The sequence below is a fragment of the Ictalurus furcatus genome, chromosome 1 (assembly GCF_023375685.1).
Source record: "Ictalurus furcatus strain D&B chromosome 1, Billie_1.0, whole genome shotgun sequence".
Classification (NCBI taxonomy): domain Eukaryota; kingdom Metazoa; phylum Chordata; class Actinopteri; order Siluriformes; family Ictaluridae; genus Ictalurus; species Ictalurus furcatus.
The window spans coordinates 9,275,890-9,347,978 of NC_071255.1; the positions used below are offsets into that span (position 1 = coordinate 9,275,890).

Sequence of the window (72,089 nt, forward strand, 5' to 3'; positions counted from 1 at the left end):
CATTTAAAGAGCAAACAGATGACTATGCGGTTCGGTGGATGTTCGGGTTAAGATTAGGATCACGGTCCTAGTTACGATTCGGTTGAGGGCCGTTTGAATTTGACTGATTTGTCGACGAAAGTACAGAAATTCAAGTATTAGATTTGCGACGACTTGTTGTTCGTGTTCACGTCGTTCATTTTAATAATGATAATGAGTATTTATTGGTCACGTATACTTTACAGCACAGTGAAATGCTTTTCTTCGCATACCCTGGCATGTCAGGAGTTTGAGGTCAGAGCGCAGGGTCAGCCATGATACAGCGCCCCCTGGAGCTGAGAGGGTTAAGGGCCTTGCTCAAGGGTCCAACAGTGGCAGCTTGGCAGAGCTGACATTCCGATCAGTAACCCAGAGCCTTAATTGCCTTAATTGCCAAGCCACCACTGCCCCCATTTTGAATTTTGTTATTCATTGATGCATCAGCTCAGCGTTGCTCTACTGAAATGTGGTTTATGGCTTGAAAACGACATGATAGCTTTATCCGGTCTTCTTTTTTTCTTTTCTTTTTTATACAAATGCCTCACTCTGCTGCCTAGGACCGAAACACGGACTAAAGTAAATAGGTTAAAAATAATATCAAGAACATAACATGACAAGAAGCACGACGGCGGAGACGAGGAAAGGAAAAATCGATAGAAGGCTACAAGGTGACGCAAAACGAAGCAGTTGAACAAAAGAGAGTGCAAACGAAAGGGTGTCGAGGAACAAGCGAAGACGCTGAAAAGAAGGAGGGAAGATAGCGCCTGGGCAAAACTGGGAGCGGGACAACAGAGGCTGCGGAAAGGGTGGGGAAAAGAAAGGGAAGAGACAGACGGGGGCGAAAGTATCTTTGCATAAATTACTGTTGTGTTGAGGGGGACAATGGAGCATTGTTCAAGCATGACACTCGGTATACACAGCACAGAGCCTATTGTGTCCCTCAGTCTACACGCTTCGCACTCGGCCTGTGTGCGTTTCCTCATTGTTTACTTAAACTATTGTGTAACGATGTGTTGATGTAACTAATGTTCAAACTTACAGCCCAGTGAGCAGAAGCAAAGGATCAGTAGATTCTCTTCAAATAGCTTATTTGTGTGTAGTTGTTTTGAGTTTTTTTCATCTCTTTATAGGGTTCATAATATAATAGGAAAACTGATTTGTTTTCTACTATATAAACTTTATTTAAAGGTCCAGTTACATAAAATTCCTTGCATACAAAGGTCCAGATAAGCAGTTGAGATGACTCAATGGAGACAACAGTTACCTTTTTAAAGCTTTTAAAATCCCCATGCAATCACAACTGTGAAAGGTTTTGTGTCTTTTAGTATGAATATGTTAGCCTTAAGGTTATCTCTAAGCTAGTGTGCTCCAAAACAATGCCAGAATTTGCATTTAGTAGATATATACAGTCGTGCCCAAAAGTTTGCACACCCCTTGCAGAATCTACTCAATCTTAATACTGTTGAACTTTTGAACAGGATGATCAGTGTAAATTGTTATTATTTTGTTTGAAGATCTTTGTTTTGTTTTGTTTTTTAAATTTAGTACTGCCTTTCAGATGTTAAATAAGATGTCTCCCAGAAGAGAAAATACTAACAGTTTACACCAATCATCCTGTTCAAAAGTTTACATCCCCCTGGCTCTTAGTGTATCGTGTTGCCTTCTTGAGCATCAGTGAATGTTTGCACCTTTTTTAATACTCGTGTACGAGTCCCTCAGTCGTCCTCAGTGTGAAAAGATTGATCTCGACATAATATACTCGCTGTTGGAAAGGGGTCAAATATGCAGAAGATGCTGGAAAAGTAAAGAATGTGCAGGACCTGGAGGATTTTTCTGAAGAACAGTGGGCAGTTTAACTGCTCAGGACAAACAAGGGACTCATGAATAATTATCACAAAACATAAAAACAGTCATGGATCATCCAGGTAACGACACGCAATACTAAAAATCAAGCGTATGTAAACTTTTGAATGGGGTAATTTTGATAAATTCAGCTATCATCTTGTCTTGTGGACTATATGTAAACATCTGTTATGTGAAATATCTTATTCAGGACAGAACTAAATATAAAAAAACAACATGGGATTTTTATGATCGCTCTTATATTGTTAAGTATTAACATTTAGCCGATTCTGCAAGGGGTATACAAACTTTTGGGCACAACTGTACATTCAGATTTTACAGTCTCTCTCTCTACCACAAATACAGATCAACCATTTTGATGCCATCATTCTGCACTTCAGCGTCTCGTCAGATTTTCTGTCCAATCAAACTCTCTCTAGAGTCTGAAGTGTCCCGCCCCCAATGTTATACAAATCACCTTGCTGAAGTTGCCGTTGTCGAGCGAGAGAAATCGTATCAGCAAGCATGGGACGTAAACGTGTCTCTGACTGTTCGAACTCGCACACTTTATTCAGTTGTCCAACTGTAAGCTGGTTAAGAAGGAAATGGCTTAAATTCATTCACTTTTTATTGCTCTGGCTCATGTCCATGGTACTAACTGTCAAGTATGGCTTAGCCCGGGCTGTGAGGTAAGCTAAAGGCTATTGACCATTTAAAAAGGGGGAGGGGCCGTTTGATATGTCCCGCCCTGACTTCCTGTTTCAGTGGAAATTATGTCAACACCTTAAATAACACTGCACGTTTCAAGGCACTTCATGTGTAGGCTTTAACCATTAATTAAATTGGTTTATTTGTATAAATATAACCGATTCCAAGTGTTTTGTGTTTTCATAGTGTGACTATGGACTCATGAGACATCTGTTTTGTGAATAAACCAGCACTGCTCTGTCTAGTCGTCTTCAACTTTAAAATAAAAGCCATGTCGGCAGTATTATCAGACAAGAGAGAGTAAATACAATGAAAAACATACAGTATGAAGATCTATGAAAACTTTCCCTGTTCTGAGCTTCTCTAGCACTGTCGCCGATTTGATGAGCTGCCTTCAGCTAAATATGCAAAATTTGCATAATTGCAAGGCGACTGTCAAGTCGAACTGGTTCATGTTTAGAAAACTGGACTCGCTGGTCTTCAGCCATTTTATTTATTTATTTATTTTCATCGGGTCGGCTATAAGAAGCTGTTTGGTCTGCTGAAATACTTAGCTAGGTCCACATACAGACCCTGACGACCCATTATCTGTAGTTTTGAAAACCACAGGATTTATGGAACTGAAATATGTTTTGTTTATCCCCCCCCCCCCCACAAAAAAAAAAAAATTTGTGAAAATGAAGCAGTTCTTTTATTCTGAACAGGATGCGATGAAGGAGCATTGCATGCATTATTACAGTCGGAATACGATTTCAAACTGAATTGATTAGGCTTCTGTCCATTTCGTTATGACATGTAACTACCCAGCAACTCGATATCAAAGCATGACTTCCACTGTGTGAGGAAGTCCGACTTAGCTCGCAAGGCTTTAGACACCTTGAGTCGTCTACTTTTCTAAAGTAAATACAAACATTTCCACTTTGTTTTAGTGAAAGTCCTGACTTTCAAATCCTGACTTTTTTTTTTTTCCAGAATTTAGTCCGACATCTGACGGGGTTCCCCAGAGAGCCACAAAATACTTTGGAGAAGAATAAGCGCGAAAAAGTTGTACACAGCCTATTTTTTTTTTCTGTTCTAGTGAACGTACAGTCCTGTACGTAAGCATGCGCTCGGTAATTAGAGACGGAAATACCAAAGGCCCCTGCAATCCCAGCAAATCATCAGGATGCACCTTGTTACCCACAATCCTTAGCAGTGACCTCTTCTCCATGTGGCAGTTGTGCTGAGTTTTGCTTAGCTCACTGTTCTTAAAAATACTCTCCATACATCCTCATATTCTCATTTCGCATTAATGTGCTACCCAAGTGTCTTGAAGTAGACACACACACACACACACACACACACACACTCGTACTAACAACCCAGCTGGAGTCAGCCATTCTCATTTGTGTCAATGCAAACTCACAGGCGCAGGCTAACTGGATATATGTGCAGTTGATAAGAGTTCGTTTAAAACCTTTCTTTTTATATCCTGGAGAAGGAGGAAATGGCCGACGTGCTTTACTGAAAATGGCTGTTATGGATTCATAGTTATGAGTGGTATGATTAAATGAGGAGTCAACACTACTTTCCAAAAAGGAATAGTCATGACGGAACTGAATTGACTTTAAAAGCTATTTCTGACATGCTCGGAAAAGGAATTACAAGAGAAATATATATTTTTAAATGCATATTTAAGTTTAGTTACTTGTACTGTATAATATAATCAGTTATCTATACAACTTCCTTTTCCAAATAAACAGTGTTAAATGACTTGGTAATGGTAATCTCTAGTGTCTATATTGACGTATGAATTTTTTTGCTACATTAGCCATTGTATTTAGGCTTTAAAATATTCTTGCTAATATCATCAGGCCAAAGCCAGAGTTGATGTCCTAATTTGCATTAAAGTTAATGCAGCGTGCAGAGTTTAAGCAGTAGCGACTGTGTTAGCTCTCCTAGCGACAGTATAATCAACAGCACAAGAAGGCATGGCACGGTTAGCATGGTTAGAGCACTCTGCACCGGAATGACACAAATATCATACGCATGTGTGTCATTAGTGTGGTCCAGTCGTTCCCTGACTGTAACAGTGGCTTGGCTGAAGCTGTTTGGCTGTTTTACTCTGTAATGTAATCCATGCTACAATGGCTTCAATATCTATCGATTGCATTTTTGTGTGTGTGTGATAACTACACAGGAGAGACTCTTATATCGGATTTCGCTAGTAGAACTGCGAGTTAGTACGGTTAAGGGTTGAAGACATCAATATAACAGTCCCTTCATGATTTTGCGATCGCAGAAATGAGCCCAAAATCAAGGAACCTCCGCAGTATGCTCAGGAGCTTGCCATTTTTCAAAATAACTGAAGAGTTTCCGCAGATTTGGGCCAAGATGCCTCACGTGATGGCATCACAATGCACATTCAGTCAATGCCCCCTTGGATTCATGTGCGTTGGACATTAGTACAGCTAAAAGGTCTCATTTACCAACAAACATCATTGACTACGTTTACATGGACAGTAATAATCTAAATATTGACCTTATTCTGAATAAGACAATATTGTGATTAAGGTGTTTACATGAGTCGCTTTTAGAATACTCCTTTCATGTTCCCATTTTACACGTTAAAGAACGTAGCATTACGTCATCGTTCCACGCCGTCCGACGTTCCCTCCAGAATTTCACGTATCGATATACAGTTGGTCTTCGTTATGGTACCGTATAGAGTTTTGGGTGTTTCATGTTTAATTTTACGAAAGCTTCAAGTGTGGTTAATTATTTGTCATGCTGTACGTGCAAATAGACGACGGCGGATACAAATTCTTCAGCAACATTCCTGTTCTTACAGCAATCAAGGCACTTCATAATATCCATTTATTTCAGAATTCTTAACATTACCATCGTTTCCCGCTCGGACCAAAAATGTGCCGCCTTGCTTGAAGCCGTGTTTGTCGTAAAACGGTTGAGCGCTGCCGTGTGTGATCGTGTCCTGTCGCAAAATACGGTGAAAACTCCCACACGACGTTAATAGTGTGATTAAGGTGTGTACATGTCTGTAATGCACTTCCATAATGCGACTAAAACAGGAATACTCCACATGTCTTAATTCCATTTGTGTTTACTTCGAGTATGACTTTAGTCGGATTAAAGTCATCAATAATCGCTGTTTACATGCTAGTTCAGAGTATCGTCTTAATCGGGTTAATATTGGATTATTGTTGTCCATGTAAACGTACTGACTGAAAGACCGTGCAACAGGATTTCATGCAATTGCGATTTCACCAATTCAAGTAGTTTTTCTGCAAAAATAAAAACACAAACAATTGCTCAAATCGCATCAAAAACAGCTGCAGAAATATCAAGCAAACTTTGCGAAATCCTCTATGGACTAATACTAGGTTTCATAATTTGCTGTTAATGAAGTCTTAAAGTGGAATATTTTGGACTCTTTTGGAGCCAAGACTCAACAGCGCCACCAATGGTTGTAAGAAAAACCCACAGAATGGTATGAAGAAATGCTGATTTCATTCTAGCCCAGACTGTAGATTCATGCAGCTCGTCAGTGACAGTCATGTCGGGTGAAACGCTAAGTAGATTGCATGGGTATTAGGACTAATATTTTCCCAACGACTTTACTGACACGTCCATCGGTAAACACTAGGTGTGTCATGTAACGGTGCGTCGTGACAGGAGGCATCGCGATGCAAAAATGTAGTGATGTGCATTGTGGAAATGTTCGATTCATTCTATTAAATACGCATCCGATGCAGTTACACTGTTTGAACACTGAAAGTCCCGAATCTGCACAACTCACAGTGAAAATATATGGAAAACACACTGATCACATGACCGTGTACTTTTTCGTGGAGAGGCCACGCCATTACCGGGAATCATCTGCAATCGTGAAGTGACTGATAGCTCCGGATCACAATGTATTATGCATTATAGGTTATACAGTATGGTTACACGGCCATGTTATGACCATTAAAATGAGCTGTTCAGTCGCTTTCAAATGACACCAGCCCCACACCGCTGCAATGTACAATGCCCGAGAAAGAGGCTGTGGAACTCGGGCATTTTAGGTCTATTTTCAGTTAACGTGACGCCTCAGACGCCGCTACGGAGCTCGTTATTTTTCATTCCGTCATCATCGCCAGGTCAGAGACGTTGTTTATACTATCAGATTCTTTTAGGAGAATTTCTACTTCCATTGCTTTAGATTTGGTGAACCTGTAATATATTTTGTTTATGTTAAGCCATTTTGTGGTTTTATTTATTTACTTTTATACACGCTAAAAAATGCACACTGTTTTGCATTGTTTATCATTCAGAAATAAAAAAATAAATAAAAAGAGTTTTTCTTTTTAAACGTAATTTTTCTTTATTACAGTTTTGTTCAAATTATTCTGAGAAACGAACTGAATCGAATCGTGAAGCCGGCATCGTGACACAAATCATACAGTGACCATAGTGTATCGGTACACCTCTATTGAACACGTCATCAGCAGTGATTGAGCACGTTTTATTATTGTTTATTTTTTTGTTTGGTTTGGTTTCAACTTTTCTGTTTAGGCTTCAGTGGAAACATGGCGTGAACCCAGTAAGGAATTACAGACTTGGGGGGGGTGGTGAGGGAGGGTGAGAAATTGTGAAAAAATCTGCTTTTAAATGTGTGCTTGGGGGGAGGGGGGAGGGGGACAATAGAAACCAATAGAAAAACAATGGAAACAATCACCGTTACAATTACTATTATTGCTCCTTAATGGTTATACACTAGACTTACTGTAACCAATAAAAGGCAGCAAATTTCCAGTAGAGCCCCACAGGGACCATTACACTTTCCATTAAAACCAATATAATTCCCATTATAACCATTAAACCCATTTCTGTTGTGTTTTGCAGCAGGGATCATGCATATAATGCCATAGATGAGATGAGACTTGTGATATAATGCACTGAGTCATCATCTGAGTGTAACTCACAAAGCCTACGTGTTTTGTGCAAACAGAAATGCACTAATTACACACGTCCCAGTCGAGGCATGATGTACACGTGTGAGACAGAGTTGCTTGGGTGGATAAAAATAAATAAAATCCCTCAACCTATGACGAATCACAGAGTACACCGTGTATGCAAACTGATCTGTTTACCTGCTTTTTAATTAGGATTCCGCATTTCTCTTGAATTCATACACATTTCGAACGGATGTGCTTTTTATTTCGCAAGATACTCTGCAAGGTAATTCCGAACTAATGATTAAAATGTACCCAGCGTGCCGCATCCACACCCAAACGTGAAGGAGTTCAGTAGTCTTGTGTTTCAGCCCTGTGCTAATGGAAGAGTCATTTCATCTCTTCTTTTTTTTTTTCCCTCTCGCTGTGGGATCAAAGTCTTGGGAGTCATTTTGTCCCTTTTTTTTTTTTTTTTTGTCTTTTTGAGCATTGATTATCGTTTTTCCCTTGATGCTTTCCAAAGCACACATTAACTGCGTTCTGTCTTTCTCCCCGCTCTCTACAGCCCTGTCTGTGGATGATGGACCCCCCCTTCCGTGCATGAAGCTCAAAGTCACTGTGTGCTGCGAGTCCAGTAAGTACTCCCCTCTTTCTCTTTTTTTTTTTTTTTCTTCCTGGGGAAAGAAAAAAAAACCCCTCTTTCCTCGCACCCTCTCACGCACTCAGGCGACCCTCTTTCTCTGCACGCAATCCCCTCGCCTATCTGCTACCTCCCTCTCTCTACTTTATCTTTTGTTTTCTTCTTCAGCTTCATATTTCCGACCTTTTTAATGTTCTCACCAGCGTTTCTGCACTTCCTACTTCAACCATCCAAATAAAAAAATAAAAAATTATTCTAAATATTTAATAATATTTTTAAATATACATTTAATTTATAGTTAATTCTGTTTTTTTTTTTTTCCCAAAGTAAATCCTTTTATTTTGTATTTTTTTTTTATTTGGATGGTATTTCGTTTGTATATATTTTATTCTAAACAAAATATATGATACTTTCATATAAATGTAAAAATAATACACCACAATAATTAAAATTAAGTAAATATAAATATAAATCAGAGAATTCGAGGTTGGGGGGGGTGGTATGCTCTTGCGATTTGCACCGAGAACAAAAACACTTTTTTTCATTAACACGTTTTTAAAAATTTGCCCTATTTGCCCTTTATGCATTAGCACAAGATTGTGTATCTGTGGGTTGTGTGTGTGTGTGTGTGTGTGTGTGTGTGTGTGTGTGTGTGCGTGCATGCGTGTGTGTCCTGGCTCTTAGCCCCCTGCAGTAATGTTATTCTTCCGCCTGGCTGAGCTGACGAGAGCGAGCAGTGGGAAATGCTGCCCAGTTAGAGTAGAAATGGCAGCGCAGTCCGTGAACCGTCCGCTCTAATTGCACCTCTCGCTTCACACACACACACACACACACACACACACACACACACACACACACACATGCACTTACACATTATACAGTGGGCTGTCCAGTCCAATTCAGCACCTTGCGTTCCGCTTAAATCCCACGTCAGCCACTTGGATTCGTCTCAGCCTCTTATACAATTAACACCAGCATGAGTAATAATTCAGCGTGCTAATAATTTGGCGCAGGTTTTATATGCATGAAATGTGTAGCGACACTCGAAAGTGTGTTTTCTAGCCCTCAATTCATTGGAGTCCATTGGAGCGCTCAGTGATGAACAGAACTCCACTCCTGGGATCAAGCTGCTGTTTGTTGATCCATTGAATTTATTAAGACGGGAGCGTGTTGTGTTATGGTGTGTAGTCACAGCCAAGTTGTGTGTTTGTGATTATATATACACGTGTGTGTGTGTGTGTGTGTGTGTGTAAAGAGGCGGTGTAAAGACTGCTTTCCAACCTTGAATGGTATCAGAGCAGCCAGGCATTAGATAAGGTGTTTTTCGGATGTTTTTCGGAGGTTCTGTGTTCGCTTTGATTGACGCATGCTTTGTGGTCCTAGAGAGGATGCTCAAACAAGTGAGTGAGCAGCGGTGTGTGTTTCTTCTCTTTGTCCATTTCTCTTTTCCCATGCACTTACTTTAGATGGTTTGTCCCCCGTATTTTTTTTTTTTTTTAAACTCCTTCTCTTACACTCTTTCTGTTCTCTGACCGAAACTAATCCAGACTAAACTGTAGCATCCCCTCTTCTCCATCCCTCCTTCTCTCTTTCCACCCCCCCCTCCCTTTTTATCTCTCTTCTCTAGTCTTCTGTCATTCCTGGAGTGTCACTAATCTCCCCGGCTCTCTGTGGTTCGATTTCTCCTCCCTCCCCATCCTCATTTTTTATGATCTGTCGCTAGCAGAGCAAAACTAATCTGAGCTCCATCCACTAGACTCTCTCTCGCCGTGCCTTTTTCTCCTCTCTGTCCGTCCATTCTCGTGCACTCCCTTCCTGTTCCTTCATCCTGCACTCCTTCACTCCTTCCTCTCTCCATATTCGCGCCGGGTTAAGCCGCAGCACTCCTCTTTCAAAGCTAAAACGCCGCCCCGCATCTCGAAACACTACTTCCTTTCCTCATATTCACCCAGAAGGCTTAGCGTTTTCAACTCTCCAATTTGCATCTGGGGATGAGAGGTGAGAATAAAGGGCTGGAGTAGCAGGGAAGGCTTTGTGCAGCAGGAATTTGTCCCCCCTGGTAGCACTCGGTTCTGAGTTCTGTTCCTTCCTGTGGCACGCTTTTATCTGACAGGACGCGACCAGCCGAAGGTTACTGTCAAGTTTGAAACCAAGTGCGTCAGCAAGAGCCAGATTCATGGCTCGTTCAGCTCCATGAGGAGCAATGAGGTGTAATTAAAAGGTTTTTTTTTCTTTCTTCTTCTTCACAAAAAAAGCACTGGGTAGGTCATCAGCACCATAATGACTCGGCTCGAGGGAAACTGAAGGACAGAGTAGACATCAGCGATACCTGAAGGAATAGCCTGGCCAAGTCACTGTCTTCCCAGCTTCACAAGGTTTTGCCAACAGTCTGTGGCATACAGCTCTCTTTCTCATGACTGGCTGAGATTGTGATGGTACATAATTAAAGTGGTGCTGGGTAAAGTCTGAGGAGAATTGCAGGCTCATTAACAACATGGCTGAACATGTGTCACAGTGAAAAAGCTCCCCCCAAAGTCAGTTTCCGAAAAGCAGCAGGCTCATGCAGGAAAGCAGTGCAGACCAGCAGTACGTGGTGAAAATGTTTTTGGAAGTTCTTACTTGAGAGTAGTCTGAAAAGATTTTAAAAAATGCGAGCTGTCCAAAATGCCAATGTAGTGTAGTGTTACCCAGAAAAACACCCCCTTCCCTATAGAGGGTAACTTGTCAAAACATTAATTCCGCTGTTGTTTTTTTTCTGTCCGCTTACTTATTTATTCTCCGTTCCCCCCCTTTCTGTGCGTGCTCCCCCTGCTGTGAGGTACCATTACAGTCATTTCGACTTTCTCTCTAATTGATCCCTCTCTTTTCTTTCCTTTCATGCGCTTTCTTGTTCCCGCTGTGAGCACGCCATTTCCTGTTCCAGCTCCTCTCTGTCTTTCTCTCTCTCTCTCTCTCTCTCTCTCTCTGTCTGTGGATACCTCGATCTCCTCCCTTATCCATCTCTCTTGCCTTTTCGTTCCCATTCCTCCCACCATGCTAGGTATATTTTCCTAAAAGTGCAATTTGCTGTGACAAAGAAACTAGTTAAATTCATCTATTAACTTAATTTTTTTTGCTGCTAATCGTATTAGCGTTTATTTTTCCTTCCATCCCTATAAATTCGGTCTAAAATGGTGGGAGTGGAATGGAAAAGGTGAGAGTTTTTTTTTCTTTCTTTCTTTTTTTCCCCCTGCCCGCTTCTCGCTTTTTTTTTTCTTCTCTCCACGTTGTTGTGCTTACGTACCGCTGCAGTGGTGTTTGACGCAAGTTCGCAGGGAGCAGCCATTTTAGAAAAAGAGGCGTAAACAAACTGCCATTTTGACGTAGGTAAACAAGTACCAGTGCCAGTTCCAGTGCAAAGCTGAACACACTGAGTTTTTCGTTAATGCTTTTATTTTTATTTATTTTTTTTTTATTTTATTTTTTACTTTTTTGCATTTTCGTCAAAAAGAAAGTCGAATAACCCAAAACAACTCCCTGTCCTGCCTACATTTTTACCCTATGTAATGCCGTACTAAACACGATGGCCTAATTGTACATTTGTTAAATTATCGGCCATGTCACTTGTTAGTCAAATTAATGATTAATATAAAACATAATATCAAAATGGGCGACATGATACATTTCTATGGTATACGTTATACATCACAATATAAACTACTAGCAAAACTGAAAAACTGTAAAAAATAAATAAATAAATAAATAAATAAATAAATAAATAAAAAGGTGTAGTTTATGATGTGCTCTGTGATGTGTGTGATCTCTAAGATCCTACTTTTCACTTAAGTTGTTGGTGATAATATCATATCACGCTTCTGTCTGCCATTCTTTTTCAATTTACCACAAAGGTTTTCCTTGCAAATGATATCAGAAACAACTTGAGTGAAAAGTAGAATTTTAAAAATATTTACATGAATTTACTTAGAATTCAGTTAAATAAATGTGTGTGTGTGTGTGTGTGTGTGTGTGTGTAATTAATATATATATATATATATATATATATATATATATATATATATATATATAATATAATATAATATAATATAATATAATATAATATTAGAAAATTATATAAAAGTGTTACCATTTTCCACTTTAAGATTCCTTGTGCTATCTCAGTGTTATGTGACATGATTTATCACCATACTGATATAACTGTATATCATCATATTGTCCAGCCCTATATGTAACTCATTATATTGTTTGTTGTCTTTGCCAGAATGCAGAACATGATGTGTACACTTATAATATTTCTGTTGTCAGTTTGGGTTATTTAGGGAAAAGTTGTGCTATTATATTATATTATATTATATTATATTATATTATATTATATTTCTGTCCAGTTCTTAACCGTTTATTCTCTCTGCTCCTTGCCTTTGCACTCCATGTAAAAATGAAAAAGCAATCGGACTAATACGGAATTATGGGCTTTGCAGTTGTGCTATTCTGAATGAATTCTTTGAATGATTAAGAAAAAGAAAAAAGTTCTATATATTTGAAACCAGAGAAATGTAAGTGCACTTAAAGACTTCAGAAAGTCAAAAGAAGGACAAACACTGGAAACTCGCTCGCTCACTCACTCGGTCTCTTACGTTCTTACTCTCTTATTCTCTGCGATTTTGTCAGATTGCCTAAAATGAGCTATAAACACTACAATTTAAAGATCAATACTACAAACATCTAAATCTCCCGCTTTCTTGTTATTGGGCTCAGAAAATCGTGCACATTCTTATCATTGAAATAAAGTTGGAATAGTTTGACAGTTTAAGTGCATTTCTATCCTAAAAGATGAATATACATTGCTTTTCTGCGCTCAGTCAGTCAGTCAGTCACTCAGTCTCCCACCTGCTGAGAGGATTACATTTGGACTCAAGCGCCCTTCCTTGTCTCTCCAAATCATCTCTCCTTCTGTCCTTTCATTCATCCCTCCATTCCCAACTGTTATTACCCTCTGCTTTCCCCCCCCTCACACATCTTCTCTCCTCCATCTCGCTCGATCTTAGTTTCAGAGGCTTTTCTCTCTTCCAGGTCCCTCCATGGTCCTCCAGCACGCTTAATCTTCTCCCATCGCTTTCTTGCTTCCCTGCCATCTTTTTCGGGATGCGACCTTTAAAAGAAGCGGGGATGTATTTTGGGGTTGCACAGCCGTTCGTAATTTTTCATGACATTTCTGTGTGAGTAATGGCAAATCTTTCTCCATGCTCATTTTTTTTTCTTCCCTGCTGCTCTTTTTTGCCTTCATAGATGATCTTCAGGGTTTTTACCCCAAAATAGTGAAAGTACTTACACTTTTCTCTCTCTCTCTCTCTCTCTCTCTCTCTCTCTCTCTCTCTGAATGTTTTTCAGCAGCAACAGTTGGTAAAAAGGTAAAAGGTAAGATGTTGCATTGACAGGAGTGACAATATTGTGCTTATTTGATGAGGCCTTGGAGATGTTGGGAATTGTTTTAATAATTCCCGCTACTGATGTATAAATGAGTAAAAAGTAAATTGCGTGCAATATCTTTTCACAGGAACTCCAGCTCCCCACAGTTTTGCCCAACCTGGAAGAACTAGTCCACTGCCTGTCCTCGCTCTCACCTCCTTTTCTCTCTTTTGTCTTTTATGATAATTGGAAGATTCGACCCAGCTAAATAGCAAAGACTTGCCAACAGGTCATGAACGATCATTCCCTATCTGTAGCTAAGCACACATGCAAACTCACACACACACACACACACACACATTCACACACTCACTCAGCTCACGCCTTACTGTCATGTATTTGGAGTGGCACTAATCTCGCTCCCTCCATTTCCTCCCTCTCTCTGTCCACTTTGCGCCGCTTCATTCTACAAGCGACTGGCACTAATCTACCTTCAAAGAGCTCTTCCTGCTGCTCTTCTTTTGCGTAATCCTTTCTTCATCTAAAAAAAATAAAAAATAAAAAACACAGCCCCCCCTTCCCCCCTTCCCTCCATCCACCACTTTTCTTTTACTGTACGCTACTACTGAACTGAGCCAAAGGGAAGAAGACGAGGAGAGCAGTGGACGTCCCTGTAGCACCTGTGCTGCTAAGAAAAAGCACAGGGAGGGACACAGCACAAGCAATAAAGCTCTCGACTCATTCATCAGCTCTCAGGATCACACGAGAAGACTTTATTTTGCTCACTTTCTGCCACGGATGAACTCGAGCCAAAGCGAGACACCACTACACTTAAGATGAAACATTTACCATGTATCTGAGGAGTAGCACAGACAAACGTGTCATTTTTCATTCAGAACACACTTGCGAGGAAACTGCATCTAAGCTTCAACAAACTTATCACTAAGGATTGGACCAACAGGAAGAGGATTTACTGCTTCCTGTTCAGTCGCAGCCGGAAATGGCCATTTCCCGTAGCATCTCAGCAACGGTGAACGCGATTGGACAGTTCGTTTCACACCGCCAGTAATGCGTGAAAATGATTGGTCAGTTCTCCTCTCCACTCCTCTCGCTTAAGATGATTGGTCCGTTTCCTGAACACGTGATCACGTTCAGATTCTTTTACTGATGATTTTATTTTTGGTTCTGTTTTTTTATTTTTTTATTTTTTATGTTCTGTCTACATTCCTAGAATTCTACATGTATGTACTGGCACCCAATTCGATTATTATACAGGTAACGAATTCTGTTTGTTTTTTTGGAATAAGAGAATATATTGAATATTTCAACATATTGTTTCTTTTCGTTATTCATTCCAAAGTGAATTCAGAACATGCTGTATGCTCCTATTTTACAGAAATAATACATAATAGAAAATGGATCTGCAGTGAATTTCTTTTAAATGACATGTTTTTGTAATAGAAATTAAATTTGATTGAGAAGTAACAAATCCTATTTAAATTCACTTAAAAATGTTTGTTTAAAAGTTCTGTATCTTGTGATATTGTGCAAAACAAATTTGCATTGTTTTTTGTTTTTTTCTCTTTCTATGAAATTTCAGTTTTTATACTGAATCCAGTTATTGAATCAAGGGTGCCAGTGCGTTACTTAAAAAAAAAAAAAAAAAAAAAAAAAAAAAAAAAAATTATATATAAAAAAAATTTCAAAAAAAATTCCAAAATGAAAAGTGTAAACCAGTCAAGTTTACACAGAAAATGATGTGCTGGATTTATTATGATTTAGGGATTATGTTTTCTCTGTGTAATTAGTGTTTTTCACATTTTAGTGAAGAGTTTTGTGTCTTCTGTGAAGAATTACAGGTTTAACTGTTTTTGTACTGTGAAATAAATGATTAATTTGTGTTCGAGTCAAACAGTGCCGATCAAATTCAGCTCGAAGTGTATAATTTAGTTTAAATGCATACATAATTGATCACTCAAAGACCACAGTGCAAGAATGAACACTATTACACACATTAATAACAATGAATTTGGTATTAAGAGGGAATAACAATAACAATAATAATAATAATAATAATAATAATAATAGTAATAATAATAATAATAATAATATTCTAGCCATAATACAAATAAGAAAAAAAAAAACCACTCCTGTTAATGTGTTTTTAATGACGTCTTTGCTTTCTAAAGTTTACGGTGGCTACAATTATGCATGTTTATACATTTTACTAAAATATTTTACTCCTATTTTCAGATTTTAGCCTCACATATTGTTGACTGCAGCATTATTGACACCCAAAATACACATTACAGGAGGAATAGTTTGGTTAGAGGAAAGGTAAGTAGCTTTTCCTGTTATTGAGTGAAAAATGTTTGTATTATTAATCATTTTTAATTATTAAAATGGGGCGAAATTATAGACCCATTCTAAGGAATATTTCAAATTAAAAACATTTGTCATCCCTCAAAAGTACATATTTAAAAATGCCCAAGGGCACCACCAAAAAGCTCTCAACACAAAATGGACAGATGGTTGTTGACCCAAAGCAGCCAGATAATGGATAATAAAACTACACAAGCTGTTAAAATACCATTAAGCACAATCAAGGTCATAATAAAGTTCTTAAAAGTTGGAACAGCTGAGAAGTTTCCAAGAAGAGCACCCATGATTATATTGCATTATACGGAATAACGGTGAGGGAGGTAATGAATAACTTAACGATTACAGGTCATAGTGATTCTTGGGGTTGTTGGGTTTGTGAACGTTCATGAAACCAAGCTGTTTGGAAGAGTTGTGCAATAAACACACATCTTGAAAACAATGAAGAAAATGCAGGAACGGAACTTTGCCAAGTGTTATTTGGAAATAAAACTGGAATTGTTTTGTGGTCTGATGAAACCAAAATTGAACTCTTTGGCCATGAACAGTGGCACTGTATGATGGAAAATGTGAAACTATGAAATATTGTGGTGAAACCACTGTTGTGTTGGGGCTGTTGGGAAGATTGATAGCATCATGAAATCTACTAAGTACTAGGATAGTCAACAAGTCGGTTGCCTCCATAAATGGATCTTTTAACAAAGTATGTACGCTTAAATCCTGAACATGCATCCAGTGATTTTCAACGTCCTTCACAGTCTCTGGATTTACCCCAACCTGAAAAGCTGAATGAAGTATAGTTCATTATGTGCAAGCTAAGGAATATAAATGAGCTTCCTCTCCAAGTGTCTGCAGTCTTGTTATAGATTACAGGAAAAGATTTAGTTATTCTCTCTTCATCATACAGCAGGAAAAAATGGATAGAAAAATATCTTGAATGTTGACAAATTCAACTAATATTTCTCTTAATATTACTCTTTGTCTTAATTAAATTAATTAGATTATAGCAAATATCAGAGTATTAAGCTTGTTTAAAAAAATCTTGTTCTCTTGGCAGATAATTTTGCTTATTTTAAGCATTTATTTCTAGAAAGAATCAAAATTCTGTCAATAGAAAAAGAAATTTAAGCTTGAAATTAGGCTTAATGGTCTTATATTTGTTATACAATAGTCTCATAATGAGAAATATTGTAATGATATTTAAACGATGAGTGCCTAGAATTCTGGAGTTGAGTCTGGAGTTACACTGTTTACTGTTTCCGGTTATTTTTTCCCCTCCTAAATATTGCATAAAGTTTAGATTCACATTTTTTTTTTTTTTTTTTTAAGTTCACATTTTTTGTAATTATGTTGACATGTTTTTCCGTTTATTTTAATCGTATGAATGGAAACATGTCCCCTCATACTAACTACAAACTACAAAAGGTACACACTTTCAATTACTGATGAGTAATCAGTAATATGTGCAACAATTTTTTATAATGAATACCAAAATACAACTTGTTTGTGGTATGTTTTTGTGGCCAGTAGAGGGCAATTTTACCTTGTGATTTTAAATAATTCTACAATGCTCAGTCACAAGTCTAGAAAAGAAATATGAAAGCTGTGCGTATTTTCAATTCAATGTACAATCTTTTATTACTTAGTAATTAGTGATTAGTATTCATTTGTATTGAATTAATTAGTACAATTAGACTAGTTTTTTAAAAAAAAAATATTTAAATAGAACAATCTAAATTATGGGAATACCAATAAACTGTAAAAGATTAATAATATCAAGCCAAGGATTAAATTAATATACCGAATAGAGTTTTAAAATGGATTTTTCATGCTAAAAATAAAATCTCCAATTATGTTTTTTTTGTTTGTTTGTTTGTTTGTTTTTTTTTTACCATTTTTGAAATCTCACCCTATATTTATTTAAAAAAATATATATATATATATATATAATAATTTAAAAAGTTAATACAAATTCCTCATAAAAAGTAAGTTTGACCCCATTTGAATATAGCATTATTAGACCAATACTAAAAAAAACCCCACACAGTTTATGTATATATAATGACTGCAGTCCGGGTGAAACACTGTACCGTTACAGTAACTTTAGCAGGCTGCTACCAGTCATACCTGTTGCAGAATTGGAGACCAAATGAAATACAAGACTTCCAGATTAATCCTAGATCATGAGGCAAATATTCTGAACACATGTAACTGCAGATAATGTCCGAAACCTTTTATAGTTTTTGATTTCAAATTGTGTTTAGTTTTGCTTTATTTATAAGCTTTTATTATTATTATTTTATATATATATAAAATAAAGTGCATTCCAAGTGACTTTGTTTCAATCCTAACAAAGAAGAAACAGTGCCTTAACATGTGATTAATTCAGAATAGACTACATTCCAGAAAATACAGTAGACATATTTACCACCAGTAGTCAATAAAATAATAAATAAAAGCATTAAAGAAGGTGGCCCAGTGAGAAGTGTTGCCCCGTCAGAGCTCTAGGATCAGAGTTTAGTCCCTATTTTGGGTTGCTGTCTGTGTGGGGTTTCTGTGCACAGTGTCCGTGTCAGTTTCCTTTATGTTCTACAGTTTCCAACAAAAATTACTAGTGAGCAATATGTGCAATGCATGATAATAAATACAAAAAAAAAATGGGGGGAAAAAAAACTTATATGGCGTCTCTCATGGTGGAGTGCTTTTGTGTCCAGTAGAGGGCGATTTTGCCTTGCGAATAAAACAACAGAGTAAATCTCTTTGGCTCAAATACAAAGAAGTATGATCTGTGGTCATTTTTAAGCTCTTGTACAACCTATTATTTTTTAAATTGCATTTATTTAACTGCAAGTATGAAGTAGTGATTAGATTATACAACCGGACTTATTTTTAAATACAACGTAGTAATAGTATTATAAACACATCACAGAATCACCAAGGAACATCAATGCACTGTAAAAATATAAGGATGAGATTTCAGAAATATACTTAGTGGAGTTTTCGAATGGTTGTGTCATGCTAGAGTCACCATATAAGCACAATCTTCTCACAAATAAAGTAAACATAACCCCTTTTAAATGTAGTGTGAGACTAGAAAAGCTAAAACACCACTGTTTGTACGTATATAATGATACCATTGTACCATTGTTTAGATTAGACTACTTGCAGAATAATTAATGTTTGTACATATTACACGTTGGTCCAGTAATCCCAGGTCATGAAGCAAATTTGAACATAAGTAACTGTGCATAGAATATATAAACCCTTTATATTTTACCGAATCTGTTTTAATTCTGGATCCAGTGATAGACAGTGATCAATTAAATTTTATGTGTATAGCGCTTTTAACAGTGGACATCATCGCAAAGCAGCTTTACAGAACTATACAAATTCAGGTAAATTTTAAATGTCATAAATTTATTCCTAATGACCAAGCCAGTGGCTACAAGAGCAAGGAAAAACACACTGAGATGATATGAGGAAGAAACCTCATGAGAACCAGACACATAAGGGAAGCCATCCGCATCTGGGTGACAACGGATAGTGCAACTAAAAATAAATCCCTTCTATAACTGTGTACTACATGGTCAAAAAGTGCAATTGTGTGAATAGGAAATTCATAACCAGGAGTACAGAACTCTTCATATCAATTGCAGTCCTAAGGCTATTGTAGCAATTGTAGCCTAAGTCATAGTAGCAAAGCTGTTCATATCTGATCACCTACTGAGGCACCAGTTGGCCCTTATACTGTGTATAGCCATTCCTGAAATGGCCAATCTTTGTTCCTAAGATTGATGTTCTTTCCATCCCAAAGAGAGACATACAGTAGAGATGTGCCACGAGATTACTTTAGAATGGGTCACATTCCAAAAAATATAATAAACATCTATAAGGCTATTAGTGAATGAAATAATAAATAATAATAAAAAATAAAATCAGGCAGCTGTGGTGCAGCTTCGTTTTCCCTGGTTCAGTCCAGAGCTCGGGTTGCTGTCTGTTCTCCCCGATTCCAATTGGGTTTCCGCTGGATTCTCTGGTTTCCACCCACCTCCCACAAACATGGCAGTGGGTGAATTGGCTAAGATAAACTTCCTCTAGTTGTGCATGAGTGTGTAAAATTGTGGGTGCATGATGCTCTGTTCTTGAATCGTGTTCCATCCAGGATATATTCCCTCATTCCTCATGCCTAGCGTTCCTTGGATAGGCTTCGCATTCACCACAGTCCTGACCAGGATGAAATACCTGATAAAGATAACCGAATGAATGAATGAACTAAATCAAACATAAAAAGGAAATAAATATAATCCACACATACAAGTACATAAGAGATCAAATCCAGAGTAAATTCTTTGTTTCCATTTGTATACTGTAGATTGGTGAATTTCAAATTGATTTGGAGATGGCCTTATAACCCTTTCAAGATTGATGAGCGGTAACAATTGCTTTTCTGAGGTCATGGCTGATGTCCTTTCTTCTTGGCATGATGTAGACACACACCTGATTGCTCCAGAACAGCAAACTGTCAAGAATTGAGCTTTTATAGAGATTGTCACACTTCTTGATGATTACCTAAACTTGTGCATTTCCTTAGTAACACCTGGCAGCTAGTTACTCTTTTAATAATTGTGGAAATAGGATGGGTTATTTATTCCTACCTGAATGTTTCTGAATTTGACTTATTTAATAAAAAAAAAAAAAAAAAGGTACATATTGAAATCTGTTGTTTCTTTTTGTTGTTGTTGTCACCTGAGATTATTTGTTTGTTTTCTGTATAGATGTTGATGAGGACTATACAATTATTATTTAGGCCCTGATAAATGAAAACATTGAATTTAAGGAGGGTGTACTTTCTTTTTCCCATGACTGTAAAAATGGTTGTGCTATACGGAGACTGCAGTTTAGATGCTGTGTTGAAAAACGCTTCTTTACCGGCCCTATGCTTTACATCATGGATACTGTTAAGAAGTCATTTAAATATTTAGGGCTGAGGAAGCTAATTCTCATTTCAGATTTTCTTTTTAATCAGGTTTCATTATTCAATGACATGTTAATTACATTTTAAATGTAATTTTAGTATTTTGTTGTTGCACAGCAAACAGTAATTAGTATGGTACCATTTCATGCAAATATATTCCTAACACTCACTTGTGTTGCCTCAGTACAGTCCTCTGTTGTGTTCTTTTCAGTAGAGTTTTAAATAAATACAGAATGATGTACTCTTGTACAACATATTTTTTTCCCTTTTTTTGTAATCATCTGCTACTTTCAGCCATCCATGAGTAAAAATCCATGAGATGTTGGTAGACAGCGCCCCCTTTTGGTGAAGAAGTATTAAATCTCCACATTTTTGCAATGTGGTTAGTAGTGTAATCACAAATTCGCTTTCCTCCAGTGAAAACATCTTTTATTTTTTAATTTATTTTTTTGGACGTTGTCTAGCAGTGTTGAAATTTGAATCAGTTGGGTGAATTGGGACAATAGATAAACTGGAATGGTTAAATGCATTTATTTTCTGGACTGATTATTAAAAGTCAAAACATATGTTACTAAGCCCTTGCAGTGGAACTGCTCGGTAGAAATAACATGACTTCATTCATGACATCATGCAGTATAAGGGTGTCTGGTTAGCATCTACCTGGAAGGTCTTTTCATAAGGCTATAAAATTGTCATGGCCATATATCTTGCATACCTTATACATATTTATGAGGCAAACATACTGTACATGTACTACTTTAACAAAATAAGCATGAAATTAGATTAAATCATGTACATGTTTATAATTGAATCATTTTCAAAAGCATGAAATACCCCACAACTATTGTGCATTAAATTGTGCATTTATGAAAGAAGAAATATAAGTAGGGGAATAATGTAGACTGGTAAATATAGAACGTAACTTAGACCTACTTATTAAGCATTGATTTTTACTTAGTGAACTGTGTTCATATAATTTTAGAGATTTGTGTTCATGCTATTTTTTTTTAATCATGTTCTAATGCTCCTGCTGGAAATACATTTTAAAATGGTACATACCTTTTAGTGGTGTTTTCTTCTTCTTCTTCTTCCTCCTCTTATTATTATTATTATTATTATTATTATTATTATTATTATTATTATTATTATTATTTAATCTGTTCATTCTGAATTTTAGACCTGAATTTTAACCCTGGTATTGTTGTAGTAAATTTTACTTTGTATATTGTGTCCATACAGTATTACAATATATTGATGATGAATTTAAAGAAGATTACATCCTTTAATCCTATTATATCCTAAAGAAGATTATTTAAATCCCATTGTGTTATTTATTGGTGCCATGAATAAGTATGCTACAAATAAACAATGTTTTAAACATGTAATTGAGGGTAAAAGCAATATCCTAAATCAATTAATATAATGTGTCCCAATTTACCAAACATGCCACTGAAAATGGTTTTCAGTCAGTTTTGACAAAAGGGAATACGATATTTAAAAAATCCTATCCATGCATGTAATTAACACCTTGAGGATTTCAGAAATGTATCATGTATTGGGATGTTTGTTTTATTGATGGCATGAAAGCTTAGAGAATTTGGAAATTCGAAAAGTCTCATTATGCAGTATCTGAATCCACTCTACTACAACTTGTCTAATGGTAAAATATATATTTAAAAAAAATAATAAAATAAAAAAAACATTGGGAATTAGAAATGTGTCAGTGTGTTCCCAATTAGCAATGCTGGCTAGATTATTATTATTATTATTATTTTTTAAGGGTTGAGATTTATTTCCTTTTGTCCAGCATCTTTTATTATTAGCATCAGATTTATTAGAAACATAACCAACTCACAGTTAAGTATACTTGAGCTAAGGCTGCTGCCATAAATTTGCCAATTCCTTCCGCCATGGGCCCCATGAACATTCACACACTCATTCACACCTGGGGCAATTCATTGTAGCCAATGCACTTACTGGCATGTTTTGGGGGAGGTGAAATGAAACTGGAGAACCCAAAGGAAATGCACACAGCCACTAAGTCAGAAACTTGAGGTCAGGATCGAATCGTCGCCCCTGGAGTTGGGAAGTGACATTGCTACCCGCTGAGCCATCATGCCAGCGCTTAAGGTATAATTGACTCAGCAATCTGCTAGATATGAACTCAAATTTAGGTTGATCCATTGCACATGCTGGGTTAAATACACGATAATCAATCCAGTGTGTTGGGTAAAATAAATATCCCATTTTGCTTGGCTAGATTAACCTAGCATGTGTTCTGTCCAAAAATGGCCCAGCTGTGTACCCTACCCAATTTGAGTTGTTTTAAACCCAGTGATTTTTAAGGAGTATGGGCAAGAAAGACCTCAGTATTCATCGATTTGTTTGGGAAAAACACAGGGCCAGATGTAGCCTCTGTTGGTTTGATCATAATAAAAAAAGTGTTGTGAACAGAATTAAACTGATGTGCGTGATGAAGTGGCCAATGTACAAGCAGATAAGCTGATAAGATTGCCTGAATAGTCCTTTCACCATAGTCTAGTTTTATCAAATATTGTTATAAAAGGTTCGCTTGCAACACAACACTCTAGAAAGCTCCAAGTAACACACACGACACTAATTTACATCTGATTTTGGGAGGCAAAAAAGATCACACACCATGTTTAGTACATGGAACAAAATATTATAATTAGCCACACTTCCCATTTGCCACACCTTTTTGCTCTTCCACTTTTTTGCACTTCCCACTTAAACTTCTCATGTTTTGTGCAATCTGCAGAGTCAATATGTTTAAGGGAAAGAAGCACTGCACGCAAGGTTTCTGCATAGAATGCGGTGCCTCGAGAGTGCTGCAAAAAAAACTCAACCACAAAGTGTGTCAGAAATGTTGGATGCACAAACATTATTTAAGTTCTTTCTGAATGAGTCTGTTGAAAACAGATTGCATTGTCTATATTATTCTGTTAATCTGCATATGTTCAGAGTGAGTATTAAGCCTATTTCTGTTTACTTCCATTACTTACCATTTATTAAGGTAAAAAAAGGGTCCTTGCTTAAATCATTTTTATTGTGTTTATGTGCATGCCAAAGAAATGTTATGGAATTGCTGTTTCTGTTCTTTATGATCAGAGATTCTTCCTATTAATAAATTAACCTAATTAAACTAGATGTTCTCTAGGTTTTCTAAGTCTAAACATACAACTTCAGAAACGCTGGATCAGAGAATGCAGAGAGAAAACACCTTTTGTTGTTATTTGATCGTATCTCCTTTAGTCCTTTGCTGGTCTTCAGGCTTGATTTTGGTCCATGGCATATGGAAACCACGAATCCTCTTAGAAAATAGAAAATATCTTGCTTTTGTTATGCACTGTAAGGCCTGTAAATGTACAGGTGTTTACTTTAAGACTAAATGGGAAGCCTGGCCTCCCCTAAAACCTTATTAAAATCTGGAAACTTCAGTAAAATGTTTCTATCTTAAATGTAGAAATGTGTCTATGTTATGTTGCCACAGCCATTCTAGAGCCTACGGCAGAAACCTGTGAAGAATTCTTGAAATTATTTATTGCTGTGATTGACAATATAAGAAAAAAAACCTGATTTCACCTTCGGTTCACGATCCCTCAGATCACTCAGCATGTTCTGCCTTCCTAAGCAGGTTTGAGCCTGTATCACTGTCCTGTCTGATGAGTAGACATGAGGCCTACTACTTGTCCCCTGGATGTAGTTAGAGCAATGTACATTAGTTCAGTCTGTACACTAGCATTTTAAATATGCTTGCAAAGAAGTACACTAGATAACACGTATTCTATATTCAAGATATTACAGTATATTAGTTGTAGATGTAAAAATATGGGAATGTAAATTATTTGAGTATCTTAAATACTCAGGTCTACTTCTTTAATGTCAATGTTAAATTATTTATGTTTTAATGTGAGCAAGTTTTAATCCAATAATCTTATATTAATATGTTAAGAATATATTTTATCGATCATTTAAAACTGTATTTGGAAAAGATATTGTCATACTATTTTACTCAAATATTATTTAAACTTGTTTTTATTTCTTTATTTATTTATTTTTACTGTGCAACTCTTTAGCCAACACCTAAAAATGGTGGTAAATAGTTTGACTTCTAATTAGGAGATTGTGGGTTCAAATCCCACACATGGATTTGAAGTGTGGACTTTTTTCTGTTTTGATTCCTTTAATCTCAGAAAAATCCTCTCTCTTTTTATCTGAATTATAGGAGAAACATCTGTAACCCAGTTGATACCTAAATGCACCACAAGTGAGAATCCTCTTTAAATCTCCTCCATGAGATATCACAAAGAGAAACCTTTAAACAAAAACATTTTCCTCTGGGATAGATTTTGGTGGGGCAGGAAGCCATTACAAACCATATAGGCTCAAAAATTTTTTTTTGTTATTTTATGGTAGGCTATCACACTTGATTTATGCTATTGGATACTATCTAGTGAATCTTTTGAGTAATGCAGCATAGTGTCTAGCAGCTCAGTTTGACACAGGTGTGCTTCCCATCCTGAAAACACCTGAAACTACAGAAAAATTCAGGCATAGGAAAAGGAGACACATTTTCTTCTTTCTCAATCATTATGGGGAACCTTAAGGTCCCTTGCCAATAAGATGGACAAACTCAATGTACTTATTTGGACTGAAAAGGAGTATTGGGAATGGGGCATGCTTTGTTTTACTGAGACATGGCTGCATGAGGATATTCCAGACTCAAATGCTTCCATTCCCGGCTTTCAGTCAACAGGGACATGAGTCTTAAGATGTGGAAGGATTACACCGTTAGCAAACAACAGATTGTGTAGCATTAAGGTAATTATAGACACATTATGGTGAAGAAACTTCATTGTTGCCTGAATGTTGAACTGTTGGCAATTGGACTACGTCCATATTATCTGCCAAGGAAATTCACAGTCACCACTGTGGTCAATGTTTACATTCGACTGGCATGCAGAAGTCGCATATGACATCATCCACTTGGAGAATCACAAGAATTTCTTGTGATTTTAATCATGTATAACTCTCCACCATGTTACGAAAGTTTAATCAGTTTGCTGACTGTGCAACCAGATAGAACAGGACATTGGACCTCCTGTATGCAAACATAAAGGATGTTCCAGACACAACCTAGTTCTAATGACACCCACATTGGTTGTTGTCTAAAGGCAATCTGTGATAAAGAAAACCATTAGGTGGTTGTCACAGGAAGCAGAGGAAGCTTTGCAAGTCTGCTTTGAGACCACAGACTGGGAGGTGTTGTGTGAGCCAGCTGGGGAAGACATTAACAGTCTGACAGACTGCATCACAGACTATATTAATTTTTGCACTGATACTATAATTGCTGTCAGAGGGGTAGGCTGTTTTCTTAAAAACAAGCCTGGGATCACCAAAGACCTGAAGAAACTGCTGAAAAAGAAGAAGCAGGAGAAGAAGACGACTATAGTATCTGTCAGACAGACCTCAGTTTGTGTGGCTGGGGAGCTGCCTGTCTGAGTGGTTACTGAGCAGCAACGGAACACCACAGGGAACTGTGCTATCCCCATTCCTCTTCACCCTGTACACCAGTGACTTCAAGTACAAGTTAAAGCCAGAGAAGCAAGGCAGTGGAAAACAGACTGATAAAGAAAGGCTGGTTTTAATATGATTGCGGGAAGGAGAACAATCAGAAAACTATTATCTATCCTAGATGATGTATCACATCCCCTCCATACCCTATTGGTCAAACAGTGGAGCTTTAACCTTCAGTTAAAGACTAATTCAGCTCAGCTGTAATAAAGAATAGTATAGGAACAGCCAACAGCCATCACCCTGTACAACAATTCATCATTGTTCCTGGACATTATTATGCATTAGAGCCTACTCCTAGAATAAGCTCATTGGGCATATTGTATGTTACATTTTTACACTTAGTTTCTATTTATGTCACTGATGCTACTTATCATATTATTTCACTGTACAACTTTGGGTGCTCTGTTGATCAAAGTTACTTTGCTGCACACCCATGGTTTCATAGCTACTGTTTTACATGGTTTGCACCATACATTGCATTACATTCATCTTCCTTGGGGTTAATACTCCAATATTGCAGTGGCACTTTCACATCACAAAGAGGATTTGTGTATACAAGGCTTTATTCAGTTTATACTTTATGTTGTTGTTGTTCTTGTTCTTTCAGGTGCTCCTGTTAGGGGTCCCCACAGCAGATCATTGGTCCGCACATTTGATTTGGCACAGGTTTTATGCTGGATGCCCTTCTTATTTTATCCGGGCTTGGGACCGGCACTAAGTGCAACCCCCAGTGGCTGGGTTTTCCCTGCACGGGAATCGAACCCGGGCTGCGGTAGTGACAGTGTGGGATCCTTAACTGCTGGACCACCAGGGACTCACTTTATAATTTATACTGTTAATAATCCAGTATTGCACTGACACATTCAGATTTACTCAAAGAACTTACACAATTTACATACGAATATACTCACTTATAATATAAGTATAATAATATAATATAACCTATAATATATTATATAATTTTTACTGAATATATTTATGTTTATGTTCATTTTTATTTTTCCCTTGTTTGCAGAAATGTATTTAATTAAATCCAATTATTTGATATCAAACAAGATCCTGGCAGCTGTAGAGTATTTTTTTTAAGTAGCTCAATCTGACTAATCTTTCAACTTTCCAGTTTGGGTGAACTTATGCCCAGGATAGCCTCAGATTCCGGTCCTTGGCTGAGAGGTGTGGACCCCAATGTGGTCTTCTGCTGTTGTAGCCGATCCACCACTAAGTTCGATGTGTTGTGCATGCTGAGATGCTTTTCTGCTCATTATGGTTTTAAAGAGTGATTATTTGAGTTACTATATCCTTCCAGTCAACTTGAACCAATCTGGCCATTTTCTTCTTCATCATCACTTATCAACAAGACATTTCCACCCACAGAACTGTCGCTACCAGCCCATCTGGTACTACTGGCTGATTGGATAACTGCATAAATGAGCAGGTGTACAAGTGTTTTATTCAGGTGGACAGTGTTTGTATATACTGGGGGGTTCAATAGGGGCTCAGCAGTAATAAGTAATAATCCAAATATCGTACATAAGTACAACAAAATAACAACAACAACAACAACAACAACAATAATAATAATAATAATAATAATAATAATAATAATGGCTAGTGCACATATTTCAGATAAGGTAATTTTTCACATTTTTACAGATCCAAGAGAGAAAAGGACAATAAGCACAGAGAGAGAGAGAGAGAGAGAGAGAGAGAGAGAGAGAGAGAGAGAGTAAAATATTCAGCTCAATACAATTAAACAATCTATGTGTCAGAGCACTATATGGAACACTGGAAGTATAACAATGCTTAGAAATTAACAGTTGGTGTAGTACACATTTGGCATTGTTATATAGTAGGAAGTGGTTCACATTTCTCCAATGAGCAACTCACCAATTTTTCTTTTTCTTTTTTTTTTTTGGCAAATCTTGCATGAGAACCAATATGACTGTGAACATTGTTTATCTTGTTTTTAATTTTCTTGTTTCTGCTTCTTTAATATTTGGATAAAAATTTTTTCAGTTAGGCATTAGATAGAGAATATTCTTACTCTAGTGCTAGCCAGTTAACAAACTGACCTTGGGCCAAGATTGGGTAAATGTGATATTGTCCACTGGGCCAATATTGGACCACCAGCATACATAAACCTTAAAATCGACCTTGCCAACACTGGCCCAACCAACATAACATAAACATAACTACCCAAAATAGACGTTTGGTACCTGGGCATTTGTGTAGTTTCTGATTTGAACTTATGCCTACAGTTTGTCAGAATGGTTGTGCTTAGAAATGTTTACAGTCAAAGGCCTTTCATAGACACTTTGATATTAATCCCTGAATATTTGTTGAATTTCTCTGCTATCTTAACAACTCTATGATGTCGGCTTGACTGTACATCTATGAACAGAGCCTGTCTTTGATAACAAACAAAGGTCCTGCACTGGGTCTCAGTTTTGAGAATGAGATCTTCTAGCTGTGTCAGAGCCAGATTGAGGATAGTGTTGGTGAATGGACAGCCAGGCTGCAAAAGTCTGAGTTCCCCAGAAGAACCTTGGACTTCAGGAAGAAAGCAGTCCAGAATGCTGAAGTCTGGTGGTGATGCAGAGGGGATTTGTTTCAGATTCCAAAGAAGACTTTGTTCCAGGAAGGACCACCTGATTTTTTGGGTGCAGATCTCAAAGGTCATAATGAGGAGGGTGTCCACCTTTGCTTTCTTTCTTCTCTTGAAAGAAGGGGTAATGAAAGCACTGAGGCGTTTGGCCAAAAGTCGAGAGAATATTAAATAGTCCACACTGATGTGTCTGTCACCTGAAAGATGAGATTCTTTGAAAGCTTCAGGTACATGTTTGTTCTTTACCATGAGATTGAATTTTATCTTTAATAATTCTGTTATTGGACATTGAAACCTTTTGTAATAAACTATTTCCAACTGATTAGATCGTTGCTTTTCTGAGTCAGTCAAAGACTTCATGGCACTCAGTATTTCTGCCCCATTAATCTTCCCTGGTCTCCTGTCAGGATCATATCTAAATTCTTTCAGCATTGACGCTACAATTGGAATTTTATTTTGGGACTGCTTCTGGACTCTGACTTTTAGAACAACAGGATCATGATCAGAAATATCATCACTCTGTATCTTAATTTTACACCCCCTTTCTATTTTGTCCTCTGCCATAAAAAACATGTCTAACCTGGAGTAACACTCATTCTGACATCGTGTAAATCCATCATCAGTTGAGTGTAAGAATGACCAGCTGTCTCTGAGATTCAGAGATGCAGTAAAGTCTTCTAATTTATCTCTTAATCGTGAATTCCTTGAAGATGGAGGTCTCCGATCTAAGCTGGGATGCAAAACTGTGTTGAAATCACCTCCAACCACTAACACACCCTCAGCTGTTTCCATCAAGTACTCTTTCAGTCTACCCAAGACATTTCTGTCTGACTTGTGATTGTACACATTAACAAGAGTGTACAGTTCACCATACAGATGACAGAAGAGCACAATGTAACCTCCACTGTAGTCCTCATCATGGCAAATGTACTCAAATGGTACTTTGTCTCTTATCAGTATGGCAACTCCTTTGCTGCGGGAGCTGTGCACAGTGAAAAAGATTTTCCAGTCTTTTCCTGTTTCATCTTCCAATATTTTGTAACACTTTGGTCCAATATGTGTTTCTTGTATGAAGGCAATATCAGCCTGAAGGTTATTGAGGTTGCTCAACACATTTGCAAACTTTTTTGGTAAATTCCGGGTGCTTTTAACCCCACGGATGTTCCAAGTGACGAAACGAAGGGTTGTATATATTCGGGACAGCATTGGGGAACCTGTGTAAATATAAAATCTTGATTATTTTATAATATGATTTATGGATTATATGGCTGAACAGATTGATCAAACCATAAAGTAGCAATGTCTGTATTTTCTATTTTTAGAATGGATATTCTTATTATACACTCACTGTCTAGATTAATAAGAACACCAGTACACCTGCTGATTTATGCAGTTATCCAAACAGATAGTTATCCATGCGGCAGCAGCACAATGCATACAATCATGCAGATACAGGTAAAGGGCTTCAATTAATGTTCATATCATTAATTACACAAGTAGATGTTGACCTGCTATGGCATTACTGCCTGTCACACCTCTTCTGTAGCCCATAGGATTATCACTCCTCCTTCAATGTTGCCAACATACCTAATACAACCAAAACATACAGGCCTCTCCAGTGACTAAAGCTGTAACAAGCCCCGCCATAAATGTATGCCAGTGGTTCCAAATGGTTTCTTTCTGTTACACCTAATACTCAGGCATGCTTGCCTAACACAGCTAGAGCCATACAGACCTTCTCAGTGACTAAGGCTGTGACAAGCCCCACTGGCACTGTTAATGCATGCTCAGTGCCACTGGTTCCAAATGTCACCTGCAGGGTCATCAGCCAGGTACCACCACACAACAACGTTTCGCTCCTTTAACTCCAGAACATCTCCTGGTGACTTCTCCCTGCCACCCCCTGCAACTGGACCTTGGGTTAAATGATACTACCCCAACATTTCTCCTTCCTCCTCACCCAGAGCTAAAAAAGCTGCTTTTCTCAGCTTCTTCAGCCAGGTCTTTCAGGGTCTTCCACTGGTTTGCTCCAGTTTCTCTCATACCCCTCAGGAGGTGAACAGTTGATGTTCCAAAAAATCACAGCATCCTGCTTCTACCGGGTAGATGATGGTTCTCCAGCCAACTTCCTTACACTCAGCAACAAAATCTGAGTACTGAGTACTGAGCCTCTTACTCTCAAATGCAGCTTCTATTCCTTCCTCCCATGGCGCAGTTAGCTTGATGAGGAGCACGGTCTTGGCACCGCTGGACCAAATCACTATATCAGAGCAGAGACTTGTGTTGGTCATCTCACTAGGGAACTGGAGCTTCCTGCCAAGACCAACTCTTATTCTTCAGTCCTGGGTTAGGGTTAGTCCTGGATGGAACTCTTTGTGTGGCGTTTGTATTACCCCCACCTTCTCTGACAATTTGGATGTGCTGACACACTGGTGAAGGATGACCTCATCAACAACATCATCCATGTAGCTGCTCATGGGGGGGGGGGGGGGTCCAGATGGCAATTTGACTCCTCCCAACATCTGTCTTGCTCCAATGAGTATTACCTCAAAGTCGACCACAAACAAGATGGGGTAGATTGAACATCCCATTGCAATTCCTACCTCCAACTGCTGCTGCCATCCAGTAGTGAAATCCTGGAGGGCAAATCCTATCTGCATGTCCTTGAAGTAATTTGAGACCAGGCTCCTGATGGTTGTCAGGCATGTGGAAAAACTCAGTTTCATAGTTGCTAAGCTGATGAAACACTGGTCCATACCAGTTGATTTTTTTTTTCTTATCTTCACCTGTCCAGATCCTGATGTGGCCTTCTTCTGTTGTAACCCATTCACCTCAAGGTTTGATGTGTTGTGTGTTCTGAAATGCTTTTCTGCTCACCACAGTTGTAAAGAGTGCTTATTTCAGTTATTAAAGACTTCCTGTCAGGTCAAATCAGTGAGGTCATTCAACTCTGAACTATCTCATCAACTACTGAAGGTGTTTCAGGGTGCAGACCCTTCGTTTACAGGATGTTTATTTATTTATTTGAAAATTTTTTGCTATGTGTTTTATTTTTGCTGCTGCCACATGATTGGCTGAATGGATAACTACATAAATGAGAAGGTGTACAGGTGTTCCTATTAAAGTGGATGGTGTGTGTTTGTGATATCACTGTTTTTCTATATTATATTATATTATATTATATTATATTATATTATATTATATTATATACCACAGCACTGTTGAATTTTCAATTCGTGATACATTAATTTTATTATGTTATCATTGCAGAGGGATTTGTATGATAAAGCATAATAATAAATAAATGACTAAGTGTTATTAAAACTAACTCAAAACATTACTTAATAAAGAAAAACAATTGCTTATATCTGTACTAAATTAAATGATAACAGGATTCCACAAGTTTAAATCTGACTATAAAAGAAAAAAAATTAAGTTGTTTCATAATGCGTTTCGTGGTTGTAACAGTAACTCCACTTTGCATCATCCCACATCTCATTACCACATCGTTTTCTTATAACAGCACACCCCATTCTGTTTTATTATTTACTTATATTATATATTAGGAAGAATATATATAATATCCACACCAATCAACCTACCATGCATGTCTTTGGACTGGGGGAGGAAACCAAAGTCCTGTCGGGGCCATGTGTGTGCGGAGTTTGCATGTTCTCCCCGTTCTGCGGGGGTTTCCTCCGGGTACTCCGGTTCCCTCCCCCAGTCCAAAGACATGCATGGTAGGTTGATTGGTGTGTCTAAAGTGTCCGTAGTGTATGAATGGGTGTGTGAGTGTATATGTGATTGTGCCCTGTGATGGACTGGCACCCTATCCAGGGTGTACCCCGCCTTGTGCCTGGTGCTTCCTGGGATAGGCTCCAGGTTCCCCTGTGACCCTGAAAAGGAGTAAGCGGTTGAAGATGGATGGATGGATGGATGAATGAAGTTACAATAGAACAGTTAACAATAAAACACTTTATCAACTAATAACTTCTACGAGAAGTCTCATGTGTACTATATGTACAAATCTATGCTTGTTTTTATTATTTGGGCATGTCACATCAAGTTTGGAAGCGAAAATCAAAATGTAGCTTTTCACATTTAAGCGCTTGATCTTGTCCTCAAAGCAGATGCTGCTCGCTCACAGCATGTTAGATATAAACACAGACTGGTGCAAATGTCCTCAAGCAGTTTCTTTAGCATATAGTCTCTGCTTGAAACTCCCATTCAGATGCTCAGTGCAGATAAGTCAAACTGCCTTAGCTAAGCCTAAACACATCTGCAAAGATATGAATAAAAAATGACCTCAACTGGCTTTTGCATAGTCAAATCTAACTTAGATGAAAGACAAATTCTGGATTCACTGTAAAATAAGGTACGAAACGAAAGGATATTTAACCTCTTGGCAATAGTATAAGAGAAATTCTACATTTAACAGCCATTAATAAGATAGATTAGTAGACAAATGAATGATTTGGAAAAGAAATAGCTATTAAAGTGTGAAATAATTTTTCACTGTAGTGTTAGAGCTGGTGTGAAGCAGATGGATGAGTTAGGAGAGGGGCTTAAAGCCAATTTCTTGTATGTAATGTTGTTGGTTAAAAAAAAAGTTCAGAAAGAACAACAGGGTAGTGAAGGCAGTTGACTGAAGGAAATCAGCATGAGCCGAATGTGCTTTGCATACATGGGTGGAAATGGAGAGCAGGTTCAAGGAGTAAAAATCAATTAAATGTTATTGTGATTCACCTGCTTAACCACTAGATCTCCAACCTTGACTAATCTGTACTATGTACATTTTCTTTAATGACTGAGGAGTTTGGACTGTTGGCATTGAAAACATGTCACCTGTACGGTGAACTGCACACACTTGTAAATAAAACGTTCACACTAATCCAAGTCTCCATGTTTATTACAGTACCACTGAATGTTGACATAAAATCTAGTGACAGATAAGAGAGGAAATACATTTCTTAGTTCTGTTAAAAAAAATAAAAAGCTCTGTACAGGTGATTGTGTGTCATAAACATGATTTGGAGTATGCATGGTCATATATTGTGCAAAGATGTAGCCAAAGATAAATGTGCACATTTTATTCGATTTATATTGTATTAACCTGCACAGGAAACTGAGATGTAACTAGTGATAGATTGGAAATCTTTAGATCAGCCTTTATTTTATTTTAGGTACTGCAAATAGATCTATAACTATTGAATTCATGCCTTACACACATTTGTTAACACAATTTTACAACTGCACATACTGTATATACTGTAACTAGAGATTACAGGGCTACTGATCTAGTGTTTAATGTTACAAACACATTATATCAATATTTACAAATATTTTTATTATCATAGTTTCACATTGAATAGCAATCTAATTTATTAGAAAGCTATACATCTTACTGATTCTTTGTAACTGAAATGATTTTAAACAGGTACCAATATATTGCAGCTCAATTAGTAATGAAGGAATACAGTATATTCAAGGGTCTGTGAAAATATGTACATTACAATTATAATTATGACTACACACATGGGCAACTACATGAACTGGTATGTATTATTTATTAATTGTCAAATTCTGATTAATATTTTTATATCTATTATTCATGAAATTATGAAAGTTAGTATTATGAGTTACCAACCATGTGTAAACATATGTTTAATGTTTTTAAGGATAATTGATAAGTTTTACATAGGACATAATTTATTTATTCATAGTATTTAGGGTACTGAAATGAGCAATAGCATAACATAATATTTACTAACAAAGTTACAGTAGTAAGCTACAAGGCTGGATGCATATTAAAGGCAACGTGATTTGCTGAATAAACTGTCCAGCTTCATTTACAAAGCTTGTTTGTTTCTTTCTTTTTAATGGATAAATATTTTTTTTTACGGTATTCATCTACTGTATTTATGTACTATACCACATATGTATTTGTCTGCAAAGTTAGTGCGCAAAGATGAGGAAATGTTTTTTTCCTGTTTGTCCAGTCAATCATTATATTCTGAACTGCCAGTGCAGTTTCCTTCAGAACTACTGGAGTAAGCCTTGTGCCTGTTATGGCTTATACATGTCTTGTTTTAATATCATTTCAACCCTTGGGCTATATACGTGTACACCTTTGATTATACAGTAAGCATTAATTATTTTGTTTCTTGAATTGGCATGTGCCTAAAGGGCAGGGGTGGAAAAAGTGCAGAAAAATTGTACTTAAATAAATGTAAAATCTTACTCAAGAAAGAGTGTATAAAGGTAAACATCCACTGAGTTAACATCAAATGTCTAAAGAGTAATAAGTATTTAACTGATTAAAAGAGCTGAGTTCATCACGCCTGATAAATTAAGCATTAAGCTGGTTCACTAAGAAATTAGTTATCAGAAAAAAAAAATTCTACCTTTGTTTAATACCTCTTTTGAAATGAATGCTAAGCCACAATAGCAACAGAAAAAAAAGAACTATAGTCATGGCCAAAAGTTTGCGATCACCAAAATTTTCATGCAATTTTTCACAGTTAATTAGGTTTATCTCTGCTTGGGCTAGCTATTGGGCTATTTTGTGTCTGTTTGTGCTTCTTTCACCAAATATTGCGTGGTAGTCATGTCGTCTGTTGTGAAAGTTGTGAAGTTGTGTTTTTCCAAAATAATAATTTATAGTTTTTCGCTGTAACAAAGAAGAAGCAGCCACAAACTGGACAGTTCTAAATGTTTATGTGAGCAGCTTCAATTTCAATGCCTTGAACCATCAAAGTAAAGTAAAAACTGTCAGTGGTATTTGAAAGTGTGTATTTTGACATTCAACAGAAGAAAAAGGTACAGTGGAATGACAAATTAGACCGTATTCTTACTTCCTGGACTACAAGTGACCCTCAAAGAAAATAATGTGTAATCAATCCATAGTTTGGAAGTAATCCTTCAGCATGAAAATAAATATGGTATTTTGAGCCCCTCTCTGAACCGATCCAGAATTAGTCCTAGGCTCAGACTCAAGTATTCTGCCCAAGTGTGAACACGCCTTTAGTGTACAGTAGAATGTGTAATGTCATGGTATAGATATCTCTATTTACTATAAGCCTTACCTTAAAAAACCAGACAGGCAACACCAGTGTTTGTTTTTGTTGCTGGTTGATCATTTGATCTTAGTTCAGGTTGGGCTACTGTTAAATGAAAATGTTCATTGTAAGTAAATGATTTTGCTTACTGGAACTTTCCCCTAACTGCTGTAGGTTAATGACCCTATTTATAGTTTATATTTAGCCCATTAAAATACTAGATCTAATAATCTAATAATAATACTAATAATAATGCTAATGATGTTATCTTGATTGTAGTTAAGAATGAACAGAATATGATTCAAAAATACATTTTAACATATTTTAAATGAAAAACTAAAAATAAAACCAACATCAATATTTATGAAATTCTTGAGTAAAACTCAAATACATATGAACATCCAGTTCACATACAATTTGCTTTAAAAAACATAATGCCATGTATTTCATTTAGTGCTAATATAAACATTCTTCTATTTCAGTAAATGTTATTAAATAGTTACTTACCTTATCTTATGCACTCAGCTGATGGCAGAACAGAAATATAATAAATATATACAATTTCCAGTTAAGATATACATTCTTCTATTTCAGTAAATATAAACAATGTTATTAAACAGTTTCCCTTGTTTGGAACTTACCTTGTGCACACAGCTGATGGCAGAACAGACAAATCAAATGAGTCATACTATTTACAGGAAATGTAAAAGCACGTCACTGCTGTAACTATTGCATAAGTATCTGTTACGTAAGATACACCAAAATAAAAGTGGCGATATTTATTATACAAAGTTATAATTATTTACTGTCAACTTAACAAATGTAAGGGAAACAAGCAGCTTGATGTAATTTAATCAATTTAAGAAAAAAGGTTTTCATTACAAATTATATTATCAGCAACAACTTGAATGAAAAGTAGGATCTTAGAAATATTTACATGAATTTGAGAGTATCTTAGTACTTGGTATGTCCCCTTTTTGCATTAATGACAGTGTGCACACGAGCTGAAACAGACTCCACAAGTTTGTGTAAAACCTGATGATCCATGTTGGATCAGGCTCTGACCCCAACTTGCTAACAAGCTGGGATATATATATATATATATATATATATATATATATATATATATATATATTATATATATATATATATATATATATATATATATATATATATATATATAGAGAGAGAGAGAGAGAGAGAGAGAGAAACATATACAAATATAAAACTAACATTTTATGCATACAAATACAACCTATCATCTTATAGATAGATCCAAAAATCCTAGCTCTTGAAAGAAAATCTAAACAAGTCTAAGAAAATCGAAACTGAAACTGTAGATATAGAGTCTGAATCTCCTTTACAATTTTCTGACATCAGAATTTTTTGAGATTAAAGGAGTGAAAACAGAGACAACCAGCTTTGCCACCAGCTGGATTTGAATCTCCTAACCACAAACAATTTACACTTTCAAATACAGCATATAATGACAATAAACTTACATTAAACTAAACCTTTTAAGCAGCTTGCACCAGTTTCCCCTGCCCCATGCACACAGTGGAGCATTTTGGATGTAAACATAAGTCTGTCCTCGTGCATCAGTTTGATTTCCACGGTGTTTAAAATGCCCCCCTGCCTTAGACGACTTGGAGGTTACACACTTTCTTCCTCAGTTATGTGACGATTTCTCCTCTGTCTGATGGTGACTGAGGTCGTGTTGGGAATAAAATGTAACGCTGACAGAAAGTAAACTGAAGAAAGTCATTGTTATTGACGCTGGGTGTTTGCCAATGCTAGCATGCGTATGACGTTATACGCTCTCGTGGATTATAATTCCGGTTAGTAAAAAAAAAACAAACAAACTCTAGTATTTGAGATGATATTACCTTTCTAAAATCCACACACTAGACTGTAGTGCACAGTGTAAGTGTATAGTACTTCATTTGGGACATAACTTTAGTATTTACTCTCTGAAGTGTGTTTTTGGAACAGAAGTAACGTAATGAGTAAACATGCCTCGTGCCACGCTCAGACCAACTAATCGATAATGAGATTCATTGACAACGATTTTCATAATCGATTATTATCGATTTTTATCGATTAGTTGTTACAGCCCTACATGTATGAGGACCCATGTTTTAGTCTCATTATTGATGTATATTACAGACATGTAAACACCTTAATCACACTATTAACATCATGTGGGTGTTTTCACCGCATTTTGCGAAAGGACACGATCACACACGGCAGTGCTCAACTGTTTTACGTCAAACAAGAGAGCACGACTGCGTTCAAAAACACGTACTTACCTACTATATAGTAGGTGTACTACATGTATCTCAGATACTATATAGCAGGTAAGTACTTGGATTGGGACGCAGCCCACGGCTTCAAGCAGTCATCTATTTGTACGTATAACATGACAAATAATTAACTGCACTTGAAGCGTTCGTAAAAATTAAAAATTAAACACACAAACTGTATACGGTACCATAACGAAGACGAACTGTATGTTGATACATGAAATTCGGAGGGAACTTTCGATGGCGTTGCGTGGGGACATAATGATGTGTGCCGTTAATTGATCTATGTTCTATAACATGTAAAATGAGTACATGAAAGAGTACTCTAAAAGCAACTCATATAAACACCTTGATCACAATAATGTCTTATTTAGAATAAGGTCAATAATTAGATTACTGCTGTCCATGTAAACGTAATCACTGAGTCTGGGCGCTTGGCCCCTGAAAATGCTGCTTGCAGCTTTAATTATTATTATTATTATTATTATTATTATTATTATTATTATTATTATTAAAATGAGAAAACTCACAAAACTTAGCACACACATCAGAAGTGGTAGAAATGAGGATGTGGCAAGTGGGAGCATGGTTTAGCAAGGGTGTGGGGGAATGATCAAATGAATGTGGTACACCTAATTATTTGTGGATGGTCATTTAATAATAACCATTATGAGGCATGTGTGTGTATGTGTGTTGGCTTAGCTGAACTGAACCCAACTGAGCCTAGCTACTGAACAACTTCAGAGGTACCATTACGTTACTTACTGCACAGTATAAAGACAGTTCTATCTGAGAGCTTTCTTGGTTTTCCAGATCTTGCCTTGTCTTCCAAATTCCCCCTTAACGACCATTTCTTGATGACAATTCAATCAGTGGAAATTGTGAGCTAGAACATATCACTTTGATATCTTCTTATAGCCTTCCCCTGATTTGTATGCATCAATTTGTTTCTTTTTTAGATCCTCAGTCAGCTTTTTAAACGAGCACATGGTTTGACAACTGTGTAACAAGTCAATAAATCCGAATGAATAAATTAAAGGTCATGAAACCTCCCTCTTTCAGCTCAAGTCTAACTCTCAAATGTTTTTGGAAAATGCAACTTAAATGGGTGTGGATGGCTATGCAAAGAAGGGAGGGGGAGTGGGCGTGGCAGGGACAGGCAGGGGAGGAAGAGGGGGCGAGCCTTCAGAACACACAATAATCTGTGACAAAAAGTTTGCAGTGGCAGCAGTGCACAGGGCTCTGATGAGATAGAGGAATTCTCTCCTCCTGAATTCACAGGGCTAAATGGAGACACAATGGATAGCAGTGCAGGTCCTCTGCCCTATCTGTAGCCCCTGGTGTGACTATGGAGGAAACCATAAAACAAAATCGGAGGCAGCACAGATGGGAGAAGTGTCGGAATGGTAGCTAGCTAATAGGCTCGAGCTTTTCATGAATGAAAGGGGGAAGAGTCTTCCTTTCAATGCGGACTCTCATTGTATAGTTTTGCACGCAATGGCCCATCGGCGCCTGTGGAGCTTTCAGAGGTTTAATTAGCTCAAATTAAAACTGTCATAGTTAAAAATTAGACGCATGCCTCATTTGAAGGGATGGAAAAGTCCACAGGACTTAGTACCGCATCATTGTGTAAACGCAAACTGCCTTCATGAGCAAGTCAGAAGTCCACCTTTCTCCAATTCTCATAGCTGTCCCAAGAAAACACACTCGAACTCTTACACCACTGAAACAAACACTTGTGAGCCATTTGACTGCCTCTCTCATCTACAACATCTGTAGTAGGAAAGCACCATGTGCTGTCATAAGAATATGTTTAATTTATATAGCCCCTTTCCAGAGTTCAAGGACACTTTACAATACAATGATACATAAACAATGAACAATCATGCACAAATACACAATGTGAAAAACAAAGAGCAACCAAACACAGAAAAGAAATACACAGTACAGTCACTGAGAAAATGTATTATAACAGATTAGGACAGGTAACACTGAGAAAACAGATACGTTTTTAATTGCGTTTTGAACGCGGAGATGGATGTGATGCTGCGGAGAGTGAGATGGGGAGAATTCCATATTTTAGATGCTACAACACTGAAAGTGTTACGCCACGGCAAACTCGCGGCCGCAATACTCAGAGGGCACTGCCGCTCACGGACATGGCGATCGGGGACTACACTTCCCACCCATGCCTGCGCTCAAGTTCACCTGAGTATTGATCACCAACACCTGTGCAGCTGACGAAGTTATAAGAGGCCTCTTTAAGCGTCGCGCCCTCGCAAAGTAAATGCTTAGTTCCTGTGACTTAGCGATAATACCAAGCCTTAGAATTAATCTAGCTTTCCCGGTATTTGGACTTCCCTGACTGTTCTCTACGGTTATGATTCCTCGCTTTTCCCCGTTGGATTATTCGCTGTTATTCATCTGCTTTCCGCGCTTCATCTCACCTCGCTCCTGCACTTACCGCCCTGCCCGTCTGCGCTTGTCTCCAGCAGGTAGCGTGACAGATTACTTCGCCGACTATGGAGGCAGCGGACGCCCCAGAGTGGGAGCGCAGGTATTATGACCAGAATTGCGTGATCGTGGTGCATCGGGACCAGATCTCACAATTAGTAGAGCAAGTTTCCCGTTTGAATGCTGCCACGTTTCATTCCGCTACAGCTATGCATCCACTTCAGGCTGCCCCAGCGTTTCCCCAGCCCGTGCCGGCTGCGCTCATTCCGGTCGCGCCGACTGTGCACATTCCGGTTACACCAACAGCACATCAACCACCGGTGCCTACACCAGAGAGATACGCTGGGGAACGGGAGTGCTGTAAGGGCTTCCTATTACAGTGCACTCTCTTCTTTGAGAGTCACCCGGACATGTCGGAGGCCCGTAAGCTGACTCATTTCATGGAGTTGCTCACCGGGCGCGCTCTGGCATGGGCTACTTCGGAATGGGAGCGAGAAAGCACCATCAGACCCTCGCTTGCTGATCTCCTCTCCCGTTTTCGACAAGCTTTTGACCATTCCCCCGATGGGTGGGAGACCAGACAGGAGCTCCTGTGGATTAAACAGGGCTCACGGGACGCGGTGGATTACACCCTGGAGTTTCGCACCATCGCGGCCCGATGCGGTTGGAATGAGCCAGCATTCAAGACCGCTTTCCGGCAGGGGCTGAATCCGGAATTCGTGCGAGAATTAGCCTGTCGGTACGAACAGATGTCACTCAATGAGCTCATTGAGCTAGCTACCCGGCTGGACCATCTCCGGCATACCAACCTCTACTCGCTGGGCCATCCTCTGTCTACAGAGCCTGACCCGCCAGCCGAACCCATGCAGCTGGGACGTGCCCGGACCCACGAGGAGGCGAGAGAGAGATGCCAACGTGATTCACGGTGCTTCTACTGTGGCGAGGACACACACATCATTCATCAGTGCCCCCACAAGAGACCGCGAGCGGCTGAAAGGAGTAAGGACAGCCAACCCCTGCCTCGCCGGGTGAGTCTAAACAAGTTGTACCCTGTTCAGACATTTGAGTTACTGATATTACTGGTTCACTCTGGCCATTCTTTTGTTCTTTCAGCGCTACTTGACTCCGGAGAGGCCGAGAACTTTATTGATGAAGGGATTGCGCAGAAACTTGGCCTCCCTGTACGTCCCCTGCTCCAACCACGAGAACTGCAATCCTTAGACGGGTCCCCCATTGGGGGAGGAGAGATTTCTCACAGCACGTGGCCAGTTAACATCCAAGTCAGTGCCTTCCACTGTGAAACCATCGTGTTATATCTCACTGTTTCCACCAGACATCCCGTCATTCTCGGCCTACCTTGGCTAGCGCTGCACAGCCCCCAAATGTCTTGGGCTGACCGACAAATTACCCACTGGTCCCTGTATTGCACACACAATTGTTTGAGGGGCCCTACTATTCCTTTAGCTACGACGACAGTAGAGAGCCCCCTGTCCCATGTTCCGGTTAAAGTCCCCCCTGAGCATAGTGAGCTCCAGGAAGTGTTCAGCAAGGAAAGAGCCAGCCATCTTCCACCTCACCGACCCTATGACTGTGCCATTGACATCCTACCCGGGGCTAGTCCACCTCGGGGCCGTGTGTACCCGCTCTCTCAAGCGGAACAGCGGGCCATGGAGAAATACGTCCAGGAGGCTCTCCAACAGGGGTACATTCGGCCCTCCATGTCTCCCGGGTCGGCTAGTTTCTTCTTTGTGGAGAAGAAAGGAGGGGGCCTCCGTCCATCTATAGATTATTGAGGCCTCAACCAGGTGACTGTGAAATACAAATATCCCCTGCCTCTCGTTCCCTCAGCCCTGGAACAGCTTCGGGCTGCGACCATTTTTACAAAGCTGGACTTGCGGAGTGCGTATAATCTGATCCGCCTTAGGGAGGGGGACGAGTGGAAAACGGCCTTCAGTACCACCTCCGGGCACTATGAATACTTGGTCATGCCGTATAGGCTCGCTAATGCTCCCTCTGTGTTCCAGAACTTAATCAATGACGTACTGAGGGACATGCTGGGGAGGTTCGTCATCGCATATATCGACGACATTCTGGTAAATTTGACGTCCCGCAAGGAACATGTTGAGCATGTCCGGCAGGTCTTGCGTCACTTACTGGAATACCAGCTCTATGTGAAAGCCGAGAAATGTGAATTCCATCAACACATGATCTCATTTCTCTGATATATCATCAGCCCGAAGGGTGTCGCCATGGACCTGCGCAAGGTACAGGCGGTCACGGAGTGGCCCACTCCTCGAACCGTGAGGGAGCTGCAACGTTTTCTCCACTTTGCAAATTTCTACCTACGGTTTATCAGAGATTTCAGTAAGGTAGTGCAACCTCTGACATCCATTCTGAGAGGTAAGCCTCGGCGGCTCCTCTGGACCTCAAGCGCCCAGGAGGCTCTAGAGAAACTTAAACGGGCCTTTACAACAGCCCCCATCCTCAGGCACCTAGATCCCTCCAGGCCGTTCGTTGTAGAGGTCTACGCGTCTGAGGCAGGAGTAGGGGCCGTCCTGGCTCAGAGATTTGGAGACAGACCAAAGTTGCACCCCGTAGCATTTTTTTCTCGGAAGCTGTCATCCGCTGAACGCAACTACGACGTAGGGAACCGAGAACTCCTGGCCGTTAAGCTAGCCCTAGGAGAGTGGCGACACTGGCTGGAGGGAGCCGCACATCCCTTTATTATTTACACTGATCACAAAAATCTAGAGTATCTGAGAACCGCCAAACGTCTCACGTCCTGCCAGGCCCGCTGGTCCTTGTTCTTCTCCCGGTTCCAGTTTACTCTGTCCTATCGGCCTGGAACCAAGAACGCAAAGGCTGATGCCCTGTCTCGCATACACTCCCCAGAGGGGCAGGAGGACCAGGAACGGTATATCTTGCCCCTGTCCAGTATTGTTGGAGCCTGTGTGGGCCCTAGATAAGGCCTTAGCCCGTGTTCCCACGTCACGTATCCCGGCAACCTGTCCTACAGGGAGACAGTTCGTTCCAAAGAGGTACCGTCAGGAACTTATCACCTGGGCCCACACAACACTAGCGACGGGTCATCCAGGAGCCTGTCGCACTTACCATCTATTAGCAGAGAAGTATTGGTGGCCCTATATGCTTAGAGAGGTACAGCGCATTGTATCCTCATGCTGTACGTGCGCTTAGTCCAAAGTTCCATGCGCTCTACCCGCCGGGAGGTTGGTACCATTATCCACGCCTGACCGCACGTGGTCTCACCTGGCCCTGGACTACATAATGGACCTGCCAGATTCACAAGGGAATACTGTGATGCTAGTAATCATCGATCGGTTCTTGAAGTCCCTGCACCTTATTCCACTAGAGGCCACACCCTCTGCCTTCACCACAGCCGAACTCCTATTCCAACATGTGTTCCGATACTTCGGGATCCCAGAGGAGATCGTAAGTGATGGGTTCCCCTATTCACATCTCGCGTCTGGGCCAGTTTTATGGAGAAGCTGGGGGTCACTGTTAACCTCACGTCGGGGTACCACCCACAGGCTAACGGCCAGGCAGAACGGCTTAACCAAGAGGTCATATGGTTTCTCCGAACCTTCTGTGCCACCAATCCTGGAGACTGGAGCCACTTCTTGCCATGGGTGGAATATGTGCAGAATTCACTACGGCACTCTGCCACCCAGTTAACCCCATTTCAGTGTGTCTTGGGCTACCAGCCACCATTGTTCCCCTGGAATGCCTCTCCCACTGACTCACCTGCGGTAGATGAGTGGTTCCGCCGGAGTGAACAGGTCTGGGAGCGCGCCCACCAATGGCTAGTGCAGGCCTCTTGCATCGCCAAACAAAAGGCACACCGGCGCCGGAGAGAGCATCCCAAGTATTAACCAGGGGATAGAGTATGGCTGTCCACCAGAGATTTAAAGTCACATCTCCCAAGCAAGAAACTACAGCATAAGTACACTGGCCCGTTCCGAGTCATAAAGCAAATCAAGGAGGTGACATACCACCTGGACATACCGCAGCACAGTCGTATCGCCCTGTCGTTCCATGTTTCACTCCTCAAACCAGTCATAACGGGCCCCTTGGCCACGTCGGTGCCGGAGGACCACCCACTGGAACCGCTAGAGATTGAAGGCCGCCCAGCCTACCATGGCCGCGAGATCCTGAACTCCAGATGGAGGAGGGGCAAGGTCGAATACCTGGTAGACTGGGAGGTGTATGGCCCAGAAGAACAGTGCTCGGTCCCAGCACAGGACATCCTGGACATGAGTCTGCGGAGAGACTTCCATGCGGCTCATCCAGAGAGGCCGGGATCTCAAAGGAGAGGGAGGTCTCGGAGGGATTCGGCTCCTGGAGTGAGCCCTTTGGGGGAGGGGGCTCTGTTATGCCACGGCAAACTCACGGCCGCAATACTCAGAGGGCACCACCGCTTATGGACATGGCGGAAGGGGACTACACTTCCCAGCCATGCCCGTGCTCAAGTTCACCTGAGGATTGATCACCAACACCTGTGCGGCTGACGAAGTTATAAAAGGTCTCTTTAAGCGTCGCGCCCTCGTGAAGTAAACGCTTAGTTCCTGTGACTTAGTGATATTACCAAGCCTTAGAATTAATCTAGCTTTCCCGGTATTTGTACTTCCCTGACTGTTCTCTACAGTTACGATTCCTCGCTTTTTCGCCGTTGGATTATTCGCTGTTATTCATCTGCTTTCCGCGCTTCATCTCACTTCGCTCCTGCACTCGCCGCCCTGCCCGTCTGCACTTGTCTCCAGCAGGTAGCATAACAGAAAGACCTGCCACCCATGGTTGAGAGACAAAATCTAGGGACAGAGAGCACTCCGAGCCCAGAGGACCTGAGAGAGCGGGGTGGGTTGTAGGGGAAAAGCAGTGCACTAAGATAGAAAGGTGCCAAACCATGAAGTGATTTAAATGTGAGCAGGATTATTTTATATTTAATATGAAATGAAACCGGTAGCCAATGCAGTTCAGAAAGGATTGGAGTAATGTGAGCTGAGCGCTTGGTATGTATGAGAAGTCTAACGGCAGAGTTTAAAATATATTGCAACCTAGCAATAGAATTAGCAGGTAGACCAATGAGGAGAGCATTGCAAGTCAAGCTGTGAGAAAATAAATGCATGAACCAGTGTTTCAGCATCTTTGAGGCTAAAGAAGGGACGGAGGCGATTAATGTGATGCAGGTGAAACAAACCAATTTTAGTTGCGGGGTTTATATGCGCTTCAAAGGTGAGGGAGGGATCAAAGATGATGCCTACATTTATTACAGTACTAGCTGGTTTAATGAGAGTGCTATCAATGTCACAACTAAGGTCATAGAGGATATGTTTAGTAAGTGTTGGTGTTCCGATAATAATGATCTCAGTTTTGTCCATGTTAAGTTTTTAAAATTGGAGTTATTTCATTGAAACATGCTGATAGTGGACCAGTCTGGAGAGTGGGAGCAGATCTACAAGCTGTATAGATGTCACGTAATGGATGCAATGAAGGTAGGAAGGATGCAAATGCAGATAAAAGCTTTATTATATGAGAGACAGGCAGACAAATTCAAATCATGAAACATAGACGTGGTCATACACAGGCAATAGGTCAGGCGATCGGCAAACAAGGCAAAACAAGAATCGAGATCAAAACAATAACACACGAATCGAGAAACAAATGCTTGGTATATGGAAACTCACGTAATACTTCGCAAATATTTAGTGTTCAAACAGTCTCTTTTATGTGTGGTGTGATTGTGTGTGAGATTGCATGCAGGTGTGCATGATTAGAATGAATGTGAGTGTTCTGGGAATTGCATCCATGGCGGGCCATGTTTGTAGGCCACAGTGCAGGATGGGAAATGTAGTCACTGGTATATACAGTATCTCACAAAAGTTGGTACACCCCTCACATTTTTGTAAATATTTGATTATATCTTTTCATGTGACAACACTGAAGAAATGACACTTTGCTACAATGTAAAGTAGTGAGTGTACAGCTTGTGTAACAGTGTAAATTTGCTGTCCCCTCAAAATAACTCAACACACAGCCATTAATGTCTAAACCGCTGGCAACAAAAGTGAGTACACCCCTAAGTGAAAATGTCCAAATTGGGCCCGATTAGCCATTTTCCCTCCCCTCCCCACACTCCCTCATACTTGTCACTGAAAGTTCAACATGGCACATGCCAAATAATATAATTAAATAATTAATTCATTTAACTCCATCACACATTTAAAAAAAGGCTTTCTGTCAGTTTTAACAAAAAGGTAAGTCATGCCGCTTCAAAATATGATATATATATATATATATATATATATATATATATATATATATATATATATATATATATATATATATATATATATGTCATTTGTAAATAGTCAAAACCTTGCAGTTGTGTGGAGGTCTATGTTTTATTAATAGCAAAATAACTTGGACAAAGTGGAAATTCTAAATATGTGCCAAAATTTTTTAATTCACTCTGTTTATTTTGTTGTTGTTTTTGTTTTGGATCTGCAATCTAATGTGTATGTGTCTGTGTATGTTTTACTGTGTTTAACTTTTTGTAATGTGTATGTACATACATTTTCTTTATATTTAAATATCTTTGATTGCCTTTTTATTCATTGAATTCTGAAATTAAAGATCAAAATGACTTTATTTCAAGTGAAGTAGAAATTGTGGTTTGAGGCACCTATATTGTGGCCTAGGTGCTATTGTCAATACTGACACCATAACACTACTTAACACCAGACAACCCACAAGCAGCTTCAACTCAAAGGCTCTGAACAGTTGACAAGACTCAAGTTAAAGTAAAATATAAAACTCTATAAGCAGTATTTGATAGTAAGTCATACACTGAGGAAAACAGGATGCTCAACAAAATTTTTTTTGAACTTACAGATGTTTGACAAATTAGACCGCATTTTTTCTTTTCAGCATACAAATGAACTTCAAATGATAAATGGATGAACTTGGCATTGTAAACAATAAATATATTGTATAGTATATTAAATGCAGGGAGACATAAGTGTTTGCTGTTGCTGATCTCAGTTCAGCTCAGACAACTGTTGTTCACTGTCCAGTGTTCAATGTAAGTAATTCTGTTTATTACCAAATGGAATTATTTCCAGGATGCCACTAAATAATCAAATCTTCTGCATGAAACCCAAACAAATGCTGTTATCTGGAATGAAGTTAAGAATGATTGTGAATGATTACTTTGTTAGACTACTTATCATTGATATTAAAATAATTTAAAAATGCATAATTTAAAATTAAAACAAACAAATCATTATTTAAGCCATACTTTTGTAAAACATATGAACATCCAGTTCACATATCAATTGTTTCAAAATATAATATAATGGCACATTTAAAACTAAAAACTAAAAACTAACATTTTATATAGACATTCATATGATTTATATGCTACGTTTTTTTTTGTTTTTGTTTTTGTTTTTAAGAAAAACATTCAATTCTATTGAGGAACAATAATTTAATAGCATTCAGGAACTATTGTAAGGTATGCATTTGTAATGTTGTAATTCACATCTGTTTCAGTAAATATTTTAAATGCTATTATATAGATTTCCTCTTTTGAAAGCTACCTTGTGCACCCACCTAGTAGCAGAACAAACAGTCACATAAGTCATACAATTCAGAGGAGCTTTGAAAACATAAGAGCATGTCACAGGTCAAGTAGTTATTGGTCCATACAGCAGAAGAAAGGAAATGATTACTCTATGTAATATATGGCAGGAAAAGCAACTTGGAGAAAACATTAATGATCACTGTTGGAGTGTTTGGTAACACTTTCTAATTCACAATATTAAAGTTTATAAATAAAATGATAATAAAAGTGGAATGACACAGGAAAAAAGTATTGAACATACTAAAAAAAAAGCAGTTCTCCAAGGCAAGGTAAGGCATGGAACCAGCTGAAATCTGTAAGTAATTATACCTCCTATCTGTGCAAATTAATATCAGCTGGGTTAGTAAATTGATGGTCTATAAAAAGGCTTTTCATTACCAAGGTGTCACACAAGAAACATCTCATGATGGGTAAAAGCAAAGAGCTCTTTCTCCAAGACCTTCACAAACTTATTGCTGCAAAACACATTGATGGAATCGGATACAGACGTATTTCAAAAACTTCTGAATCCTCCAGTAAGCACCATTGGGTCCATTATCCGCAAGTGGAAGCAACATCACTAAGTCATCAACCAGCCATGCACAGGAGCTCCTCGCAAGAATATTCAGAAGAGTAGCCCAAGAGCCAAGGACCACTCAGAAAGAGCTCCAGAAACACTTCTGTGTTTCACACAGGTGCCATCGTCACAGAGAAAACAATAGGCAATGCACTCCACTGCTCACGCTCATCTGCTCAAGACTCCATTACTAAAGAAAAGGCATGTCGAAGCTCGTTTAAAGTTTGCTACAACTCATTTGGACAAGCCTATGAAATACTGGGAGAGTGTAGTCTGGTCAGACGAGAGCAAAATTAAACTTTTTGGCTGTCATACTACACCATGTTTGGAGAAGAAATGGCACTGCACATCACCCTTAAAACACCATAGCAACAGTGAAGTTTGGAGGTGGAAGCATCATGGAGTGGGGCTGTTTTGCATGGTAATGGCAGACTTCATATAATTGAAGGAACGATGAATGGAGCCCTTTACCGGGAGAATCTTGAGAAGAATCTGCTACCATCCACCAGGATGATGAAGATGAGAAGTGGGTGGAACTTCCAGCAGGACAACGATTGAAAGCATATGTAACCCAGGGGTAAAACTTAGATATAAATAAATAAATAAATAAATAAGTCCTGAGTGATTATTAGTATCATCCAATACGAGGTCAGGGTGCTGTTAGGACATCAGCCTGTAAGATTGAGAGTTGTTACATTCCAGCCAATGGGATGGCTGAGCCCGCCTCGAGATAGGAAGAGACTCAGTAGTAACTGAGGCATCGTAGCGGTATCTTGATTCTGCTGTTACGGGTATAAATTACCAACAGTGTAAAGTGCCACGAGAGAGTCTAATTTGGAAGGCATGCTAGAGTAATGTGCCGTTCTCTTGCACTGGTGAGTTTATATCCATCAACTTATATGCGACATCTGCCATTTTAGATTATTAACCTTGGTATAAACGGCGCTAGCCGCCGCGCCTCGTGTTGCTGTATGCTAGCTGTAAGCTGTAAGCTAACGGCGAAGGTGCCTTATCTTCGTTAATATGTTGTGTATATATTAACTGATAAATACAGGATATTTAATGGTATTCTGTACTTAGGACTGCTAACACTGGTAAGTGGAGTAGCTCCGTTGAGATGTATGTTTTAATTGTATTTTTTGTCAAATGTTAAATTGAGTGTACTAACTGTTACACCTTGAGGCCTAGTAACTGTTGAAACACTGATGTTAGTGAATATAAGCGGATAGCTAGTTTTCATGCCCTGCTTTCACGCAGTTAAATTATTAAGTGTATTATGAATGTGGTTACTGAGTTACTGATATTAACTCCAGTTATGCTGACCATGTTAATAGTCAGCTGTTAAGTAATTTTATGTGACCTATCTCATGTAGGTCAGGTTTTAATGTTGAGTTCAGATGTTGATTGACCGCGGATACGGTGGAGTCCGACCCGTCAGCGAAGATTCTGGATAACCTCGGAGAAACTGTTCCAGTAATGGATGGCGAGCCAACCCCACTCAACCTAGAACCTGATTGCAGCTAGGAGGTTGCAATTTCAGCACACTGCGCCGAGAGCTTTGATTTATTTTTCCCTTGGTCCAAGGGATCAGGTAGAACTGTGTGCACATTGACACTTGTTTCCTTTGGAGGAGGACACTCAGACTGCACTGACCCGGTACTTGGTAAACCGAGAGACTGTGAACTCTGTCTCACCAAGACTCGAGTTTAGTTAAGTTAGTAGTTCGATGTGATCTGATTTGAGTACCACATTGTTTGAAGGATGTTATGTTAAATTAATAATTGTGTAGTGGACATATACTGTGTTCTTCTGATAATTGTTTAGTGTGTAAGTTTGGGATTCTAATTTTTTATTTATTTCATTTATTTTATTTCCTTACTGCTATATTTGTTCCTATTGGTTATTTTCTATAATATACAAAATTAACTTTATTTGTGTGTCTAGTGTATTATTTCACTGTGTAAGGGAAATAGCCCGGGGAAGGGTGGAGCACATAGTTGTAGTGATACAGTGATTAAGGTTTTATTCTTATTACTCGGTGCTGTCTGCAGTGAGGAGGCATGTGTGGGTGAGTGTGAGAGGTTTTGTGAGGGTGTGGCTGGCGTTGCGACGCTTTTGAGGGCGTGTCGGGATTCCCAGGAAGTGTGTGGGGGTCTCCCGTGCCGTCATCCACCGTTGTGTGTGATCTCACCAGCTGGCGTCTTCGTCCGCACCTGAATGTGGTCTGTGAGTTAGTACTCTCCCTCGCACGGGCGGAAGAGCATCCTCTTATACTCTTCCCCCATCGCCTGAGTGGTGGAATTCTCCCGACTGACTCCCCAATCTCCGGCCGGAGTAGTTTCAGCGGTTCTGCCCCACCGTGACGGTCCTTACAGCTGATGGTGTGTTTGGCGCGAGGCTGTCCGCTTCATGCCTGCGCGGCAGTCGGGAAGGAGCGACTTTCTTATCATGCGCGCCGGCTGTCGGTCCATCGCGACAGTACCCCCCCTCAGCTCCGAGCCTACTGCCGCTGGGTGGCGGGCCCAGAGAGTGTCTCGCCGCGAGAGCCCATCTGCATTCCCATGTTGGGCCCCCGCCCGGTGTTGGACCTGATATGAGAAGTCCTGTAAGGCAAGGAACCAGCGGGTTACCCTGGCGTTTGTGTCTTTGGCCTTGGCCATCCACTGTAAGGGGGCATGGTCCATTACTAGGACGAAGTGCCGGCCAGCCAGGTAGTACCGCAGCTCCTCGATGGTCCACTTTATTGCCAGGGCCTCTCGCTCCATGGCTGTGTATTTCTTCTCAGCGGGGGACAATTTCCGGCTGATATAGAGGACCGGGTGTTCTTCTCCGTTGAAGGTTTGTGCGAGAACTGCGCCAAGCCCGGTTTTGGATGCATCGGTGTGCACCATGAATGGTAGGGCGAAGTCCAGGTTGTGCAGTACCGGCGTGCTGGTGAGGGCACATTTCAGGGCTTGGAAGGCCCTCTCCACTTCGGCTGACCACTTAACCTGGTCCGACTGGCCCTTCTTTGGGAGATCTGAGAGGGGGGAAGCTACAGCAGAGAAATTAAGCACAAACCTCCGGTAGTACCCCGCCAACCCCAAGAAGGCACGTACCTGTTTCTTTGATGTGGGTCGAGGGTAGTCCTTTACGGCTTCGATTTTCTTTGTTTGTGGCTTCAGCATACCCCGGCCAATGCGATATCCCAGGTACTGGGCCTCGGTCAGCCCTAGGTGGCATTTCTTGGGGTTGGCTGTCAGGCCGGCCTCCCGACGCGCCTTCAGGACCTCCCCCTGATGAAACAGGTGGTCCGACCATGTGGAGGAGTGGATGACTACATCGTCCAGGTAGGCAGCTGCAAACATGCGGTGGGGCCGCAGGAGGATGTCCATCAACCTCTCGAACATTGCAGGTGCCCCGTGTAGCCCAAAGGGGAGAACCCAGTATTGCCAGTGGCCGGTGGCCGTGCTAAAGGCCATCTTGGGCCTTGCGTCCGGCGCTAGCGCGACTTGCCAGTAACCTTTGGTCAGGTCCAGGGTAGATATGAACCGCTCCCCCCCCCCCCAGTCGCTCCACGAGGTCGTCCACTCGGGGGAGGGGATAGCTATCGAACTCCGATACCTGGTTCAGCTTCCGGAAGTCATTGCAAAGCCGCATACTCCCGTCCGGCTTCGGTACGACGATGATGGGGCTGGACCAGGGGCTGTTGGACTCCTCTATGATGCGATCCTGCAGCATTCGGCCAATTTCTTCATCGATGGCTTTGCGCCGGGCCTCTGGTACACGGTAGGGCCTTTGTCTTACCACTACGCCGGGAGGAGTTTTGATCTCGTGGTGGACCAGCTGTGTCATCCCTAGGGAGGTAGAAAACACATCGGAGAATTGGTCCACCAACTCGGTGAGCTCCTGTTTCTGGGCAGGTGTAAGGTCCTCCCCTAAATCGACCAAGGTATGCTTGCCGTGATCTGTGTCCCGGGCTGCATACGCCGACACTACCGGTGCCAGTTCCATCCACTTCTTCAGAAGGGTCACATGGTAGAGCTTCTCCTCCACGCACTTACTGGGCTGTTGCAGGCGGTAGTTGACGGGGCCTCGGCGCTCGAGGACTGTATATGGGCCTTGCCACCAGGCCAGGAATTTACCGGCGCTGCTGGGTACTAGTAGGAGGACTTGATCCCCCGGTTGGAATTCCCGGGGCTGCGCCGGGCGGTTGTATACCCTTCGTTGTTCCTCCTGCGCGGCGCGCATGTGCTCCTGGACTATTGGGGCTACCCGGTCAATCTTCGCTTGCATTTCCTGCACATATTCGATAACTGAGTGAAATGGGGACGGTTGCTCCTGCAAGCACCTGTTAGAGCTGCAGCAAGCAGGAGTCATTCGTGAGTCTTCTTCACCCTTTTCTTCACCTATTGTGGTAGTGAGGAAGAGGAATGGGGATGTTCATCTCTGCATTGATTACAGGAAACTTAACCTCCAGACTATTAAGGATGCATATGCGCTCCCAAATCTGGAAGAGACATTTTCCACTTTGAATGGATCCAAATGGTTTTCAGTCCTTGATCTAAAGTCCAGATATTACCAGATTGAGGTTGACGAATCAGATAAACCTAAGACCGCTTTTGTCTGCCCCATGAAATCACTGAGGATTTTCCTTGGTACTTCTGGATACTACAGACGTTTTATCAAAGACTATTCTAGCATTGTGAAACCTCTGACTGACCTTACCGCAGGGTATCCGCCTCTGCGCAAGAGTAATAACCCTAAGACAAAACCTCAGCACTACCATGATCCCAAGAAACCCTTCGATGAGCATTGGACACCTGCATGTGAGTGCACTTTTAAGGCAATCATAGAGAAGCTCAATACTGCTCCCGTACTGGGTTTTGCTGACCCTAAGTTGTCGTACACTCTGCATACTGACGCCAGTACAACAGGGTTATGGGCAGCGCTATATCAGCAACAGCAAGGTCGAATGCAAGTACTTGCTTATGCTAGTAGAGGGTTATCTAGGAGTGAGTCATGGTACCCAGCCCACAAACTAGAGTCCCTTGCCTTGAAGTGGGCCTGGACCGAGAAATTCAGTGACTACTTGTACGGGACTCAGTTCACTGTCGTCACTGACAGTAACCCCCTGACATACATCTTGAAAGCATACAGCAGGGAAGTTAAACTCCGATGTGGATGGTCTTTCTAGGCGACCACATGGAGGGCTGAGCACAGACTCCATATCCCAGAAGGAGCAAAATTGTATCCGCCAATTTGCACAGACTCACTTGAGTGAGTCATTACCCTGCCTTGACCCAGATGTTGTGAGTGCCATCTGCGAGAAACATCTAGTTCATAAGCCAGCAGATACTGACTCAGGTAGCAAGGATGTTTTGACACTGGTGCAGTCATTAGCAATGTCTGCAGAAGCTTTACCATCTGCTTTTGTGAATGAAGATCAGGGTGGTGGTTTACCTATAGTTCCCTTCATGTCCACAGAGCAAATTAGAGATCAACAGTGCGTAGACCCTAGTATAAGAGGAGTAATAGCTCAGCTTGAAACTGGTGAGAGGCTACCTTCTACTGTCCGAACAGAGATTCCTGACATACATTTACTACTCAGAGAATTGAGTCACCTAGAACTACATGATCAAATTCTCTACAGAACCGGTCACAAAGGTGCCCAAAAGACTTACCAACTCGTTCTTCCCGAGATGGCTAGGCCTGTCATTTTGCGAAGTCTGCATGATGACATGGGTCATCTTGGTACTGACCGTACACTTGATCTTATGAGAACTCGGTTCTATTGGCCGAGAATGGCTGCAGATGTGGAGAGACACATAAAGACTTGTGATATGTATATTAGGAAAAAAACAGCTCCGGAGCGAGCAGCTCTGTTGGTGAATATCAAGAATACCAGACCACTTGAACTTGTGTGCATGGACTTCTTGTCCATTGAACCGGATAAAAGTAACACCAAAGATGTGCTTGTCTTGACCGATCATTTCACTAAGTATGCTATTGCTGTGCCAACGTCAAACCAGAAAGCCCAAACTGTTGCAAAGTGTCTATGGGACAACTTCCTAATGCATTATGGTATTCCAGAGCGATTGCACAGTGACCAAGGCCCTGAGTTCGAATCACATGTCATCAAAGAGTTGTGTAAGATGATGGGTATTTGCAAAGTTCGTACCACACCTTACCATCCCAGTGGTAACCTGGTAGAACGTTTCAACTGAACCCTTCTGAGCATGCTCAGGACGTTAACAGCAGAAGACAAGACACAGTGGCATAAATTTGTCAAACCTTTGGTGCATGCATATAACTGCACAAGGAATGATGTGACAGGGTTTTCACCCTATGAGCTAATGTTTGGCCATCAACCGAGACTACCGGTCAATTTAGTGTTTGGCTTACCATTGAAGCGGAGTGACAGCAAGACGCACTCGCAGTATATTCAGAAATTGAAGTCACACCTGGAAGATAGCTATAGAATACCATCCCAAAATGCTAGGAAGATAGCAGATAGGAACAAAGCTAGGTTTGACAGACATGTTACTCCTTCTATTCTTGAGGTTGGGGACAGAGTGTTAGTGAGAGCAGTTCGCCTCGGGGGTAAACACAAACTTGCTGATAAATGGGAAACGGATATCCATGTAGTAATGAAGCAAGCTGGGTGTCTCCCTGTGTACACTATACGGCCAGAAACTAAGGAAGGACCTTTGAGAACAGTCCATAGTGACCTTCTGCTACCGTGTGGTTTTCTTCCGGTCTCTGCAGAGGTGGACCGGCGGGTGCAGCCAATACCACGAAAACCCAGGACCAGGCAGTCTGTAGATTCTGATCCTGAGGGGGATACTTTTGCCTATTCTGATGCAGAGAATGATAGCTCTGTTAGTTGGTCGCCAGACCCATCTATACAAGAGACATTCACAGTAACTAAGCTGTATGAAGTTCCCAGCCATAGGCATGACACTAACGATCACCCACATGTCGATGAGTTAGCAGGTGAAGTTGACGTGCCTGTTGACCAACCAGTGAGTGATACTGATTTACCAGCAGATGCAACCGACCTGCCTGAAAGTTCACCAGTTGAGGATACCCCGTTAGAGCTTACTCCAGTGAATGACGAGAGTCACATTGCTGATGTTCCGGTGAGCGGAGCGGATGAATTGCCGGATTTGGACCTTATCTCAGGGTCTGGAGGTGACTTACTTGTGGCTGAGAGTGGGCTTGTACTGGAAAAGGTGGCTTGAGAAGGATGCTAGAGAAGCAGAGCAGGTTGAACCTAATGAAGTAGATGTTCTCTGGCGATCAGAAAGACACAGAGTTCCCCCTGAGAGACTACAGTACACTCGGCCAGCAGGGCCTTTGTTAACTATTGTGCAGTCTCTGTTCCAGGGCTTGAGTTTAGCTTTCACTGACGCACTACAAGAGACTAGTGTTACTGAACCCTACTTGGGATCCCTTCATTCTTCCAAAGTTGTTTTCAAGCAGCCGCACCCATACATGGGGACATGCATGGAGTCAAGGTGGGAGAGTGTAACCCAAGGGTAAAACTTAGATATAAATAAATAAATAAATAAATAAATAAATAAATAAGTCCTGAGTGATTATTAGTATCATCCAATACGAGGTCAGGGTGCTGTTAGGACATCAGCCTGTAAGATTGAGAGTTGTTACATTCCAGCCAATGGGATGGCTGAGCCTGCCTCGTGATAGGAAGAGACTCAGCAGTAACTGAGGCATCGTAGCGGTATGTTGATTCTGCTGTTACGGGTGTAAATTACCAATAGTGTAAAGTGCCAAGAGAGAATCTAAGTTGGAAGGCATGCTAGAGTAATGTGCCATTCTCTTGCACTGGTGAGTTTATATCCATCAACTTATATACCACGTCCACCATTTTAGATTATTAACCTCGGTATAAATGGCGCTAGCCGCCGTGCCTCGTGTATAAACGGTGCTAGCTGCCGCACCTCGTGTTGCACAGTACTAGCTGTGAGCTGTAAGCTAAGGGCTAAGGTGCCTTATCTTCGTTAATAAGTTGAGTATATATTAACTGATAAATGGAGGATATTTAATGGTATTCTGTACTTAGGACTGCTAACACTGGTAAGTGGAGTAGCTCCGTTGAGATGTATGTTTTAATTGTATTTTTTGTCAAATGTCAAATTGAGTGTACTAACTGTTACGCCTTGAATATTAGCGGATAGCTAGTTTTCATGCCCTACATTCACGCACTTAAATTATTAAGTGTATTATGAATATGGTTACTGAGTTACTGATATTAACTCCAGTTATGCTGACCATGTTAATAGTCAGCTGTTAAGTAATTTTATGTGACCTATCTCATGTAGGTCAGGTTTTAATGTTGAGTTCAGATGTTGATTGACCGCGGATACGGTGGAGTCCGTAAAAATAAAGTATTTATTTTTCCCTTGGTCCAAGGGATCAGGTAGAACTGTGTGCACATTGACACTTGTTTCCTTTGGAGGAGGACACTCAGACTGCACTGACCCGGTACTTGGTAAACCGAGGGACTGTGAACTCACCAAGACTCGAGTTTAGTTAAGTTAGTAGTTCGATGTGATCTGATTTGAGTACCACATTGTTTGAAGGATGTTGTGTTAAATTAATTTTTGCACTGATACTATAATTGCTGTCAGAGGGGTAGGCTGTTTTCTTAAAAACAAGCCTGGGATCACCAAAGACCTGAAGAAACTGCTGAAAAAGAAGAAGCAGGAGAAGAAGACAACTATAGTATCTGTCAGACAGACCTCAGTTTGTGTGGCTGTGGAGCTGCCTGTCTGAGTGGTTACTGAGCAGCACCAGAACACCACAGGGAACTGTGCTATCCCCATTCCTCTTCACCCTGTACACCAGTGACTTCAAGTACAAGTTAAAGCCAGAGAAGCAAGGCAGGGCAAAACAAACTGATAAAGAAAGGCTGGTTTTAATATGATTGCGGGAAGGAGAAAAATCAGAAAACCATTATCTATCCTGGATGATGTATCACATCCCCTCCATACCCTATTGGTCAAACAGTGGAGCACCTTCAGTTAAAGACTAATTCAGCTCAGCTGTAATAAAGAATAGTATAGGAACAGCCAACAGCCATCACCCTGTACAACAATTCATCATTGTTCCTGGACATTATTATGCATTAGAGCCTACTCCTAGAATATGTTCATTGGGCATATTGTAGGTTACATTTTTGCACTTAGTTTCTATTTATGTCACTGATGCTACTTATCATATTATTCCACAGTACAACTTTGGGTGCTCTGTTGATCAAAGTTACTTTGCTGCACACCCATGGTTTCATATCTACTGTTTTACATGGTTTGCACCATACATTACATTACATTCATCTTCTCTGAGGTTAATACTCCAATATTGCAGTGGCACTTTCACATCACAAAGAGGATTTGTGTATACAAGGCTTTATTCAGTTTATACTTTATGTTGTTGTTGTTCTTGTTCTTTCAGCTGCTCCTGTTAGGGGTCCCCACAGCAGATCATTGGTCAGCACATTTGATTTGGCACAGGTTTTATGCTGGATGCCTTCTTATTTTATCCGGGCTTGGGACCGGCACTAAGTGCAACCTCCAGTGGCTGGGTTTTCCCTGCACGGCAATCGAACCCGGGCTGCGGTAGTGAGAGTGCGGGATCCTTAACTGCTGGACCACCAGGGACTCACTTTATAATTCATACTGTTAATAATCGAGTATTGCACTGACACATTCAGATTTACTCAAAGAACTTACACAATTTACATACGGATATACTCACTTTATTTCCTATAATATATTATATAAGTTTTACTGAATATATTTATGTTTATGTTCATTTTTATTTTTCCCTTGTTTGCAGAAATGTATTTAATTAAATCCAATTATTTGCTATCAAACAAGATCCTGGTAGCTGTAGAGTATTTTTTTTAAGTAGCTCAATTTGACTAATCTTTCAACTTTCCAGTTTGGGTGAACTTATGCCCAGGATAGCCTCAGATTCCGGTCCTTGGCTGACAGGTGTGGACCCCAATGTGGTCTTCTGCTGTTGTAGCCGATCCACAACTAAGTTTGATGTGTTGTGCATGCTGAGATGCTTTTCTGCTCATCATGGTTGTAAAGAGTGATTATTTGAGTTACTATATCCTTCCAGTCAACTTGAACCAATCTGGCCATTTTCTTCTTCATCATCACTTATCAACAAGACATTTCCGCCCACAGAACTGTCGCTACCAGCCCATCTGGTACTACTGGCTGATTGGATAACTGCATAAATGAGCAGATGTACAAGTGTTTTATTCAGGTGGACAGTGTTTGTATATATTGGGGGGTTCAATAGGGGCTCAGCAGTAATAAGTAATAATCCAAATATCGTACATAAGTACAACAAAATAACAACAACAACAACAACAATAATAATAATAATAATAATAATAATAATAATAATAATAATAATAATAATAATGGCTAGTGCACATATTTCAGATAAGGTAATTTTTCACATTTTTACAGATCCAAGAGAGAAAAGGACAATAAGCACAGCGAGAGAGAGACAGTGAGTGAGAGAGAGAGAGAGTAAACCAAAATATTTAACTCAATACAATTAAACAATCTATGTGTCAGAGCACTATATGGAACACTGGAAGTATAACAATGCTTAGAAATTAACAGTTGGTGTAGTACACATTTGGCATTGTTATGTAGTAGGAAGTGGTTCACATTTCTCCAATGAGCAACTCACCAATTTTTCTTTTTCTTTTTTTTTTTTTCTTGCATGAGAACCAATATGACTGTGAACATTGTTTATCTTGTTTTTAATTTTCTTGTTTCTGCTTCTTTAATTTGGATTACAATTTTTTCATTTAGTCATTAGATAGAGAATATTCTTTCTCTAGTGCTAGCCAGTTAGCAAACTGACCTTGGGCCAAGATTGGGTAAATGTGATATTGTCCACTGGGCCAATATTGGACCACCAGCATACATAAACCTTAAAATCGACCTTGCCAACACTGGCCCAACCAACATAACATAAACATAAATACCCAAAATGGACGTTTGGTACCTGGGCATTTGTGTAGTTTCTGATTTGAACTTATGACTACAGTTTGTCAGAATGGTTGTGCTTAGAAATGTTTACAGTCAAAGGCCTTTCATAGACACTTTGATATTAATCCCTGAATATTTGTTAAATTTCTCTGCTATCTTAACAACTCTATGATGTCGGCTTGACTGTACATCTATGAACAGAGCCTGTCTTTGATAACAAACAAAGGTCCTGCACTGGGTCTCAGTTTTGAGAATGAGATCTTCTAGCTGTGTCAGAGCCAGATTGAGGATAGTGTTGGTGAATGGACAGCCAGGCTGCAAAAGTCTGAGTTCCCCAGAAGAACCTTGGACTTCAGGAAGAAAGCAGTCCAGAATGCTGAAGTCTGGTGGTGGTGCAGAGGGGATTTGTTTCAGATTCCAAAGAAGACTTTGTTCCAGGAAGGACCACCTGATTTTTTGGGTGCAGATCTCAAAGGTCATAATAAGGAGGGTGTCCACCTTTGCTTTCTTTCTTCTCTTGAAAGAAGGGGTAATGAAAGCACTGAGGCGTTTGGCCAAAAGTCGAGAGAATATTAAATAGTCCACACTGATGTGTCTGTCACCTGAAAGATGAGATTCTTTGAAAGCTTCAGGTACATGTTTGTTCTTTACCATGAGATTGAATTTTATCTTTAATAATTCTGTTATTGGACATTGAAACCTTTTGTAATAATCTATTTCCAACTGATTAGATCGTTGCTTTTCTGAGTCAGTCAAAGACTTCATGGCACTCAGTATTTCTGCCCCATTAATCTTCCCTGGTCTCCTGTCAGGATCATATCTAAATTCTTTCAGCATTGACGCTACAATTGGAATTTTATTTTGGGACTGCTTCTGGACTCTGACTTTTAGAACAACAGGATCATGATCAGAAATATCATCACTCTGTATCTTAATTTTACACCCCCTTTCTATTTTGTCCTCTGCCATAAAAAACATGTCTAACCTGGAGTAACACTCATTCTGACATCGTGTAAATCCATCATCAGTTGAGTGTAAGAATGACCAGCTGTCTCTGAGATTCAGAGATGCAGTAAAGTCTTCTAATTTATCTCTTAATCGTGAATTCCTTGAAGATGGAGGTCTCCGATCTAATCTGGGATGCAAAACTGTGTTGAAATCACCTCCAACCACTAGCACACCCTCAGCTGTTTCCATCAAGTACTCTTTCAGTCTACCCAAGACATTTCTGTCTGACTTGTGATTGTACACATTAACAAGAGTGTACAGTTCACCATACAGATGACAGAAGAGCACAATGTAACCTCCACTGTAGTCCTCATCATGGCAAATGTACTCAAATGGTACTTTGTCTCTTATCAGTATGGCAACTCCTTTGCTGCGGGAGCTGTGCACAGTGAAGAAGATTTTCCAGTCTTTTCCTGTCTCATCTTCCAATATTTTGTAACACTTTGGTCCAATATGTGTTTCTTGTATGAAGGCAATATCAGCCTGAAGGTTATTGAGGTTGCTCAACACATTTGCAAACTTTTTTGGTAAATTCCGGGTGCTTTTAACCCCACGGATGTTCCAAGTGACGAAACGAAGGGTTGTATATATTCGTGACAGCATTGGGGAACCTGTGTAAATATAAAATCTTGATTATTTTATAGTATGATTTATGGATTATATGGCTGAACAGATTGATCAAACCATAAAGTAGCAATGTCTATATTTTCTATTTTTAGAATGGATATTCTTGTTATACACTCACTGTCTACATTAATAGGAACACCTGTACACCTGCTGATTTATGCAATTATCCAAACAGATAATCATGTGGCAGCAGCACAATGCATACAATCATGCAGATATAGGTAAAGAGCTTCAATTAATGTTCATATCATTAATTACACAAGTAGATGTTGACCTGCATTACTGCCTGTCACACCTCTTCTGTAGCCCATAGGATTATCACTCTTCCTTCAATGTTGCCAACATGCCTAATGCAACCAAAACATACAGGCCTGTCCAGTGACTAAAGCTGTAACAAGCCCCACCATTAATGTATGCCAATGGTTCCAAATGGTTTCTTCCGGTTACACCTAATACTCAGACATGCTTTCCTAATACAGGTAGAGCTATACAGACCTTCTCAGTGACTAAGGCTGTGACAAGCCCCACTGGCACCGTTAATGCATGCTCAGTGCCACTGGTTCCAAATGGCATAGGTCAGCTGCAGGGTTATCAGCCAGGTACCACAGTGCAACAACGTTTCGCTCCTTTAACCCCAGAACTTCTCCTGGTGACTTCTCCCTGTCACCCCCTGCAACTGGACCTTGGGTTAAATGATACTACTCTAACATTTTTCCTTCCTCCTCACCCAGAGCTAAAAAAGCTGCTTTTCTCAGCTTCTTCAGCCAGGTCTTTTGCGGTCTTCCACTGGTTTGCTCCAGTTGCTCTCATACCCCTCAGGAGGTGAACAGTTGATGTTCCAAAAAATCATAGCATCCTGCTTCTACCGGGTAGATGATCATTCTCCAGCCAACCTCCTTACACTCAGCAACAAGATCTGAGTACTGAGTACTGAGCCTCTTACTCTCAAATGCAGCTTCTATTACTTCCTCCCATGGGGCAGTTAGCTTGATGAGGAGCACGGTCTTTGCACCGCTGGACCAAATCACTATATCAGAGCAGATACTTGTGTTGGTCATCTCACTAGGGAACTGGAGCTTCCTGCCAAGACCAACTCTTATCCTTCAGTCCTGAGTTATGGTTAGGGTTAGTCTTTGATGGAACTCTTGGTGTGGCGCTTGTATTGCCCCCACCTTCTCTGACAATTTGGATGTGCTGACACACTGGTGAAGGATGACCTCATCAACAACATCATCCATGTAGCTGCTCTGGGGGGGGGGTCCAGATGGCAATTTGACTCCTCCCACCATCTGTCTTGCTTCAATGAGTATCACCTCAAAGTTGACCACAAACAAGATGGGGTAGATTGAACATCCCATGGCAATTCCTACCTCCAACTGCTGCTGCCATCCAGTAATTGCCCTGGAGGGCAAAGCCTATCTGCATGTCCTTGAAGTAATTTGAGACAAGGCTCCTGATAGATGTCAGGCATGTGGAAAAACTCAGTGGCATAGTTGATAAACTGATGAAGCACTGGTCCATACCAGTTGATTTTTTTTTTTTTCTTATCTTCAACTGTCCAGATCCTGATGTACCTTCTGCTGTTGTAACCCATTCACCTCAAGGTTTGATGTGTTGTGTGTTCTGAAATGCTTTTCTGCTCACCACAGTTGTAAAGAGTGCTTATTTCAGTTACTATAGACTTCCTGTCAGGTCAAATCAGTGAGGTCATTCGACTCTGAACTATCTCTTCAACTACCGCAGGGTTTTCAGGCTGCAGACCCTTCACTTACAGGATGTTTATTTATTTATTTATTTTTAAAATTGCTATGTATTTTATTTTTGCTGCTGCCACATGATTGGCTGAATGGATAACTACATAAATGAGAAGGTGTACAGGTGTTCCTATTAAAGTGGATGGTGTGTGTATTGTGATATCACTGTTTTTCTATATTATATTATATTATATTACATTATATACCACAGCACTGTTGAATTCTCAATTCATGATACATTAATTTTCATTATGTTAACATTGCAGAGGGATTTGTATGGTGGATGTGCCACATAAAGCCTAATAATAAATAATATATAAATGACTAAGTGTTATTAAACTAACTCAAAACGTTACTTAATAAAGAAAAACAATTGCTTATATCTGTAATAAATTAAATGATAACAGGATCCAGGAACCTATTTGTTTTGTGGATATTCCACAAGATTAAATCTGACTGTAAATAGAAAAAAATTAAGTTGTTTCATAATGCATTTCGTGGTTGTAACAGTAACTCCACTTTGCATCATCCCACATCTCATTACCACATCGTTTTCTTATAACAGCACGCCTCATTCTGTTCATTCTGTTTTATTATTTACTTATATTATATATTAGGCAGAATATTCTTCCTAATATATAATATAAGGATATATATGTAATTAGGAAGAAGTATGTTGTCATGTTTCAGAAATATATTTTTATTTATATTTAATAAATGGAATGTATTGTTAATTGACTATTTATTTTTAATTTAAAAGTAATTTTTTAAGTATCAGTATGTTTATGTTGTAAGTAATATATTTTCTTTTATTAATCAATAATACAAAGGTTATTATGTAGAAGTTGGGAACTTACCTTGTGCACTGAGCTGGCGGCAGAAATGAAGAAGTGAATTAGAAAAAGAATCACATGAGTCAGATGATTTACAGGAACTCACAGGTGTTGTAGCTGTCTGGTAAACAGCTGGTGCATAAGATTTACAGCAAAAAGTGACTGTGCTATGTAATATATGGCAAGAAAAATAATTTTAGCCCTTATTTCAAACACAATGGAAAAGAAAGAAGGAAAGTAAAAGCAGTTTGCTGCATGCACACACACTTTTGTGCCCCATTTGCATGAGAATGTTTATATTTCCATGATGATTTGTTTAACCCTTTAAGACATACGAATATGTGTTTCTGAACACAAAACAATCTAGAAATTGTGTGCCCAAGAAAAAAAATCAAAGCTTTATTTTTCACATATTTACTGCAAATCTAGCAAGAACATGGAGAATGAAGTTACAATAGAACAGTTAACAATAAAACACTTTATCAACTAATAAATTCTACTAGAAGTCTCATGTGTACTATATGTACAAATCTATGCTTGTTTTTATGATTTGGGCATGACACGTCAAGTTTGGAAGCGAAAATCAAAATGTAGCTTTTCACATTTAAGCGCTCGATCTTGTCCTCAAAGCAGCTGCTGCTCACAGCATGTTAGATATAAACACAGACTGGTGCAAATGTCCTCAAGCAGTTTCTTTAGCATATAATCTCTGCTTGAAACTCCCATTCAGATGCTCAGTGCAGATAAGTCAAACTGCCTTAGCTAAGCCTCAACACATTTGCAAAGATATGAATAAAAAATGACCTCAACTGGCTTTTGCATAGTCAAATCTAACTTAGATGAAAGACAAATTCTGGATTCACTGTAAAATAAGGTACAAAACGAAAGGATATTTAACCTCTTGGTAATAGTATAAGAGAAATTCTACATTTAACAGCCATTAATAAGATAGATTAGTAGACAAATGAATGATTTTGAAAAGAAATAGCTATTAAAGTGTGAAATAATTTTTCACTGTAGTGTTAGAGCTGGTGTGAAGCAGATGGATGAGTTAGGAGAGGGGCTTAAAGCCAATGGCTTGTGTGTAATGTAGGTGGTTAAAAAAAAAAGTTCAGAAAGAACAACAGGGTAGTGAAGGCAGTTGACTGAAGGAAATCAGCATGAGCCGAATGTGCTTTGCATACATGGGTGGAAATGGAGAGCAGGTTCAAGGAGTAAAAATAAATGAAATGTTATTGTGATTCACCTGCTTAACCACTTGATCTCCAACCTCGACTAATCTGTACCACGTACATTTTCATTAATGATTGAGGAGTTTGGACTGTTCGCATTGAAAACATGTCATCTGTACGGTGAACTGCACACACTTGTAAATAAAACGTTCACACTAATCCAAGTATCCATGTTTATTAAAATCCCACTAAAATATTGACATAAAATCTAGTGACAGATAAGAGAGGAAATACATTTCTTAGTTCTGTCAAAAACAATAAAAAGCTCTGTACAGGAGATTGTGTGTCATAAACATGATTTGGAGTATGCATGGTCATATATATTGGACATAGGACATAGGACATCATTTATTTATTCGTAGTACTTAGAGTACTGAAATGAACAGTAGTATAACATAATATTTACAAGGCTGGATGCATAATAAAGGCAATGTGATTTGATGAATAAACTGTCCAGCTTCATTTAAAAAGCTTGTTGTTTGTTTATTTTTAATGGATGAATACATTTTTTACTGTATTCATCTACTCTATTTATGTACTATACCACATATGTATTTGTCTGAAAAGTTAGTACGCAAAGATGAGGAAAAAAGTTAACTGTTTGTCCAGTCGATCATTACATTCTGAACTGCCAGTGCAATTTCCTTCAGAACTAATGGAGAAAGCCTTGTGCCTGTTGTGCCTTATACATGTCTTGTTTTAATATCATTCCAACCCTTGGGCTATATACGTGTACACCTTTGATTATACAGTAAGCATTGCTTATTTTGTTTCTTGAATTGGCGTGTGCCTAAAAGGCAGGGGTGGAAAAAGTGCAGAAAAATTGTACTTAAGTAAATGTAAAATCTTACTCACGAAGTACTGTATACAGGTAAACATCCACTGAGTTAAAATCAAATGTCTAAAGAGTAATAAGCATTTAACTGATTTAAATAGCTGACCACAAGTTCATTAATTAAGCATTAAGCTGGTTCACTAAGAAATTAGTTATCAGAAAAAAATTCTACCTTTGTTTAATAACTCTTTTGAAATGAATACTAAGTCACAACAGCAACTGAAAAAAAAGAACTAGCTAGCTAATTCAACAAGAAAATTTACAAATCTTAATTAGCTAGCTAACAAACTAACTAATGTATAAAACCTTACTATATACAGGTAGCTTGTTTAATGATGAATCTAATCTAATCTGATGGAGAATTTTAAATATTAACATTTTATGTGGGAGGCAAATGAGACATCTCATCCAGTATGAATCAGTAAATCCAACAAAATACATCGTACTAACAAAAAGATTAATTTGAATGTACTGTATATAATTTATATGTAATTTAAATGTAAAAATGAATACTATTAGACTAAACAAAGGCTAACCCCCCCCCCCACACACACACACAGTTTATGTATATATAATGATCACCAAATCTACTATTACTGTCAAATTGCTACCATTTATACTTGTTGCTGTTAATAGATACAAGTATATGTCCTTATAGAATAGAGATGAATCCAGTAATGTGAGCTCATGAAGTGACTCTCAATATAAGTAACTGTAGACAGTGTCTAAAACCCTTGATATTTTTCTGAATCTGTTTTAACTCTGGATCTAGAGATGCCAGATTTGATGCTTCTTAATCACAGGACTTACTGACTGACTGTGGTACCAGTGGGCCCTTATACAGTATGTGGTCATTCCTGAAACGGCCAACAGATGGACCTAAGACTTTATGAAATGCATTCCAAATGACTATCATTTAATCCCAAAAAATAAAAGGCAAATCCCAAATATGCATGTGGCCTGTGATTACTTCAGAATTGACCACATTCCAAGAAAATACAGTATTGAACAAAATAATAATGAAATGCATAAAACAAGTGACTCAGCACACAGCATTTCCTCCTTACATCTTCACAGTCCATGATTCAATCCTGAGCTCAGGTTACTGTCCGTGTGGAGTTTGTCATGTGCATGTTCTCCCTGTGCCCACATGGTTTTTTTTCTGGGTTCTCTGGTGTCCTCGCATTGCCAGGAGGCTATTCTAAATTGTCTCTAGGTATGAATGAGTCTGTAAAAGTATGTCTGTGTGGTGCTCTGTGATGAACTGGTGTCCCATCCAGAGGCTATATTTGGTGTGTCTCCCAATGCCATTTTTGGGTTTGTTGCATTGCAGAAAAATCAGAAGAGTTTGCTGGAAACACTGTGAGAACCTACTATAAAACTTGAATACCCTTACAGTGTTGCTTGAGTAAAAATTGTTTGGATTATTTGCAAAGCATTTCATTATAATGACCGAATGAATTTATGAAAACAATTTCTTTCAATAAATTTGGATAACAATTATTTAAAAACAACAAAAACATGCACAATTAATGTACAAGTTTTAGAATATTTTACATATTATTTAAAACACATTTTTAATACAATATTAAATGATTAATTCTGTTGAGAGCTCCACAAAGATGTGCATCTCTGTGCACTTTGCATGGTGTGTGAGCTACAGTATATGGAGCAACAGTTCAATTAATTAATTAATTAATTATTATTATTTATTTATTTTTATAGAAATATGCTAGAAATATAATATTTTGGAGTTCAGGCATTCAACTCAAATCAACATCCCACTAGTAAAGAAAGAGAAGTAGCTCTTTTCTAAAGTTCCATGAACATTGTTGCCAAGTTCCGCATATATTGTGTTTTGAAGATAGATACTGAAAATCATAAACATGGACCACTGTTAACTGTTTCTCATTTTGGGATGAGTTTCACGTCTTTCTGTATAGTTTTGAAAACTTGGCAACCATCCCCACAAGTATTAGCAAGCTGTTCTTTATGCCCAGTATTAAACAGAAACATTCGTGCTTGCATCCCAGTCTCTAAATCTGTACAACAATAAAGTCGTTTATAATCTGCATGATAGTTAAGTATAGTGTAAAATTAAACTGTGGTAATATAGTAAAATAATAATAACATTACTACTACTACTACTACTACTACTACTGCTACTAATAATAATAATAATATGTATAGCATTTGATAAGTTCCAGCACCTGATCACCCTTTCCTTCTAATTGTGTCTTGTTTTCTACACTTTAATCTTTTCAATCTATTATGTGGCATTCTGTAAGCCTAATTCCTGAGTCGTCCTGGAATTTCTCTAGTACCCTAACAACTTTCCCCCGTTTGTTCTGGTCTGCATGTATGAGCAGTGCCTGTCTGTGAAAGGAAACACTGGTCCTGCACTCTGACTCACTTCTGAGAATCAGATCTTCTAGTTGTCTCAGAGCCAGATTGAGGATAGCGTTGGTGAGGGGAATGTCAGGACGCAGACGTCTGAGTTCTCCTGAAAAGTTTTGGACTTTAGGAAGAAGGCAGTCCAGAATGCTGAAGTCTAATGGAGGGACAGATTGTATCTGTTTTAGTCTCCTGAGGGTTTGTTCCAGGAAGGACCACCTGATTTCTTGTGGGCCTGGCTCGAAGGTCATGGTAAGAAGAATATCAAACTTTGCTTTCTTCTCTCTCTTCAGAGAAGGAGTAATGAGCACACTAAGGCGCTTGGCCAATATTTCTGAAAATATCAAACAGTCAACATTGAAAATGTCTCCTGAATAATAAGCTTCAGGTACCTGCTTATTCTTTAACATGAGGTTATACTTTCTCTTTAAGGTCTCAGTCAACTGACAACAAAACTTTTTATAGTAATCCACATCCATTGTATCAGGTCTTTGTTTGGAGTCAATCAAAGACTTGATGGCACTCAGTATTTCTGCCCCATTAATCTTCCCTGATCTTCGGTCAGGTTCTTCATCAACTCTAGTTTCCTTCAAAAACAAGGCTACCTTTGGAATTATATTTCCAGTCTGTTGCTGCACTTTGAGTTCTAGGACAAGAGGCTTGTGATCTGAAATTTCATTGCTCTGTATTTTGCTACTACACACCCGTCCCATTGCATCGTTGCACATGAAAAACATGTCCAACCTGGAGTGACTCTCATTCTGACGTCGTGTAAAGCCTCCATCAGCAAAGTGAAGGTATGACCAGGTGTCTCTGAGATTCAAAGAAATAGTAAAGTCTTCTAAAATAGCTCTTAGTGAAGACTGCTTTGTGAGAACAGCTGAAGATAACCGATCAAAGCTGGGATCCAAAACAGTGTTGAAATCACCTCCAACCACTAGCACACCCTCAGCTGTTTCCCTCAAATAGTCTTTCAATCTAGCCAAGACATTTTTGTCTGCCTTATGATTGTACACATTAATGAGAGTGTACAGTTCACCATACAGACGACAGAAGAGCACAATGTAACCTCCACTGCAATCCTCATCATGGCAAATGTACTCAAATGGTACATCATAGCTGATCAGTATTGCCACTCCTTTACTGCGAGGGCTGTGTACAGTGAAGTAGACATTCCAGTTTTCAACATTCTCCAAGATTTGGTAACATGTTGGCCCAACATGTGTCTCTTGTATGAAGGCAATATGAGCCTTTAGGGAAATGAGGCTGCTCAACAAATCTGAAAACTTTTGGGGTGGGCTTTTAATGCCACGTGTGTTCCAGGTGACAAAACGGAGCCTTTTTTTCACTAGTGATGCCATAGTTAATGATTGAACCTCTGTAAATAAAGTATAGAATTTAAAATCACAGATATTTAAAAAAAAATGGGTCTATTATATATTATGTATTGTATATTTAAAGGATCAAACAGCACCTATTTTAGTTATTTCATGTCGGGCCATAAATTTATGAATGAGTTTTGAGAGGAGGTCATTTTATGAACACAGTTCTCTATTCATTGTGTTCTCTCACTGTTTTCAATACATACTCACTTTTTCACTTACAGTATATAAATGAAGAATTGTATAATTCTGATTGAAAGATATAATTTGGTTCAATAAGTATCAATCTCAAAGTAAGTACTATATTATAAAGATTCGCCTGTTAAAAATATACCTTGTTCTCAGCAGTCAGCTGGCGGTACAACTAAAAGAAATTAAGAAATAAGGCATTATTGCACATAAGATTTAATGTACATAGTGGAAATGTTGTACATAAGTCAATTACATCACACATGTGTTGGGTAACAGTTGGGAAATTATTTCGCACTTGAAAATTTTTTGTTTTTATTGCATGAAATTCTATAAAGGAAGAATAGATTGCAACTGCTTTTTTGTTTTATTATATATCCGTTAAAAATAGAAAAACAGATGCATTTGTGCAAAATCTGCATAGCTTTATGACTTTCCATTTAAAAAGCAAGCTGTACTTACCTTAAAGACCAGACAGGCAGCTAGTGAGCGCACACTGGATCAAAGAATGCACTATTTGATTTGTATTTGATGGTCCTTAATCACTTGCTGTCAGGTCTCAGGTCAGACAACTGTTAAGTAAAAGGCTCCATTGTGAGTAAGTGATTTTGTTTACAAACTTATTTTTTTCCCGAATGTCTATGTTAAGCTAATGGCCTCACTGATCTTTTATATTTAGTACTTTGGGATAACTACTGCAATAAACCAAAGCAAGCAAGTTATCATGGTTGTAGTTACAAATTAATTATTATAATTATTTTTTAAGTTTCACTTATGTAGAAATCAAGTGGTAAATAAAACACTAACACAAATTTGTACTTAGTTGATGATCATTGTTTAAAATGATATCACTTAAATCTGAAACAAATCAAGATTTAAGCCATACTTGTGTAAAACTGAAAAGCATTAACACACAATTCACATACCATTTGCTTCAAAATATAATGTAATAGCACATTTGAATAACACATTTGAATTGATCACTGCCTGCTAAGAACTAATATTGCAATTAAATGTGCAAAAATAAAGAATTCACAACATTAAAGTTCATAAATAAAGTTATGTGTAATAAAGTGGAATGACACAGGAAAAAAGTATTGAACGCACTAAGAAAAAGCAGTTCTCCAAGGCAAGGTAAGACAAGGAACCAGCTGAAATCTGTAAGTAATTATACCTCCTATCTGTGCAAATTAATATCAGCTGGGCTAGTAAATTGATGGTCTATAAAAAGGCTTTTCGTTACCAAGGTGTCACACAAGAAACATCTCATGATGGTTAAAAGCAAAGAGTTCTCCCAAGACCTTCACAACCTTATTGTTGCGAAACATATTGATGGAATTGGAAACAGACATATTTCAAAACTTCTGAATCCTCCAGTAAGCACCATTGGGGACATTATCCACAAGTGGAAGCAACATCACTCCATCATCAACCGGTCACGAACAGGAGCTCCTCGCAAGATTTCTGACCAGGGAGTCTGAAGAATTATCAAAAGAGTTGTTTGTTTGAGCTGAAATTTAAAAAAAAAAAAAGGGGAAAAAAAGAATTATCAAAAGAGTAGTCCAAGAGCCAAGGACCACTTGGAAAGAGCTCCAGAAACACTTGGAGGTAGCAGGTGCCATCGTCACAGAGAAAACACTAGGCTATGCACTCCACTGCTCACACTCACCCTGCAAGA

General features: G+C 39.3%; 2 protein-coding genes and 1 long non-coding RNA gene across 6 annotated transcripts in view; 1 reads left to right on the plus strand and 2 right to left on the minus strand.

The window, feature by feature from the left end:
• Nucleotides 1-15,620, plus strand: part of si:dkey-246i14.3 (ephrin A4) — a 45,571-nt gene extending 29,951 nt beyond the window's left edge. Inside the window, exons 3-5 of one of the 4 annotated variants that reach the window (XM_053623672.1) lie at nt 8,068-8,136; nt 13,528-13,554; nt 13,694-15,620. In XM_053623672.1, the coding sequence (XP_053479647.1) occupies nt 8,068-8,136; nt 13,528-13,554; nt 13,694-13,788 (191 nt within the window). In that variant the 3' untranslated portion in view covers nt 13,789-15,620. Of the gene's footprint in view, nt 1-8,067; nt 8,137-13,209; nt 13,260-13,527; nt 13,555-13,693 lie in introns of those variants that run through there. The other 3 variants (XM_053623680.1, XM_053623687.1, XM_053623695.1) reach the window with 3 other exon arrangements.
• A 16,666-nt stretch (nt 15,621-32,286) lies between these two features.
• LOC128607078 (uncharacterized) lies at nt 32,287-36,830 on the minus strand. Its single transcript, XR_008385793.1, has 4 exons — nt 36,802-36,830; nt 36,668-36,685; nt 36,188-36,265; nt 32,287-32,998 (listed from the first exon to the last, which is right to left on the minus strand). It is a non-coding gene; the product is annotated as an uncharacterized LOC128607078 (long non-coding RNA).
• Nucleotides 36,831-68,707: 31,877 nt separating this feature from the next.
• LOC128606503 (uncharacterized) overlaps nt 68,708-72,089 on the minus strand; it is a 20,523-nt gene continuing 17,141 nt past the window's right edge. The window contains exons 4-5 of the mRNA XM_053623083.1: nt 70,874-70,983; nt 68,708-70,586 (exon numbers count right to left, since the gene is read on the minus strand). Of these exons, the coding sequence (XP_053479058.1) occupies nt 68,708-70,201 (1,494 nt within the window). The 5' untranslated portion in view covers nt 70,202-70,586; nt 70,874-70,983. The remainder of the gene's footprint in view (nt 70,587-70,873; nt 70,984-72,089) is intronic.